The 66,274-nt window shown below is 43.7% G+C and overlaps 3 protein-coding genes across 3 annotated transcripts; all 3 read right to left on the bottom strand.

Annotated features, from left to right (window-relative positions):
• Positions 1–23,655: 23,655 nt before the first annotated feature.
• Positions 23,656–29,778, bottom strand: LOC125541089 (3-oxoacyl-[acyl-carrier-protein] synthase I, chloroplastic-like). Its single transcript, XM_048704575.1, has 6 exons — positions 28,921–29,778; positions 24,502–24,675; positions 24,253–24,366; positions 24,018–24,119; positions 23,816–23,885; positions 23,656–23,723 (listed from the first exon to the last, which is right to left on the bottom strand). The coding sequence occupies exons 1-6, from the start codon at positions 29,776–29,778 to the stop codon at positions 23,656–23,658; spliced, it is 1,386 nt and encodes a 461-aa protein (XP_048560532.1).
• Positions 29,779–32,554: 2,776 nt separating this feature from the next.
• On the bottom strand, positions 32,555–35,420 carry LOC125541088 (3-oxoacyl-[acyl-carrier-protein] synthase I, chloroplastic-like). The gene is made up of 6 exons (XM_048704574.2): positions 34,535–35,420; positions 33,789–33,962; positions 33,559–33,672; positions 33,347–33,448; positions 33,161–33,230; positions 32,555–33,064 (listed from the first exon to the last, which is right to left on the bottom strand). The coding sequence occupies exons 1-6, from the start codon at positions 35,396–35,398 to the stop codon at positions 32,997–32,999; spliced, it is 1,392 nt and encodes a 463-aa protein (XP_048560531.2). The 5' UTR covers positions 35,399–35,420; the 3' UTR covers positions 32,555–32,996.
• A 15,802-nt stretch (positions 35,421–51,222) lies between these two features.
• On the bottom strand, positions 51,223–52,413 carry LOC125541087 (glyoxylase I 4-like). Its single transcript, XM_048704573.2, has 3 exons — positions 52,067–52,413; positions 51,830–51,941; positions 51,223–51,731 (listed from the first exon to the last, which is right to left on the bottom strand). The coding sequence occupies exons 1-3, from the start codon at positions 52,411–52,413 to the stop codon at positions 51,486–51,488; spliced, it is 705 nt and encodes a 234-aa protein (XP_048560530.2). The 3' UTR covers positions 51,223–51,485.
• Positions 52,414–66,274: the final 13,861 nt, after the last annotated feature.

Below are 66,274 nucleotides of genomic sequence, written 5' to 3'. Positions count from 1 at the left end.
AAAGGAGGAAGAGTGGATTAGCTACCGTGCCCACCTTCTAATGAGAGTAACTCTCCAACTCATACATTATTTAATGTCCCTTCGTTCTTACTGAAGGATGATTGCTATGATGATTGTTATGATCCCGTTGATTCTTTTGAAATACCCCTTTTTGATGAACTTGATGCTTGCTATGCTTGTGGCCATGATGCCAATATGAATGATGCTTATGGAGATGAACTTGCTATAGTTTCTTATGTTAAACACGAAATTGTTGCTATTGCACCCACACATAATAGTCCTATTATCTTTTTGAATTCTCCAAACTACACTATATCGGAGAAGTTTGCTCTTATTAAGGATTATGTTGACGGGTTGCATTTTACCGTTGCACATGATGATTTTGATGAATGTAATATGCATGTGCTTGCTGCTCCTACTTGCAATTATTATGAGATAGGAACTACATCTCCACCTCTCTATGTTTACAACACGATAAAATTGCAAAAACTGTTTATACTATGCATTGGCATTTACTTTATGTGCGTGAATTGTTCTTTTATGACATGCCGATGCATATAAAGAGAGTTATACTTCGTTGTTGCATGATATATGTTACTTTGTGCTCACTGCTAAATCACAAATCATTGTTAATTCAAATTGGCTTTGATATACCTTGGGATCCGGGTGGATCCATTACTTGAGCACTATATGCCTAGTTTAAAAGCGCTGCCAGGGAGACAACCCGGAAGTTTTAGAGAGTCATTTATTTCTGTTGTGTGCTTTTATAGATTTTAAAAACAAAAAATAATAAAGATGAGAACCTAAAACTTTTTTAAAAAGAAAAGCGAAAGTGAGAAAGACGAGCATTGTTAAAATGGGAGCTAGCCTTGAACTTTGTTCATGCCCATGGGAACTTTGTGACCCTTGATTACAGAAACTTTTCAACAAAACTAATTATCCCCTTGTACAATTCCATTGTATTATAAAAATAATGTGCCAAGATTTGCCTTTAGGATGTTTACATTGCTTGTTGGTTTGTGCGGTGCAGAACATAAACTTTGTCTGTAGTGCGTGATTTTACATTTTTTACTGGAAAGTCAAACGGTTCTGAAAATTTTTGCACTGTCTTTCTATACAAATTTTTTATTTTTCCTATTTTTTCAGAATTTTTGGAGTACCATAGGTATAGTGAATGTTCAGATTACTACAGACTATCATGTTTAAGACAGATTCTGTTTTTGATGCATAGTTTGCTTGTTTTGATGAAACTATCGATTTCTATCAGTGGATTAAGGCATGGAAAAGTTATATTACAGTAGCTACAGTGCAAAAACAAAATATTAATTGGTTTGCAACAGTATTAGAGTAGTGATTTGCTTTATTATACTAACGGATCTTACCGAGCTTTTCTGTTGAGTTTTGTGTGGATGAAGTGTTCGAAGATCGAGGAGGTCTCGATATGAGGAGAAGGAGGAGAGGCAAGAGCTCAAGCTTGGGGATGCCCAAGGCGCCCCAAGTAAATATTCAAGGAGACTCAAGCGTTTAAGCTTGGGGATGCCCCGAAAGGCATCCCATCTTTCTTCAACATGTATCAGTATGTTTTCAGATTCGTTTCGTTCATGCGATATGTGCAAATCTTGAAGCATCTTTTGCATTTAGTTTTCACTTTTATTTGATGCACCATGCTGGTATGTGATAGTCCATGGTTGATTTATAGAATGCTCTTTGCACTTCACTTATATCTTTTGAGTATTGATTTATAGAATGCTTCATGTGCTTCACTTATATCATTTGAAGTTTGGATTGTCTGTTTCTCTTCACATAAAAGACCGCCATTTGTAGAATGCTCTTTTGCTTCACTTATATTTGTTAGAGCATGGTCCTATATTTTGTATAAAGAATTAAACTCTCTTACTTCACTTATATCTATTTAGAGAGATGACAGGAATTGGTCATTCACATGGTTAGTCATAAAATCCTACATAAAACTTGTAGATCACTGAATATGATATGTTTGATTCCTTATGATAGTTTTGCGATATAAAGGTGGTGATATTAGAGTCGTGCTAGTTGAGTAATTGTGAAATTGATAAATACTTGTGTTGAGGTTTGCAAGTCCCGTAGCATGCACGTATGGTAAACGTTGTGTGACAAATTGAAACATGGGGTGTTCTTTGATTGCTTTCCTTATGAGTGGCGGCCGGGGACGAGCGATGGTCTTTTTCTACCAATCTACCCCCTAGGGGCATGCGTAGTAGTACTTTACTTCGAGGGATAATAAACTTTTGCAATAAGTTGTAACGCCCTCGATGCGGCTATATCTCCTACGTGTCGAAGCACGACTTAGAGGCATAACCACATTGAAAGCAATGTCGCAAGTAAGGTAATCTTCACAACAACCCATGTAAATAAATAAAAGGGGAAACGATACATAGTTGGCTTACACTCGCCACGTCACACAAATACATGAATAGCATTACAATCATCCAATACACTCATGGTCTGACTATGGTACCAAAATAAAGATCAACCCCCACATGCGACAAGGTCCCCGATCGCCCCAACTGGGCACCACTACTGATCATCTGGGAAAGAAACGTAGTAACGGTGAGAGTCTTCATCGAACTCCCACTTGAGCTCAAGCGCATCGTCTGGAACGGTATCATCGGCCCCTGCATCTGGTTTGGAAGTAAACTGTGAGTCACGGGGACTCAAGCAATCTCACACCCTCGCGATCAAGACTATTTAAGCTTATAGGTAAAGCAAGGTATGATGTGGAGCTGCAGCAAGCGACTAGCATATATGGTGGCTAACATACGCAAATGAGAGCGAGAAGAGAAGGCAAAAGCACGGTCGAACAACTATGATCAAGAAGTGATCCTAGAACAACCTACGTCAAGCATTACTCCAACACCGTGTTCACTTCCCGGACTCCGCCGAGAAGAGACCATCACGGTAACACACGCGGTTGGTGCATTTTAATTAAATTAAGTTTCATGTTATCTACAACCGGACATTAACAAATTCCCATCTGCCCATAACCGCGGGCACGACTTTCGAAAGTTCAAATCCCTGCAGGGGAGTCCCAACTTATCCCATCACAAGCTCTCACGGTCAACGAAGGATATTCCTTCTCCCAAGACGGTCCGATCAGACTAGACATCCAGGTTACAAGACATCTCGACAATGGTAAAACAAGTTTAGCAACACCGCCCGAATGTGCCGACAAATCCCGATAGGAGCTGCACATATCTCTTTCTCAGGGCATACTCAGTTAGGTCAAGCTACGAGTAAAATCAACCCTCGAGTTTCCCCGAGGTGGCCCCGCAGGCTGCCCAGTTCGGACCAACACTCAGAGGAGCACTGGCCCAGGGGGGTTTAATAAAGATGACCCTTGGGCTCCGGAAACCCAAGGGAAAAAGAGGCTATGTGGCAAATGGTAAAACCAAGGTTGGGCATTGCTGGAGGAGCTTTATTTGAGGCGAACTGTCAAGGGGTTCCCATTATAACCCAACCGCGTAAGGAGCGCAAAATCCGGGAACATAACACCAATATGACGGAAACTAGGGCGGCAAGAGTGGAACAAAACACTAGGCAAAAGGCCGAGCCTTCCACCCTTTACCAAGTATATAGGTGCATTAAGATAAACAAGATAATATGGTGATATCCCAACAATAAACAATGTTCCAACAAGGAACGATCTCCAATCTTCACCTGCAACTAGCAACGCTATAAGAGGGGCTGAGCAAAGCGGTAACATAGCCAAACAACGGTTTGCTAGGACATGGTGGGTTAGAGGCTTGACATGGCAATATGGGAGGCATGATAAGCAAGTGGTAGGTACCGTAGTATAGGCATAGCAAAAGAGCGAGCATCTAGCAATCAAAGATAGAAGTGATTTCGAGGGTATGGTCATCTTGCCTACAAAGTCCTCAGAGTTGGCTTGATCCTCGTAAGCGAACTCAACGGGCTCCTCGTTCACGAACTCGTATCTCGGCTCTACCCAAACAAGAACAACAAGCAAATGGAACACAATCAACCACGTGCAATGCTCAAACAACATGATGCAGACATGGTATGATATGCGGGATGCGATATGGGATGGATATGCATGATTTGACAAGGAATGAATGAAACTGGCCTCAACTTGGAAATCCAAGAGTGCCATTGGAAAGGTGAGGTGATTTCGGTTGAAAACGATATAAACATCACCGGAATCGGATGCACGGTTTGGAAATGGCAAGCAAAAACAAATATGGCACTGGTATGCGATAATCAGCAAGTGACCAACTAAATGCATCAAGTTAAATATGCTACAACACTCAAACATAGCAACAAAATACATGTCAGGGATCCACTCATGATGCTTGACAAAAAATGAACACTGAGCTACGGCTAATTCATCCATTAACAGGTTCAAACAAGCATGGCAAAAGTGCAAATGACATCAGGAAGCATACTTTAGAGCATGAAAACTACAAGCTAAAGAAACTTAACATGGCAAATCAAGGAATGACATGAAGCTACTCAAAGCACTTAACAAAAGTCCCATAGTGACCTTGAGCAAAAAGGGATCAGAAAATACAATTGCAAGCATGTGAACATAGCAAAAACATAAACAGATTCAGACTTAGTGAAAAACTGAAGCATGCAAAACAGATTAGCAAGTAGGCATGTTTACGAGCTCGATGCACTCACTACAAAGCATTGCATGACAAGCTAAGCATACATCCATCAAGAAGACATGGCATAGGATCTAGACATGGCAAGAACAACATCATAGCATGCACGGATCAAATAGCAACATCCTCGGCAAAATCGCTAAACATGTCAACAATCTGCCAGGATTATTTTATAGCAAAAGTAGAGCTCGATTGACTCAAGTTAGGGTGCTCCATAAATGCAAACAAATACATGGATGGATAGAGCACCACAATGTTAACAAAACATCCTTACTGATCATCCTTAAAAGAGGCACGGATCACTAGAAAACAACATGAACATACGGCATAACAACAAAATCAGGACAAGAACTTCATGAAATTCTAAGTCCCTGAAATCAGCATTACCGATTACGCTACTTTGCAAGCTTGTGCTAGTCACCACAAATATCAAAAAAATACATGGCATACACCCCTGTAAAGATGACATGGCATATAACAAAACACATGTAGAGCTTATTATCATAGCATGCACACATTAATCATGGAAAAAATAACAAAATACCATTTGCTGAAACAGATCTGACAAATTCATCACATAGCCATATTCCAACAGCATTTCGGGCAGCAAGATGAGCTCAAAAGAAAATGATGCAATGAGATGAAATGATGTACTCGTCGAGGTGAACATTTTGATATGCTACACGCATGAATCGGAGCTACGGATGCAGAGTTATGGCATGTCAAAGAATGCAAAAAAAATACTAGGGAGAAGGGAAAAGGTAACCCCGAGATTAGGGTTTTCCAGATCTGAGATCCGGGAAGCACTGTAGCACGCACGCGCGACAAGGATGGCCGGAGATGGGGTTCGCCGGAGGACGGAGAGGCCGGGGCATCACCGGACTGGGCGGAGGTGGCCGGAGCTGGCCGGGCGGCGGGCGAGCGCGGAGGAGAGGCGCGGTCGGCGGAGGTCGATGGCGGGCGTGGGCGGCGGAGCTTCGGCGAGCTTGACGGTGGGGCGGCGGAGCTCCGGTGGCGGGCGGCGGCGCCGGGCGCCTCGGGCGGCCGGACGGGAGGAGGACGGCGGCGGGGTCGCGTAGGAGGCGACGCGCGGCTTCGGGCCCTTGGGGGCTCTCCCCGGGCCGAGCGGGCCGGAGCGGGCGTGGGTGGCGCGCCATGTGGCGGCACGCCACTGGCTGCGGGCGGCGGCGACTTATCCGGCGGGAACCGGACGTGTCCGGCGGCGGAGATGGGCGAGGCTAGGGTTTAGGGATAGATGGGATCCGGAATTTTTGAGGGAGTGACCTTTTTATAGGTAGGAGGAGCTAGGAGGCTCCAAATTGAGCACGGTTTTCGTCCACGCGATCATGATCGAACGATCTAAATGATGGAGGAGGTTTAGGTGGGTTTTGGGCCACTTTGGAGAGGTGTTGGGCTGCAACACACACGAGGCCTTTTCGGTCCCTCGGTTAACCGTTGGAGTATCAAACGAAGTCCAAATGGCACGAAACTTGACATGCGGTCTACTGGTAGTAAACCAAGGCCGTATGGCAAGTCTCGGTCCAATCCGGAAATGTTTAACCCACACACACGAAAAGAGGTAGAAAGGGGCACCGGGTGACATAGGAGCGCCGGAATGCAAAACGGACAACGGGGAAAATGCTCGAATGCATGAGACGAACACGTATGCGAATGCAATGCACATGATGACATGATATGAGATGCATGACAAAGACAAAACACACGGAGACAAAAACCCGACAACGAGGAAATAAAATAACTTAGGCTGGAAACGGCAAGAGTTGGAGTATAGATAAGGTAAATTACATCCGAGGTGTTACAACACTCCACCACTACGAAAGGATCTTGTCCCAAGATCTAGGACTGGAAAAACTCTGGGTACTCAGAACGGAGGTGATCCTCGCGTTCCCAGGTGGCTTCATGGTCGGAATGGTGTGACCACTTGACTTTGAGGAATTTGATTGACTTGTTGCGGTCTTGCGCTCAGTTTCTTCAAGAATAGCAACTGGGTGCTCACGATAAGAAAGGTCTTCTTGGAGATCAATGTCTTCGAAGTTGACGGTGCGGTCAGGGGTCTTGAAGCACTTGCGGAGCTGAGAGACATGAAACACGTCGTGCACATTTGCAAAGTTGGAGGGAAGCTCGAGTTGATAGGCGAGATCGCCTCTCTTGCTGACGATCTTGAAAGGACCCACGTATCTAGGGGCAAGCTTCCCTTTGATACCGAAGCGACGAGTACCTTTCATTGGAGAGACGCGGAGGTAAACATGGTCTCCGATCTCGAAAGCCAAATCACGATGCTTACTATCATAGTGCTTTGAGGTTATCACAAATGACTTTGCACATCTCTTCTGCCTCTATGATCAAGTCATTTCCAAGAAGTTGACGTTCACCCGTCTCTGACCAGTTAAGAGGAGTACGGCACTTTCTGCCATAGAGAATTTCAAATGGGGCCTTGCCCGAACTCGCTTGGAAGCTGTTGTTGTAGGAAAACTCGGCATATGGAAGACAATCTTCCCACTTCATACCGAAAGAGATAACGCAAGACCTGAGCATATCTTCAAGAATCTGATTGACACGCTCGATTTGGCCGCTAGTTTGAGGATGAAAAGCTGTGCTGAAACGGATGTTGGTGCCCATGGCCTTCTGAAAAGAATCCCAAAACTTCGAGGTGAAAATGCTGCCACGATCTGAAGATATCAAATGTGGAATGTCGTGCAGAGAGACAATCCGAGAGGTATAAAGCTCTGCCAATTGAGCTGATGTGATAGACTCTTTGATAGGAAGGAAATGAGCCACTTTAGTGAGTTTGTCGATGACAACGAATATAGCATCATTGCCACGCTTGGACTTTGGAAATCCCGTCACGAAGTCCATCTCAATGTGGTCAAACTTCCATTCTGGAATGACAAGAGGTTGGAGGAGACCAGCTGGTTGTTAGTGTTCCGCCTTCACTCTTCTGCATACATCACATTCATTCACGAACTGAGCAATCTCGCGCTTCATTCGAGTCCACCAAAACGACTGCTTGAGGTCATGGTACATCTTTGTACTCCCAGGGTGGATAGAGAGGAGTGAATTGTGAGCCTCGTTCATAATGACTTTACGAAGGTCGCCTTTAGGCACAACAATGTGATCCTCGAAGAATAGAGTATCCTTGTCATCAAGGCGATAGCACCTGTACTTGGGTTGACTCTTGGCAATCCCAATCTTCACCTTCTTCACCATAGCATCAAGAAGTTGAGCCTCGCGAATTTGATCTTCCAAAGTAGGAGAGACTTGAAGGTTGGCGAGGAAACCTTGAGGAACAACTTGCAGATTGAGTTTGCGGAAAGCTTCACAAAGCTCGGGTTGGTAAGGCTTGAGAATCAAACTTTTGCAGTAAGCCTTCCTGCTCAATGCGTCAGCAATTACATTGGCCTTGCCTGGAGTATATTCGATGCTCGGATTATACTCTTGAATCATTTCGACCCAACGAGTATGCCTGAGGTTGAGATTAGGTTGAGTGAAGATGTACTTGAGACTCTTGTGGTCAGTGAATATATCCACTTTCCTTCCCAATAAAAGATGTCTCCAAGTCAAAAGAGCATGCACAACTGTCGCCAACTCGAGGTCATGAGTGGGGTAGTTCTTTTCATGGGGATTCAACTGGCGAGAAGTATAAGCCACAACTTTCTTCTCTTCCATCAACACTGCACCAAGACCTTGAAGAGAGGCATCATAGAAGACCTCGAACGGTTTGGATTCATCAGGAGGAGTCAGAACTGGAGCAGTGACTAATTTCTCTTTCAAGGTGTTGAAAGCGATGTCACATTTAGGAGACCAAACGTACTTCACGTGCTTCTGGAGAAGGTTGGAAAGAGGCTTCGCGATCTTTGAAAAGTTCTCAACGAACCTTCGATAGTAGCTTGCGAGACCAAGGAAGCTGCGGAGTTGCTTCACGTTCTGAGGTGGTTCCCAATTCACAATTGCAGACACCTTCTCAGGATTCACCGCTATGCCCTTGGAAGAAATGATATGTCCAAGGTAGAGAACCTCATCGAGCCAAAACTCGCACTTAGAAAACTTGGCATAGAACTGATGTTCTATGAGCTTATCCAGCACCAAACGCAAGTGCTTGGCATGATCCTCCTTGTTCTTGGAAAACACCAAAATGTCATCAAGGTAGACCAAGACAAAGTCATTTGTGTAGGGGTTGAAGATGAAATTCATCATGCGAGAGAAAGTCGAAGGAGCGTTGACGAGGCCAAAAGACATGACAGTGTATTCATATGAACCATAGCTTGTTCTGAATGCCGTCTTAGGGATATCTTGCTCACGAATTCGAATCTTGTGATAGCCCATATGGAGATCAAGCTTGGAGAATACTTGAGCACCTTTGAGTTGTTCAAACAGCTCGTTGATGTTGGGAAGTGGGTACTTGTTCTTTATAGTCTTTGTTCAATGGACGGTAGTCGACACAAAGTCGGTCCGTTCCATCCTTCTTCTTCACAAAAAGAACTCCACAACCCCACGGAGAAGAACTAGGTCGGATGAGACCCATTCGCTCTTGAATATCGAGTTGCTTCTTCAGCTCCTTCAACTCTTCAGGTCCAAGCTTGTAAGGACGTTTGCAAACAGGTTTCGTGCCAGGCTCAAGATCGATGACAAATTCAACTGGCCGGTGCGGAGGCATTCCTGGAAGCTCTTCTGGGAAGACGTCTTGATATTTGCAAACGACTGGAATTTGAGAGATGGCATCCAGTTCACCCTTCTCATTGAGAGAAAACAGACGGATGGTATCATCACGAGCGGCAAAGACAATTACATCCTCAGACGAATGAGTCAATTGAATCTGCCTGGCTGCACAATCAAGCTGAGCCTTGTGCTTAGAAAGCCAGTCCATTCCAAGAATAAGATCGATATCTGAGTTACCAAGGACCATTGGAGAAGAAACTTATAGTCGCCCAACGTGATAGTCACATCTGGAACCTCCAAACTGGCACTCAAACATTTGCCCGGAGAAACGATATCCATTTGTTTGCCCAAATGATAAGAAACGAATTCATTCTTGGCAAAAAATGGCTTTGACATGAAACAATGTGATGCACCAGTATCAAAAAATACTTTTGCAGGAACATCGTTAACAGAAAGGTTACCCATGATGACATCTGACGAGTCCTCTGCCTGAGCTGCATTCATCAAGTTGACCTTGGCGTGCTTGGGGTTATGCTTGACCACTGTGGTACTTGCCGATCTCACAGGAGGAGGAGGGAGACGCCTCTGATTGAAGCATTTGTTGGCATAGTGACCCTTCTATTGGCACTTGTTGCACGTGACCTCCGAGAGCGGACGGTGATACGGAGCACTTGATCTTGGAGCTTGAGACGAAGTCTTGTTCTGAAAGCCAGGGTTGGGTGGGTGGGAAGATCCACTGCCACCTTTGCTCTTCTGCTGATAAGGCTGACGAAACGGAGGAGGAGGAAGCCAATACTTTTGCTGCTTAGCCACTTGAGTTGAGGAAGAAGGAGTTGCATCTCTGACTCGCTTCTTGGAAGCATCGCACTTCAGTTGAGCAGCCTCTTGTTTCATTGCCATATTGTAAAACTCATCGTACTTCTTGGGATCAAAAAGGACAAGAGCTACCTGGAGTTCTTCTCTGAGACCACCCCTGAACTGGTATATCATGCTCTTCTCATCAGGGACGTCTTGCTTAGCAAAACGGGCGAGCTTTTGGAACATGATGTTGTACTGGTAAACATACATAGTGCCTTGCTTCAGGTTGCAGAATTCCTCACGCTTGCTCTCAGCCACACTCTGAGGAATATGATGAGCTTTGAAGTCTTGACGGAATTCATCCCAGGTAATCACACGGCCTCCTCTGGAATCTTTGTACTGCTGAAACCATTCTGCAGCTTGGTCTTTGAGTTGGAAGGAGGCAAACTTGACAAAGTCCTCAGGCCTGACGTTGCTGCACTCGAAATGCTTGCATATATCCACGAGCCAATCATCAGCGTCTGTTGCCTCAACACAATTGCTGAAGGTCTTTGGCTGGTTAGCAAGGAACTGGTTGAGTGTAGCAAATTGATTCTAATTGTTGCCATGGCCATGATTCCCTTGGCTGCGCTCTTGAAGAAGTTGCATGATCAACTGCGTGTTTGCATTGGTAGCGGCCATCACAGCTTGCCATGCCTCCGGAGGTGGAGGTGGTGGTGGCGGATCGGGATTCGAAGTTGTGCGCGTTGGAGGAGCCATCCTGAAGAGGTGACATCCATTAGCATCTTGATAGACAATTATTTAAACTGAATCAAACGGATTGAAATTGCAACAAATAGTCTTCACATCCGAAAAAAATGAATGAATGCATTCCAATTGAAATGGTCACATTCCATAAATTGAGAAGCCACTTAGAATTGAGGTAGAAGAATAAAACCAACAAGGTACGGACAAGAACAAATACTTGGTGAGGATTGCCCAATCCCAAACCAAATATTCACGGAAGAAGAACTAGAGCTACAAGAATTCCCACCTATGAAACTCCCGAACCTTTCCGGTTATGCAATGAGGTGTTGGGGATACAGGGGAAGCATAATATCTCACCTAAATCTAGCAAATCCTACATCCAGCTGTATCCATCCTTCAACACATAACGAAGAAACCTTCGGAAATCATTTACCTCAACCTTCAAAAAGCATCCGTTATACGAGTTATGGAAATACTCCCGAACTCCCGCCCCAGTACTGGGTGGCGTCGAGGTTATCTCACTAACAACTGCATAAAAGAGATTTTCGATGTCGGCGAAACTCAGGTATTCCAGAATCTCAATGATAAAATTGTGACGACAACACCTCGGAGCTCAACTCCCCGGGACACTGCCACAACCCCTAAATGTCAGGAGGCACCAAGAACAATGTTCTTGTCACAAAACCATCGGAATGAATCCAAGATACCCGCGTGATCCTAATTTTTTTAGTGAAATTTGAGAAGAGAAGAGTCAAAACTCTACGTCAGGATGCCTTACCAGAGCAATGAAGGGACCGAGGAGTAAAAAGAATTCCTATCTCTACGATATATAATTCCTAAATGACTCAAAACATTTTTCTAGACTCAATAACGCTAGCGATTCAATCAAGTAGGGGGCTCCTAAGGTCGGGGAAGGCTCTGATACCAACTTGTAACGCCCTCGATGCGGCTATATCTCCTACGTGTCGAAGCATGACTTAGAGGCATAACCGCACTGAAAGCAATGTCACAAGTAAGGTAATCTTCACAACAACCCATGTAAATAAATAAAAAGGGAAAAGATACATAGTTGACTTACACTCGCCACATCACACAAATACATGAATAGCATTACAATCATCCAATACACTCATGGTCCGACTACGGTACCAAAATAAAGATCAACCCCCACATGCGACAAGGTCCCCGATCGCCCCAACTGGGCACCACTACTGATCATCTGGGAAAGAAACGTAGTAACAGCGAGAGTCTTCATCGAACTCCCACTTGAGCTCAATTGCATCGTCTGGAACGGTATCATCGGTCCCTGCATCTGGTTTGGAAGTAAACTGTGAGTCACGGGGACTCAGCAATCTCACACCCTCGCGATCAAGACTATTTAAGCTTATAGGTAAGGCAAGGTATGATGTGGAGCTGCAGCAAGCAACTAGCATATATGGTGGCTAACATACGCAAATGAGAGCGAGAAGAGAAGACAAAAGCACGGTCGAACAACTATGATCAAGAAGTGATCCTAGAACAACCTACGTCAAGCATTACTCCAACACCGTGTTCACTTCCCGGACTCCGCCGAGAAGAGACCATCACGGTAACACATGCGGTTGATGCATTTTAATTAAATTAAGTTTCATGTTATCTACAACCGGACATTAACAAATTCCCATCTGCCCATAACCGCGGCACGGCTTTGGAAAGTTCAAATCCCTGCAGGGGAGTCCCAACTTAACCCATCACAAGCTCTCACGGTCAACGAAGGATATTCCTTCTCCCAAGACGGTCCGATCAGACTCGGCATCCAGGTTACAAGACATCTCGACAATGGTAAAACAAGTTTAGCAACACCGCCCGAATGTGCCGACAAATCCCGATAGGAGCTGCACATATCTCGTTCTCAGGGCACACTCAGATAGGTCAAGCTACGAGTAAAATCAACCCTCGAGTTTCCCCGAGGTGGCCCCGCAGGCTGCCCAGTTCGGACCAACACTCAGAGGAGCACTGGCCCAGGGGGGTTTAATAAAGATGACCCTTGGGCTCCGGAAACCCAAGGGAAAAAGAGGCTAGGTGGCAAATGGTAAAACCAAGGTTGGGCATTGCTGGAGGAGCTTTATTCGAGGCGAACTGTCAAGGGGTTCCCATTATAACCCAACCGCGTCAGGAACACAAAATCCGGGAACATAACACCGATATGACGGAAACTAGGGCGGCGAGAGTGGAACAAAACACTAGGCAAAAGGTCGAGCCTTCCACCCTTTACCAAGTATATAGGTGCATTAAGATAAACAAGATAATATGATGATATCCCAACAATAAATAATGTTCCAACAAGGAACGATCTCCAATCTTCACCTGCAACTAGCAACGCTATAAGAGGGGCTGAGCAAACTGGTAACATAGCCAAACAACGGTTTGCTAGGACATGGTGGGTTAGAGGCTTGACATGGCAATATGGGAGGCATGATAAGCAAGTGGTAGGTATCGTAGCATAGGCATAGCAAAAGAGCGAGCATCTAGCAATCAAAGATATAAGTGATTTCGAGGGTATGGTCATCTTGCTTGCAAAGTTCTCAGAGTTGGCTTGATCCTCGTAAGCGAACTCAACGGGCTCCACATTCACGAACTCGTCTCTCGGCTCTACCCAAACAAGAACAACAAGCAAATGGAACACAATCAACCACGTGCAATGCTCAAACAACATGATGCAGACATGGTATGATATGCGGGATGCGATATGGGATGCATATGCATGATTTGACAAGGAATGATTGAACCTGGCCTCAACTTGGAAATCCAAGAGTGCCACTGGAAAGGTGAGGTGATTTCGGTTGAAAACGATATAAACATCACCGGAATCGGATGCACGGTTTGGAAATGGCAAGCAAAAACAAATATGGCACCGGTCTGCGATAATCAGCAAGTGACCAACTAAATGCATCAAGTTAAATATGCTATAGCACTCAAACATAGCAACAAAATACATGTCAGGGATCCACTCATGATGCTTGACAAAAGATGAACACTGAGCTACGGCTAATTCATCCATTAACAGGTTCAAACAAGCATGGAAAAAGTGCAAATGATAGCAGGTTTCAGACTTAGTGAAATTAACACAAGTCTGGAATTTAATATCAGGAAGCATACTTTAGAGCATGAAAACTACAAGCTACAGGAACTTAACATGGCAAATCAAGGCATGAAATGAAGCTACTCAAAGCATTTAACAAAAGTCCCTTAGTGACCTTGAGCCAAAAGGGATCAGAAAATACAATTGCAAGCATGTGAACATAGCAAAAACATAAACAGATTCAGACTTAGTGAAAAACTGGAGCATGCAAAACAGATTAGCAAGTAGGCATGTTTACGAGCTCGATGCACTCACTACAAAGCATTGCATGACAAGCTAAGAATACATCCATCAAGAAGACATGGCATAGGATCTAGACATGGCAAGAACAACATCATAGCATGCACGGATCAAATAGCACATCCTTGGCAAAATCGCTAAACATGTCAACAATCTGCCAGGATTATTTTATAGCAAAAGTAGAGCTCGATTGACTCAAGTTAGGGTGCTCCATAAATGCAAACAAAGACATGGATAGATAGAGCACCACAATGTTAACAAAACATCCTTACTGATCATCCTTAAAAGAGGCACGGATCACTAGGAAACAACATGAACATATGGCATAACAACAAAATCAGGACAAGGACTTAGTGAAATTCTAAGTCCCTGAAATCAGCATTACCGATTACGCTACTTTGCAAGCTTGTGCTAGTCACCACAAATATCACAAAAATACATGGCATACACCCCTGTAAAGATGACATGGCATATAACAAAACACATGTAGAGCTCAGTATCATAGCATGCACACATTAATCATGGCAAAAATGACAAAATACCATTTGCTGAAACAGATCTGACAAATTCATCACATAGCCCTCTTCCAACAGCATTTCGGGCAGCAAGATGAGCTCAAAAGAAAATGATGCAATGAGATGAAATGATGTACTCGTCGAGTCGAACATTTTGATATGCTACACGCATGAACCGGAGCTACGGATGCAGAGTTATGGCATGTCAAAGAATGCAAAAAAAATACTAGGAAGAAGGGAAAAGGTAACCCCGAGATTAGGGTTTTCCAGATCTGAGATCCGGGCAGCACTGTAGCACGCACGCGCAACGGGGATGGCCGGAGATGGGGTTCGCCAGAGGACGGAGAGGCCGGGGCGTCGCCGGACTGGGCGGAGGTGGCCGGAGCTGGCCGGGCGGCGGCGCGAGCGCGGAGGAGAGGCGCGGTCGGCGGAGGTCGATGGCGGGCGCGGGCGGCGGAGCTTCGGCGAGCTTGACGGTGGGGCGGCGGAGCTCCGGTGGCGGCGGTCGGAGATGGCGGGAGGCGGTGCCGGGCGCCTCGGGCGGCCGGACGGGAGGAGGACGGCGGCGGGGTCGCGTAGGAGGCGACGCGCGGCTTCGGGCCCTCGGGGGCTCTCCCCGGGCCGGAGCGGGTGCGGGTGGCGGTGCGCCACGTGGCGGCAGGCCACTGGCTGCGGGCGACGGCGGCGACTCGTCCGGTGGGAACCGGACGTGTCCGGCGGCGGAGATGGGCTAGGCTAGGGTTTAGGGGTAGATGGGATTCGGAATTTTTGAGGGAGTGACCTTTTATAGGTAGGAGGAGCTAGGAGGCTCCAAATTGAGCACGGTTTGCGGCCACGCGATCGTGATCGAACGATCTAGATGATGGAGGCAGTTTAGGTGGGTTTTGGGCCACTTTGGAGAGGTGTTGGGCTGCAACACACACGAGGCCTTTTCGGTCCCTCGGTTAACCGTTGGAGTACCAAACGAAGTCCAAATGGCACGAAACTTGACAGACGGTCTACCGGTAGTAAACCAAGGCCGCATGGAAAGTCTCGGTCCAATCCGGAAATGTTTAACCCCCACACATGAAAAGAGGTAGAAAGGGGCACCGGGTGACATAGGAGCGCCGGAATGCAAAACGGACAACGGGGAAAATGCTCGGATGCATGAGACGAACATGTATGCGAATGCAATGCACATGATGACATGATATGAGATGCATGACAAAGACAAAACACACGGAGACAAAAACCTGACAACGAGGAAATAAAATAACTTAGGCCAGAAACGGCAAGAGTTGGAGTACAGATAAGGTAAATTACATCCGGGGTGTTACATAAGTATATGAGTTCTTTATGACTAATGTGAGTCCATGGATTATACGCACTCTCACCCTTCCATCATTGCTAGCCTCTTCGGTACCGTGCATTGCCCTTTCTCACCTCGAGAGTTGGTGCAAACTTTGCCGGTGCATCCAAACCCCGTGATACGATATGCTCTATCACACATAAACCTCCTTATATCTTCCTCAAAACAGCCACCATACCTGCCTATCATGGCATTTCCATAGCCATTCCGAGATATATTGCCATGCAACTTCCATCATCATCATATACACGACTTGAGAATTTATTGTCATATTGCTTTGCATGATCGTAAGATAGCTAGCATGATGTTTTCATGGCTTGTCCGTTTTTTGATGTCATTGCTACGCTAGATCATTGCACATCCCAGTACACCGCCGAAGGCATTCATATAGAGTCATATCTTTGTTCTAGTATCGAGTTGTAATATTGAGTTGTAAGTAAATAAAAGTGTGATGATCATTATTATTAGAACATTGTCCCATGTGAGGTTATCAAAATAAAAGATGCCAAAGAAGCCCAAATAAAAAAAGAGGCCAAAGAAGCCCACCAAAAAAGCAAAAAAAACAAAAAAATGAGAGAAAAAGAGAGAAGGGACAGTGTTACTATCCTTTTACCACACTTGTGCTTCAAAGTAGCAACATGTTCTTCATATAGAGAGTCTCATTGAATTATCACTTTCATATAATAGTGGGAATTTTCATTATAGAACTTGGCTTGTATATTCCGATGGTGGGCTTCCTCAAATGCCCAAGGTCTTCATGAGCAAGCAAGTTGGATGCACACCCACTTAGTTTCAGTTTGAGCTTTCATATACTTATAGCTCTTAGTGCATCCGTTGCATGTCAATCCCTACTCCCCACATTGACATCAATTGATGGGCATCTCCATAGCCCGTTGATTAGCCACGTCGATGTGAGACTTTCTTCTTTTTGTCTTCTCCACACAACCTCCACCATCATATTCTATTCCACCTATAGTGCTATGTCCATGGCTTGCGCTCATGTATTGTGTGAGGGTTGAAAAGCTGAAGCGCATTAAAAAGTATGAACCAATTGCTCGGCTTGTCATCGGGGTTGTGCATGATGGGAGCATTTTGTGTGACAGAAATGAAGCATGGCCAAATTATATGATTTTGTAGGGATGAGCTTTCTTTGGTTATGTTATTTTGAGAGGATATAATTGCTTTGTTAGTATGCTTGAAGTATTATTGTCTTAATGTCAAATGATAGACTATTGCTTTGAATCACTCGTGTCTTAATATTCATGCCATGATTAGACTACATGATCAAGATTATGCTAGGTAGCATTCCACATCAAAATTATCTTTTTTATCATTTACCTACTCGAGGACGAGCATGAATTAAGCTTGGGGATGCTGATACGTCTTCGTCGTATCTATAATTTTTGATTGTTCCATGCCAATATTATACAACTTTCATATACTTTTGGCAACGTTTTATACAATTTTCGGGACTAACATATTGATCCAGTGCCCAGTGTCAGTTCATGTTTGTTGCATGTTTTTTGTTTCGCAGAAAATCCATATCAAACAGAGTCCAAACGGGATAAAAACTAACGGAGATTTTTTTGGAATATATGTGATTTTTGGGAAGAAGAATCAACGCGAGACGATGCCCGAGGGGGCCACAAGGCAGGGGGGCGCGCCCTGGGCCCTTGTGGTCACCCCGTAAGGCGGTTGGTGCGCTTCTTTCACCGCAAGAAAGCTAATATCCGGATAGAGATCGTGTCCAAAATTCAGCCCAATCGGATTTACGGATCTCCGGGAATATAAGACACGGTGAAAGGTCAGATCAGGGAACGCAAAAACAGAGAGAGACAAAGAGAAAGATCCAATCTCGGAGGGGCTCTCGCCCCTCCCACGCCATGGAGACCATGGACCAGAGGGGAAACCCTTTTCCCATCTAGGGAGAAGGTCAAGGAAGAAGAAGAAGGAGGGCTCTCTCCCCCTCCCTTCTGGTGGCACCGGAGTGCCGCCGGGGCCATCATCGTCACCGCAATCTTCACCAACAACTTCACCGCCGTCATCGCCAACTCTTCCCCCCTCTATGCAGCGGTGTAACCCCTCTTTTACCTGCTGTAATATCTACTTAAACATGGTGCTCAACGCTATATATTATTTCCCAATGATGTATGTCTATCCTATGATGTTTGAGTTGATCTGTTTTGTCCTATGGGTTAAGTGATGATCGTGATTGGTTTGAGTTGCATGTTTTATTATTGGTGTTGTCGTATGGTGCTCTCCGTGTCGCGCAAGCGTGAGGGATCCCCGCTGTAGGGTGTTGCAATACGTTCATGATTTGTTTATGGTGGGTGGCGTGAGGGACAGAAGCACATACCCGAGTAAGTAGGTTGTTTGCATATGGGAGTAAAGAGGACTTGATACTTTAATGCTATAGTTGGGTTTTACCTTAATGATCTTTAGTAGTTGCGGACTCTTGCTAGATTTCCAATCATAAGTGCATATGATCCAAGTAGAGAAAGTATGTTAGCTTATGCCTCTCCCTCAAATAAAATTGCAATAACGATTACAGGTCTAGTTATCGATTGCCTAGGGACAAATAACTTTCTTGTGTGACAACAAGCTCTCTACTAAAACTAACTTAGTTGTGTCTTCATCTAAACAGCCCATGCTTTTTGTTTACGCACTCTTTATTATCTTGCAAACCTATCCAACAACACCTACAAAGTACTTCTAGTTTCATACTTGTTCTAGGTAAAGCGAACGTCAAGCATGCGTAGAGTTGTATCGGTGGTCGATAGAACTTGAGGGAATATTTGTTCTACCTCTAGCTCCTCGTTGGGTTCGACACTCTTACTTATCGAAAGAGGCTACAATTGATCCCCTATACTTGTGGGTTATCAAGACCTTTTTCTGGCGCCGTTGTCGGGGAGTTATAGCGTGGGGTGAATATTCTCGTGTGTGCTTGTTTGCTTTATCACTAAGTAGTTTTTATTTTGTGCTCTTGTTTTCTATCTTTAGTTATGGGTAGGAAACGCAAAATACCAAAAAAAATGAGTTGTACCTACTACACCAATGGTTGAAGAACCACTCAAAATCTATCACACTCCTGAAGCTTTTTACTTGGATCATCTTCGATCCCTATGTGCTCGTGCTGAAACCCCAACTAGCTTAGTTGAGGGCAAATCTTTAGATGAACATGCTTGTTATGTGCGACATCGCTTATCTCAAAAAGGGAAATTTTTACTGGATCAAATTCATCGTTTGCAATGCTATGCTTGGAATTTATGTGAAATATATGATGTTGTTGTTCTGAAAACCCTAAGAAACACCTTCCCTACCAATGTGAGTTTAGTGATAATGGAATCGTATCTTCATATGCTAAGGGTGTTTATAATTACTGTGATGTTCAACAAATTGAAGAATTTGTTGCTTTTAAGGGTGCTTATGAAATTGCTTCTTTGATTGAAAAGTATGATGTTACTCTTTACAAATCTGAAATTTTTTCCATACTTAAATAGTGTTATGATAATTATGCCATACTTAAATATTGAAAAGTATGATGCTACTCTTTACAAATCTGAAAATTAGAAAACTTCATTTTTTATTATTAGTTTTTTACTTCATTTTTCTTCTTCTTAGCTAGTAATACCAAAGCCACTAATTTATTTTTTTCCTTAGAAAACTTGATTATGTTGGTTTTACTTTACTTTATTTTATTTCTTATTTAATGGTAATACCAATGCCATAAATTCATTCCTTCGATCTTAAAAAAAACTCATTGCTTCTTAGGAAACTTTCTATTTTTTATGAACGTTCCACTATTACATGCTTATTATGTATATTATAAAGCACAATTTTGTGTAAACTGTGTGCAAATTTTTCATTATTTGGTTCTAAATTTTAAATTTCTGTATTTTTAAAAGGTAATAAATACCACTAATTAATTCTTTCTTAGAAGATTATATTATATCATTTTGGTTTTGTTTTATTTTTATTTCATTTGTTTTCTTTTTTAAGGGTAACACTAGTGCCACTAATTCAGTCTATCTTGAGAATCTTCTCTTCTGAGAAAGTGTATAAAAATAATTATATTTCTATGTAAATTGTGTATAGTTTTTTCATCATTTGATTTCATTTTTTATATATTTTCTTTCTTTTCCATGGTAATATCAGTGCCACTACTGCATTCCTTCTTACAATTGTGTTTGCAAAAAATCCACTATTTTATGCTTATTCTGGCGTATTATAAAAAATGCAATTTCTATGTATTTTTGGTAATTTTTATCAATATTTGTTTTATTTTTCATTTTATTTCTTATTAAAGGATAATACCAATGACACTCATTCATTCTATAAAAAATAATTCATTGTTTTTATTTTGATTTAATTTTAATTTATTTTCTTCTTTAAGAGTGCTACCAATGCCAGTAATCCATTCTTTTTTAGGAAACTTTTGTTTGTGATAATTCCGCTATTATATGCCTATTCTTGCATATTATAAAAAGGCGTAATATATGTGTAAATTGTGTGAAAAATGTCATTATTTGTTTGATTCTTTTAATCCTTTATTTTTAATGGGAAATACCAATGCACTAATTCATTCTTACTTAGAAACTTCATTATTTTGGTTTTTATAGTTTTTATTTCAGTTTCTTTTTTATTTAAGGGTAATTCCAATGCCACTAATTCTTTCCACTTTCTAAACAAAATAGATAGGAAAAGCAAGTAAAGTAAAACCTGATCTAGAATATGGCTCGAGAGATTGAATATAGGAAGGAATGAATCGGGCATCAAGTAAACTAAGGCATCAAGGAAAGTAAGACTTGAGGATGGAAGGGAGGAAGATGCATGTATCATCATATCCATCCAACAGTACGTGCCCACGCGTGTCTAGTTGGCTACATGCGTCATCAGCTTGCTACCTTACCAAGGTTTTGGAAGTTAGTCCTCCATACATCAAGGCACAAAAACCTATTGTCCTATTGTTTGACCCTCCCCAAGCTATTTTGACACCACTTGACCCCCCTAATCCAAGTTTCCTGGCTCCGCCACTGCAATTACATGTATGATATTGAATCTTGAATGTCCTGTAGGTTTGCGAAGCTTTTAAGTTACACTAGTATGATGCCCGTGCTACGCTACGGAATCCCAAAAGATCAGGTGAGAATTGACATCAATCAAAGTGATGCCATATTGTTGACACATTGAGAAAAATCAAACCTATCGTTTCCGACCGATCAACCCCCTCGTTCAAGCCTCACCTTGCAGAAGACTTGTTGTTCTCCCTACCCAACTTTCTCATTGTTGTTCCATAATCCATATTGAGAGGACAGAAAGCATGCGGCAAATAAAAAATCCGCCCACACACATTTGGCAATTGCGACGAACACAACCAGCTTTTGGTTAGCACATGATCCACCTCCAGTCCGCACCCCATTAACCGCTACAAGAATCTACATACAATGCCACCATAAGGAGAATCAATATTTTAGACCCTTCTTTTAGTTGTTCGCTCAAAACATCTGTGCCAACAATATTAGTCCCTGAGCTCTCCCTTCATCTTCTACCTAAAAATTGTATGTAGTGTATATAACCGTCTGTAAATTATTTAGACAAAGGAAAAATTTAGAGGGTCTGTAGTATATGTAGGCAAACAAAAAAACAACTCAATTCCAAGGGAAATCTCAATGCCAAATACGTACGATTTATTGAGACCCTAGCTACAGCTATACAAGAGACGTGACACTGGCCCAACTCAACTCTAGCCCTTGCGGGGAAAGAGAGGGGAGGGGCCGATGACGAGGAAATTTGGAGGGGTTGTTCTAGAATAATCTGTTTCCTCAGAGAAGGAGAAACCTCAGACTATTCGTGTTTTGGCAGTTGGGCACAATACGTCTCAGTCTCAATCTCAACCTTAGATTTCAGATCGGACGATACATATAGCCTAAAGGCAGGCACACCATCATCACCAACTCGCATTTTTATAGGAGTAGAGATATCATTTCTTAATTCAAGTAGCATACAATGGAAGAGGTTAGCAGAAAACAAAGCATGTCATGCACTAGTGATTGCGCTGTAGGGGACGTCCACGCATGTGTATGTTCTGCTACCATGTGCGTGTATCGATCACTGTCTGCATGCATGAGGTGCTACATGCTTTGGTGCAACATGCTAGCTAGTGCCGTTGAGGATAGATTGATCGTCCATTTACCATTAGCTTGCTTGATCGATTGTCTGTTAATTCTTAATTGTCTCTTGCATCGTACGTGCACACGTAAAAAAAATGACTGGCCCGAAATTAAAATCCAGTCACCTGACCAGTAGTCGGTCCCCTAATATATCATGTTCAATGGTTTGGTTGGGTTTAATTTTACATTGATTCACATAGGGTACAAATCACATGGAGTTCACTCCTCCCCTTCATCAATGAGTTCATTTAAATTGAAACACATATATTTCAGTCCTTTGATTTGGAGTAAGTGTGTTAAAATTTCAAGGGCTATATATATGTATCATGTATGGTCTCTGTTGCAATCGCCGTATTCAGTTTTGCAATTGGTGCCACGCTGAAGTGAGAAGCCACTAAAGGGACAATGATGAGTGTAAGATATTAATTCAAATTTTACTGGATCATTGTCATGCATGAAAGTATTTTACCACTTGAAGTAACCTAAACTCGATGTATTCTTTTACCAAAGTCATGCTATGGAAAATAAAAACGAGAAGCCGGGAGGGGGCGGGGCGGTAATGCTCATAATGAGCATCAAAAAAGGAAAAAAATATTCCAAAAATCTCAATTTTTTTGGCACTTAAGACGCGCGAGTGCACTATGTGCACGCATTTTTTCGTGGTGGAAGGATATTGGAGGAGCTCGTGGAAAACTAACAAAATCCGGCCTCCAAAAGGTGCCATTTCCCAAAGTTTCTTTCAGCGCCGAATTTTGTTTTTGTGCCACTAGCTCCTTGAATGTCCTTTCGCCACGAAAATTTCCACGCACCTAGCGCACTCGAGCATCTTGCATGCCAAAACAATTCAGATTTTTTTGCTTATGTTTTCTATTTTCTTTTTTTTGCAAATGACATTTATATTGACTCAAAATGTAGCATCAAGCGGATACAAAGCATGATGAGTTTCCGAATTACCACTCACAGCTCTGAATTGCCACTCTTGGGGTGGGAGGAATTATTGTCAGAGATAATGATACGAACTAAGTTTCCGTATGATAGGACTTTCCTATCAGGTTCCCATAATTTAAATGTCTACATAATATTGTACTTCACTAACACCTTAGTAATATAATAAATATGTAAATACAAATTACAATATTATGTATAAATATTCACGCAAATACATGGGTCACCCTGTTAGTTCCAGCAGTCGAGAATACTTTTGCACAAATTCATTTGGATGGAACCAAACATATGCAAGTTTTCCTTCATTGCAATATGTCGTGGCCCTCTGAACTGCTTGCATTTAGTAATTTCTTTCTTTTCACCTCTAGGAAAGTACTTCACCGTTCTATCCAAGACAATTGGTCCATCAGAAGATCGTGCAAACAACACATCATGACTTAAACGGTGCAAATACCACCACTGAATTATGTCCGCCAAATCCAAATGAATTGGAGATGCCTGCATTTTAAAGGGTATATATGAATTAGTGAGAGGAGTTTGTAGGGTATCCACTATTCCGTTTTCATTTTTCATTTGCATACAATACTCACCAACATTTACTTTGTGTTGTTGTTTCACATTAGGCACCGTGTCAAATTGATCAACTGTCGGTTCTGGATTCTGCGATTGATAGATCGTAAGAAAATTTCAGTTACGTGCATGTAAACCAAATGTTCTCATATAGCTGAGCTTCAGGCATCATTATATATATGGTCACTAGTAATACTTTTTTAGAGTTTCATATATACTTACAAACTGGTTTATAGTTGGGTGCACCCATCCGGTGGTGATCGCTTTGATGGTCGCAATGGCTTCGAAGGAACCTGCCGCGCCAAGGCTATGGCCAATCATGGACTGGAAACACAGGTTTTGCATGCATCAAGACCCTAGAAAAGCCATCTCACTAGAGTATCTCTCCAGTGAAGTTGCAAAGGTACGTAAAATGTGTGCTTAGAATGACACATATCTGCATGGAAGAGCAATTAACCTTCGTTGCATTCATCTTAATCTTGGATGGGTCCTTGAAGACTTGCTTCAAAGCTTTCACTTCTGCCAGGTCTCCAGCAAGGGTCGAGGTAGCGTGTGCGTTTATGTAATTGACCTGCAATGCGAATGAAAAAATAATTATACATGTGCCAAAACTCTCTGGCCAGTTCAGGAACAAAAACACAATGACCAGATTAATCGCCCCGGTTTATTCTGCGACTGGTAGGAGGTAAAAACATTTGGTGGTCACCTCCTCCGGCGCCACACCTGCATTTTCGAGGCTTCTCATTATGCACGATGAAACACCAAGGCCATCTGGTCTAGGATCAGTCATGTGGTGAGCGTCACTATTTACAGCGCCTCCCAAGTACTCCACGAGAATCGGAGCGCCGCGTCTCATTGCATGCTCGAGGCTTTCCATGACCTGCAAATGAAATAACGGTTTAATGATGTACAATGCCGGATAAAACCGATAGTCTATGGGCTAGTCTCCTGGTGATGTTTTTCACTTCTGCTCCCGTTTTTATGCTTAAAAAAGTGGTAAGTTTGAGAGAAGCATGTATTGTTGCCCTACGAAGGTGAGCAAACCCAACAACAATATTCCAAAATATTCTTGCAACTGGAATACTCTCTCCAGTTCACGAAAATAATAATGTTGTAGACATGTTTTGAGTAAATTTTAGAAAATCTGACCATAAGTCTCTTTTTTTTGTCAACTAGACAAAACTGTTGCTGTTTATTGGGAAATGTTTATATTAAACTCAAAATTATTGTGCCAATTCTTATTTGAACCCTGAACTATGTGAGACCATGTTTGTTATTAAACCCTCAACTATTTAAACTGTTGAACTTTGAGCTTAGCCTGGTTTAGGTATTTGCTTTTTCTATGTCGGTGTACCAAAAGTGGTGTCAAATTTCGGCAGTGCAGACCCAACCAGTGTAACGAGTAGATTTGACTAATTATGTATAGAGTTTTTCATGTGAAAAATAGCAAGGACTTACCGGTAATAAAGAGCAACTGAAACTATTATATTTCATGTAAGCTAGCTAGATGAGAATATGTTACCACTTCCACTATTATCTTTCATTAAACACAATTGTAATTGTTGCATCTTAGTGCGCATAAAACGATGATTGGATTACATCAAATTATCCTGAAATTATGCCAACTATAGATGTTTTTTTTTGCGGGGGGTGCCAACTATAGATGTTGAGAATATGCAATGCATATGTGAGAACTTTATAAAGATTCATGAGATCTGATGAGCTAGTAACTTACTATTTCCCACGATACGCATGCAAGTAATTCTTCAGGGCAAAGTTAGAAGCTTCTAGAAACATTCAACAAACTAAAAGAGATTGATATTTGCCATAAAGTTATTAGAATACATATTCTAGATATGTGCAATTGTAAATGGTAGAATATTCAAAGATAAATATTTATCGAGAACGTTCTAGTTAGAAAATATATTATAAACGAGGATATGATCTTGACATGTGTCTAGAATCCAATGGCTATGAAGCATGATCCTAGGTATAGCTATGAGAGAATGGCGTAAGAAGGAATAATAGCTACTAAGAAGCATGTGTTGTCTGCCAAATTTTGAAAGGTTAATAAAGAATTAGTTATTATCATAAGAATGTGGTTTCCTTGATAGTCTTGATCCTCACCAAGTGTATAGTATGACTGCCGCTATGCATGCTATATAGTGTACACGCTCACGTGATTGTGTGTGTGTGTGTGCGCGCGCGCGCGTGTGTGTGTGAGAGAGAGAGAGAATTTGAACCATTTACATGAATAGGAAAACATGAAAACATCAAAAGATTTAACAAAAATATGCATGTGCCTAATAGATAATAAAAAATAATTATATTGCGAGAGTAGTCATTTGAACGGGGCACTAACATAAAAAAACAAGAAACTTATTGTGACCATATGTCGATGAGTATAAAAACATAAGAGTAACTCTTAAGTGTCAAAATTGAGAACTTAGAAGTCAATCCCACATGAATGGCAGCAACATTCCACTTGTTGGTTGATTTGGTATTAAAAAAAACATGGGCTAGTTTTTCTAGTTTCCGCTTCGAGATATTTTAGTACTCCCTCCGATCCATATTAGTCGTCGCTCAAATGGATTTATATAGCACCGAAATACATCTAGATACATCCGTCTTAGCGATAATTAATATGGATCAGAGGGAATACTTTTCATGTTTGCGAGAATAAATGTTAATTATTAGTTTTAATTTTATAACGGGAACACCAATAACATAGAGAACATTTATACTACTGAGTTCCTCAACATATAGTAGACAAAGAGATATTTTACTTTGTTTGCAATGTACATAAATTCATATGAGCGCTCAATCAAGGCTGTGACATACAAAGCTTAGATGCAAAGCCTGGTTGTTTTCGACATCTAAATATATTTTACCACCAATACAACCGGTTACTCACTCACACCATTCACTCTTTCATGGATGCACCGGAGAGATGGTAGAAGAGCAAAGAGCATGGCGATTTTTTGTGCCAGCCAAGTGTTGAAATATAGATGGGCTTTAGGCCATAAAACAATCTCAGAGAAATCTCTAAAGGCCCATGTGGATGTCATGACTAGGTTGGGGGAAGTTTAATACCACCTTGGAAGAAGAGGAAGTTTTGGACCTCTTTAAAAAGGATTCTCTTCCAAATGCTATCAGAGAACTACAAGAAGAGTGGTTCTCGCGCACTCCTCCTGTGCCGACGTCATGTTTTGTGAATGACCCGAGCCGAGCTCAGACGTATGTCACCCAGATCTGATAAGATCACATTTGCCTCCTCGCGCACAACTCACAGCTGGCCTCCAGAACCCCGTCCTTTGCGATCCACCCAGAACAACGTGTAAGTCCGATTTGGACCCGGAACATGAAGCCGTCCATATTAAACCTTGACTATTTAAAGATGTTGAACTTGAACCTAGGCCAGGTATCGTTAGCGTTTTTTACTTCCGTGTTGACAAAAATTGTCGCACCATTCATAGATGTAGCAAATGCTAGGAATCTATAATGTGCAAATGTTCATAAAATTGTTGATTGTTCATATCACCAAAATAAAGAGAGATGAGTAGATTGATTGTCTTTTTTTGTCTAAGGAACATAAATGGTCACATTTTTTGTTGATTTTTAACTTATAATATACAAAGTTGTCCTACAAAACAGTCACATGGAGGGTTGGTGTTGATTTCACATTATGGTGTTCTGAAAATGTTATACGAGTGTGACTATTAAGCATGAATCATCAACCCGTTTATACTCACATGATTGTTTATGTTCGATATAAAGAAGCGCAAAAGAGAACTGAATATCTCTTCTCATTTGTGCATATGACAGTAGTAGTCATATGCTTTGGAGTTTTCATAGATCATTGCAGCACAAAACCACTGCTAAAAACTAGTCTATGTTTGATATTAAACTATTGAGAAATTCAAGATTTAATTTTCACAAGGTTACATAATTTAGTGTTGAAACCGGACTAAACACAATATATAGTTGGTAGTTCAAACTGGACTTTTCTCTTGTCTGATTGAAGTGCTTGTATAGATTGATAAAATATAGAAATCCAATTCGGCTCTTGGGAGCATATGCTCCTGCCCACCAAAAAATGTTTTCTTTTTACAAATGTCAATAGAAAATAAAAAAATAGATGTGTTCATTGTCACATCCAAATGGTACCTGCAAATTTTTAGTCAAAAAGTTTAAGCATTTGAGCTGTGGAAAAAAAATCAAACACCAAATGTTACTTTTAATTATTATTTTCACTGACGAAGCACTGCTATTCCGTTCGCATGAAAATTATCAAGCACGCTTGTTAATTTGTTATGTTAGGCTAACGTGAACATCCACATAAAAAAACAAAATTGGTGAAACTTGTTTACTGCCTCCTCTGTAAACTAATATAAGACGTTTTATATTAGTGATATAAAATCTTATATTATATTAGTTTACAAAGCAAGTTTTTGTTTGAATTTACTGTTTATCTGAGAACATATGCTCCCAGAGCCAAAACGGCCCTTCTGATAAAACGCATGTTCAAACTTTGCAAGTCTAACATGTCTTCTTGCGGAGTTGGGCGTGAGTGAAGTGAACGTTCCTCCTACTCTGCCAAAAATATGCGCATACTGATTACAGTAAGTAAGCTGCTTATTCGTACCTAAGGATTTTACAAGATGTTTACGTACTAATTCGAATGGACAACGGTTAGCTAGAATCAAGGGGACAGTTGCCAACTTGAAGACACCAGTAGTAGTACAGATTTTGTAGGACTCTTACGTAAGGACGGCACTTTTGGTAAGTAAATATCAAATCAATAATGTTAAACATATAAAGAGTTACACGTAATTACATGCTGATTAGGATTTTTTTCATCTACTAACCAATCATAAATTTGCCTTTCTGATTTTCAGAAAGGGTGGGCCGCCTCGTCACCTATTGACCAATCAAATTAAGGCTCTGTTCGGTAATCACTCACTCCCAGAATTTGCGGAGCAGGGAAGCCGCAACTCTGCAAATTTGAACTGCAGCTCCGCCAACTCCCGGAGCGGAGTTGGGGAGCGGAGCATTACCGAATAGCCCCATAACCCTCTTTGCAAAAGGTTGTAACTCGTTTATACGTGTAGCATATCAAACATACCAGTAGTCCGGCTCCTTCACCAAGGACAAAGCCGTCGCGGTCCTTGTCCCACGGCCTCGACGCCGTGCCGGGGTCGACGTTCCTCTGCGACAGCGCCCTGCACGCGAAGAACGCGCCGAGGGCGATCGGGATGATGCCAGCTTCGGTGCCACCGGCGATCATGACGTCGGCTCGGCCCAGTCGGATCTGGTCGGCGGCGCTGTTGAAGCAGTGGTTGGAGGTGGCACACGCGGTGGAGATCGAGTAGTTCGGGCCTCGGAAGCCGTCGGCAGCGCCCATGGCGACCAAGGCGGAGCTGATGTTGGTTATGGCGTGCGGGATGCACAGGGGAGATATCTTCCCGCACCCCTTGGTCACGAGGCTGGCGATGCCGTCGGAGAGCGCCGTGATGCCGCCCATGCCGGAGCCGACGACCACGCCGGCCCGTTCCTTGTCGACCTTCTCCATGGCGCTGGTGCCGGGGGCGAGGCTTGCGCACTCGAGGGCCTTCCTGGTGGCGACGAGGGCGTAGCGGTGGATGTCGTCAAGGCGGCGGTCGAGCTTGCCGTCGACGTAGCCCTCGGAGGAGAAGCCGCGGATCTGGGCGGCGAAGCGCGTGGGGAACCCGGAGGCGTCGAAACGGTCGATGGCGCCGACGCCACTCTCCCCGGCGAGGAGCCGCTCGTAGTACACGTCCACGTCGTTCCCGAACACCGACACCAGGCCCATCCCCGTGATCACCACCCGCTTCCTCGGGTCGGTCTCCCGCCGAGGCGCCGACGACGACACTGCCGAGGCGCGAACGGAGAGGCGGGATGGCCGCCCCGGCGGCGCGCAGAAGGGCGCGGCGGCCGCGTTCGGGAGAAGCAGGTTTTGCATGGCCCGCGGGAGGGAGGTTTTGGGTATACGTCGGCGGCAACATCACGCTAAGAAGTACGTGTCCGCCTTCGTTGCTGACGGGCCTCGACACGCCAGGTTCCGAGAATTCCGGGTACAATATGAATGTCGTGACAAAGTGCCTTGTTATATCGCGTCGGTCGCCCGATCTGGGCAGCCGACCGGCAACCTCCGCAGCCGTCGGCTGTACTTATGCATAGCCGTCCGATAAGAGCCGTCCGTGTCCAATATCTCATATTCCTCTCCCGCAGCTTTCTCCGCGCGCAGCTGCATCTCTGCCCCTCGCGTTGCACTCATGGCGACGAGCTCGTTGCACATCGCTAGCGGCATCCCCAATGTCACGCTCCCAGCACACACCACCGGTGAGACCACGACAGTCCGTGTCACACCTTGCCGCATGTTCCGTCGCAATGCCAGTGAGGAACGCTCGCAGCATTGGGTGTCGCCATTCGCAGCATCGACCTTGGATCACCGCAGCCACTGGACCTAGCAACACTGTTGTGTCCGTCGATGCTCCAGCCCCGCTTGTTCGTGGCACCACCACGCATCGTTTCTAGTCACAGCGCCAACCCGAGCCAGTTGCAGCATAGTCGACGCGCCCCTACTCCCATTACAGCAGCGCCGTAGACCCATCATAGCTCCCGGGTACACCGATCACAGCACCAGCCAATGTCGGCACTCGCGAAGCCTCTTGGAGGCCAAAGGGGGTCATGAACCCCCTCCAAAAGTGAAAAACAAAATTTATTACTAAGCATTATGGTCCAAAACATGATTATACAACTTTCCTCGCCATCCTAATGCTGCGATACACCTCTCAGCCTTTGACGCTCGTCTCTCCTACCAAGTAGAAAGAAATTATGTCTCCAGCCTCTCGCTCCATAGAAATTTGATTTCAGCACCATGTCCCAATTCTTCAATCATGTTTCTCCACTGTAGACTTCTCACCTTTCCCGACTGCTCCATCGAGGCTCCAATTTCCAACAAACCATCACGCCGGTTGCTTGCTGCTGCTCCTGCATATGCACGCAACAGTTGCTCCCTCCCCATGTTGCTGCTGTGCTGCGCGCCACGGCCGAAACCTAAAGTAACGACAACCGATGAGCTGAAAGTGAACTCCTACATGTCAATTTTGATTGCCACGTAAAGATGATTCACATGTTCTAATTGATGGCCCATGGGGGTTAACATGTTGTATAAACTAAAGGAACATGATTCGGATCATCAGATGAACCAACATATTCCGGTTATATCAATTAAGAAAACTTGATTCTGGTAAGTAGAAATGATTATTCAATTATTGTTTCTGGTAACAATTTTTTTAAATTCTTTTACGTTGGGTACACGCCTATCTTTGACTTTTCATGCACATTTTTTTTCTAGTTTGGAAATTTTGGCCCCCCTTAGTTGCTCGTCATCACGCTCCGCCACTAAATGTCGGTTGCAGCATCCTCATCTTTGTCGTGTGGCCCATTATAACACTGGTCTCAGCTCTTGGTGTTATTGTTCCAGCTTCCCATGCGCTGGTCATAGCACAGGTCTGGTCGCTGGCGGTGCTTGGGCATGGTCCTGGTACATGCATGTGCATTGTCCGCTAAGGGCGTGTTTGGTTGTTAGTATTCAGCTCATATAGGTCCTACAGATGCAAAATGCGTGTGCTTGGGTTTCCTAGGTTGCACCAAAATCTTGGCCCACACGGTTCTCAATGCAGACCCCATTCTGGCTAAGGAGGAATATCCGAATCAGACATTTCCTTAGAGCCATGCTCCAGTAGGCGCAATGTGGCACATGTCTGCACGCCTTGGGTAGCATAGGAGATGAGACACTTCGTCCTAAACCCACATCTCCATTCTCATCACCACTGCAAACCCTCATTCTCTCACCCTCTTCGTTCCATCGATGGTCGCCATTGCTCCACTACCACCCCCCTCCCCCCAAATTCATGTCCACCTACAAGAGTACTCACCTTTGATAGCTTGCCGACATTGAGTTGAGGCAAGGGAGCCTTGGACCTGGGAAGTTGGGGAAGTTGGAAGCTGATGAAGGCAACACCTGCCTTCTGCACCCGGACGAGCTGAGTATGTATTGAGTCCTCATCGAGGGTGGGCACTTCTACTGCGAGGGTGGGACTAAGACTGTGGCGGCAGGCACTTCTGTTGCGGGAATTTTGATGCTCGTCGTGACGACCGCATCGAAAGCGGCGGTCCTTCCTGTTCGGCTTCAGCGGCTACAATTCTTCCAATTGTCAAATAGTGTATGTTTTTTAGCGACCACATATTGAAAGGCCTCTACTGTGCCAATTTTAATTTTATGAATGAAGGGCAAAATGTATAGTATGAAGTTACATGTAAGGAATGGTTGATGGAACAGAGAGTAGCAAGAGAAAGATGTGACCGACCGTTTGTTGTGGTGCTATTACAAACCATACTCATTGTATACACAAGGGATTTTTAAATGATAAGGATAGAGAAAGAGAAATGACGCACATGGTGGCCAAAACGGATGGGGCAAAATAATTAGCTTTCATGTTTATAGCTATGTGGTGAAAACTAAATATATGTTGTCCTTGATGCATTTTCAAATAGAACAATTGATGCACATATAATTTGCTTGTTCCATTGCAATGCACCACGTCAAACTTCATACATCGATATAAGCTCCAAAGGTGGATGCATTTTTGCAACAAACTTCATCATTTGAAAGCAGCCGAGATCACGTTCTGTAGAACGACATGCAGTTCAAGAAGTTAAAAATGGAACCTTAAGTGCATGAAATCTTGCACATATATGCAGTCCACGTGATCCAAAACAAAAGTCTAGATGAATGTACTTGATACAACAAGACACTGCCCTCGGAACTCACAGCTTTTGTAATTTCTCACAAGTTGCCTCCATGTTGCTTCACCTTTCTTGCCAACATAATGTCCAACATATTGGTCAAACAACACTTATTGTTGAACGCACAGTTTCCCCCCGATAAATGTCACTTTTATTAACTCAAAACATCTCATCAGGTGGTACAAGCATAAAAAGCATATACTCGTCCTCTACATCACTGGCATAAAGTCATACAAGATCATAACCATGCCTAAGACGAAATGGGTGGTGAAAAGTCTACTCGAAAGACCATACCACCATTGTGGGCTAAAACATATTCGTGGCCGCCTGCCCTAATCGCATACACCGCAATAAATAGAACACACATTAGGACTTAAATGGCGCAAATACCACCACTGAATTTTGTCCTCCGAATCCAAATGAATTGGAGATACCTGCATTTTATGTAAAGGGTAGAAAGAAATGAGTAAGGAGTGTATAGGGTGTGCCCCGTTCCATTTGTATTTTGCATTTGAATACATATTACTCACCAACGTGTACTTCATGCTGTTGCTTTACACTACGCACCGTGTTAAATTGATCAACTTCCGGCTCTGGGTTCTGTAATTTACAAAGATCCCAATTGCTAGTAACATGTAATCATACATTGCACTTGTAATGCAATTTGAACATACGTACAAAATGACATACTATTTCGAACATAAATAAGTACTTACAAATTGGTTTATAGTAGGATGCACCCATCCGGTGGTTATTGCTTTGATGGTAGCGATGGCCTCCAAACCGCCCGCTGCACCTAGGGAATGCCCTATCATTGACTAGAAAAAAAAAATAGAGGTTTCACTCATCAGAAAGAAACATACATCCAAATGAATTCCAAATGAATTGTACAAATGTCTTTGAAGCTTCCAAGATTAAAAAAATGGACCTTGGTTGCGTTCAGTTTAATCCGAGATGTGTCCTTGAAAACTTGCTTCAAAGCATTCACCTCTGCAAGATCTCCGGCGGGGGTTGAGGTTGCATGTGCATTTATGTAATTGACCTGCGGTCAAAACATTTGATTTACAATTCATGACCCAGCTTGGAAGTAATTACCAAATGGTGATCGAGATTAATACACAATTTCAAATGGTAGAAACTAAAACATATGATCGTCACCTCCTCTGGTGTGACGCCTGCGTCTTCAAGGCTCTGCCTGATGCACACCGACACGCCGCAGCCATCTGGTCTCGGATTAGTCATGTGGTAAGCGTCGCTGTTTACGGCGCCTCCCAAGTACTCCGCCAGAATCGGAGCGTCGCGTCTCATTGCATGCTCGAGGCTTTCCATGACCTGCATTTTTATTTCAAGAGGTTCGCACAGTGATCATTAGCGAATACTAAGAAGAAAAAGCAATGATGTTTGTATAATACTTATGCCCCAAAGATGCAAAATAGAATCTGGGATTCCGAATAACAAATAAAAAATATTTCATTGATCTAAGAAGAATAATCTATTGCTAAAAAAATCTGAAAAGTAGATGTATATATAGGCGTGACCAGTGTAGATCATTCTATTTGTGAGCTAACAAAAAAGATAAAAAAACTGGATCTAAAATAGTTCTACAACATTCTGCTATTATATATCCATAACTTTACCTTTTATGCCGCTTATAATTTTGCTTAGGACACACCTACATCTGCTTTAGCAAAATCGATTCAGATTTCAACTTTGACCAAATATTGACCGAACAAAAGATAAGTTCCATCTTATAAGATTATACAATTGGATTTTACATTAAATAAATATTTAATAGTATAAGATTTACAATAAATAATTTATATTATACAGTATTATTAAATTAATAGTCACAAGAGGTTTCTTCAACTTCAGAAAAAGGGGGGAGAGGGGAGTATCGAATATACCAGTATTCCGGCTCCTTCGCCCATGACAAAGCCATCGCGCTCCTTGTCCCACGGCCTCGACGCCGTGCCGGGGTCGTCGTTCCTCTGCGACAGCGCCCTGCACGCCACGAACCCGCCGAGCCCTATTGGAATGATGGCGGCTTCGGTGCCACCGGCGACCATGACGTCGGCTCGGCCCAACCGGATCTGGTCGGCGGCGCTGTGGAAGCAGTGGTTGGAGGTGGCACATGCCGTGGAGATCGAGTAGTTAGGGCCCCGGAAGCCGACGGCCGCGTCCATGGCGATCATGGCGGAGCTCGTGTTGGTGATGGCGTGCGGGATGCAGAAGGGAGATATCTTCCTGTACCCCTTGGTCACGAGGTTCTCGACGCCGTCGGAGAAGGCCGTGATGCCGCCCATGCCGGACCCGACGATCACGCCGGCACGTTCTTTGTCGACCTTCTCCATGGCGCTGGACCCGGCGGCGAGGCAGGCGGACTCGAGGGCCTTCTTGGAGGCGACGAGGGCGTAGCGGTGGCAGTCGTCGAGGCGGCGGTCGAGCTTGGCGTCGACGTAGCCCTCGGAGGAGAAGCCGCGGATCTGGGCGGCGAAGCGGGTGGGGAACCCGGAGGCGTCGAAGCGGTCGATGGCGCCGACGCCGCTCTCCCCGGCGAGGAGCCGGGCATAGTACGCGTCCACGTCGTTCCCGAACACGGACACCACGCCCATCCCCGTGATCACCACCCGCTTCCTCGGGTCGGTCTCCCGCCGAGGCGCCGACGGTGACGACGCCGAGGCGCGCACGGAGAGGCGGGATGGCCGCCGCCGCGGCTGCGCGCACCAGGGCGCGGCGGCGGCGGCATTGGGGAGAAGCAGGTTTTGCATGGCGTGCGGCTGCGGGAGGTTTTGGGACTTGGGGCCCGTCGAAGATTGCTGCTCGCCTTATTTGGGGCAACGAAACGCTAGAGAACGTGTCCGCCTATGTTTGCAGATGGCCCAACGCAACAGTGATGGGCCTCGACACGCCAGGTTCCGGGAGTTCCGGATACAACAAGAATTTCGTGACAAAGTGCCGTGTTATTTTGGGTCAGGCCAACGCTGAGCTCAAAAATCAGGGTTATATCTAGTATAAATCAAAAAAAAAAGAACATTTTTTTTCCTAAACACAGTATAATCAAAGTCGCTGACATACACGAGTATACACTCATTCGTATGAACGCACGCGCACGCACACCCTATCGCTATGAGCACCTCCGAGAGACTGAGCTGGCATAGCATCTTAAGATTTTACAAAGTCACCACACGCCTCGTGATCGATAGGAACGTCTTCTCCCGCTGAATAAACATCGTCGAAAGTCTGAAATATATCCAAGAATAATGTGAGCATCAATGTCGAGTCTAGGACTTCAACCCTGATGGTACGGGGATACCACTATCCTCCTAACCATCCAACCACGAGTTGGTTCGTAAAAAAATTGCTACTCCTGCTACAGCCACAAGGCGACGATGGCCCCTCATGAGCCATGTTTTGCCAAGATAAAAGTTGACGGGGCTGTTGCTCGGAGCTCTTTGGAAGGTTCATATTCCACCGTTTGCAGGGATGATGTAGGCACGTACTTAGCATCCTCCACATTCAAATGCTCGCGGGTAGATCTGGTGACCTTGGATGCTTTGGCGTGCCGTGAAGCCCTTTCTATTGCCTTTGATCTTTCTCTATCACATGTGATCATAGCATTGGGCTGCAAGGGTGTGGTAAATGACATCAAGAAAGGCACAGGTGGACAGTATGCAAGCATTATCAAAGAGATTATAACAACATCAAGGCAATTTGCAAGATGCTCCTTCATCTTTGAAGGACGTGATACCAATATTGAGGCACGGAGCCTCGCTAAACACGCTCTAGGACTTTCGTTTGGGACGTGTGGCTACTTAATACTCCAGACCTAAATTGTATTCCTAGGAGCCTTGTTATCGATCAGTAATAAAGAGTATGGTTAGACTAAAAGAAAGTTCGGTCGAGCAACCAACAACTTATTGGAAACACTAAAATCTGACATCTGATTTTTAGACTGTTGGAACGAACATCTCCTAGGCCATTGGATCCTGACATGAATCTTAGAGCAGGTGAGATCACCTAGTCAGCGAATTTTGCCGTTTGAAGAAACACGGTCCGCAACAAACGCCTTGATCTTCCCATGACCACTTGTCTCTTATGTCTTATCCACTTCTCTCCTCACCCCACCCCTCACTCATAAACAAACCATGCTACACTCCATCCCACCCCCTCTCCTCGCTGTGGGTACGGAGGGAAGAGCAGCCATGCGCCGACGACGGCAGAGAGGAGCTCTGTCGGACCCAACATTAGGGTGTCGCGGCGGGAGAGGAGGTGGGTTGCAGCGTCCTCGCGTGTCGTCATGGCTTGGGACTCCCGTGTTGTGCTCCAGCGGAAGCCCAAGGCCCATGAATCCCGACGGAAGCTCAAGAGCGAGAGTGGGGGAGGTGATGTCGCATGGCGCTGCGCATGTATATGGCAGGGCTTTTCTAGGTGCGGTGGAGGTCGAGCTGCGGCTGGAGATGTTTTGCGTCGTGGTGGCGCTGCTCCTACCGGCGCTGTTCTTGCAATTCCCTGTGGCCGGCACGGAGCTCCGCCTCGTCGGGCAGGGCTGTCACGCCCCGCGCGCCCTTCCATCGCCGCAGGGACCATTCCGATTCCGACGACAGCATGGACACAAACGAAGGTGCGGCCGACCACGGAGGCCACGTGTACGAGGTCACCGTCCACTACCCAGTGGAGATTTGTTTCTCGGTTTTAGTTGAACAGACGAAATATCGTCATCTTATGTAAATTAGGCTCTAACTTAAGTGATTTCGGTCGTATCTGCATGAAGTTCCTCCATTTTTTAAATCCGCTTTTAAATATTTGCGGGCATTATTGAATGGCTGGTTCCTGCATCAATGTCGGCGGATTAGTCCGCTTAGTCTGAGAACAAATACTCCTTGGAGTACTGTTTTTGTTTTGGAAGACAATGTTGGAGATACCCTTAAGAGTATAGAGTAGTGTATGCCTCCTTTGGTTTGAAGGAATTTCATAGAAATACTAGAGGATAGAATTCTTATAGGATTTTTTCCTTTAAAACCCTTTGGTTCATAGGAATAGATTCCTATTCCTACATAGGATTGGTTCCTATCCTCCACATTTCATAGGGAAAAAAAATAAACCTAGACTCGATGAAAAAATTCCTTTGGTGTCAATTAAATGACATCTCGTTTCCTATTCCTACTCATAGGATTTGAGATACATGTCATCTCATTTTCTACAAAATTCCTATTCCTACGATAATCCTATCCTATGAACCAAGCATGGAGAATACTGCAGTTTCCACAATCTCTGTGTGCGCGTGTGCTCAAGGCAAGATATTTCCCTGAGAACTCAATTATATCTGCAACATGTCCCTCAGGGGGCTCATTCACCTTTCGGAGTATAATCCATGGTCGAGACTTGTTGTGTGAGGGTCTCATTTGGAGAGTAGGGGATGGCTCCAAGATTAATATTCACCACGCCAACTGGATACCTAGGAGCGGCAGCATGCAGCCTTTGGGTGCGATGTACATACAGGGAGTGACGAGGGTGGCGGACCTATTATCACCAAATGGTACTGCGTGGAACCAGAACCGTCTGGACGAGATGTTCTCTCCCGAAGATGCAGCAGATATCAAACAAATTGTGATTGGAGGCCCAGGCATGGAGGACTTTTTAGCATGGAATTATACTAAAAATGGTGTGTTCACTGTGCGCTCAGCGTACCACCTCAGGATGGCTGTGAACAGACTGCGATCTGGACGGCCGGAGTCGTCCAGTTCGGTCAATACGCACAAGGGATTTTTGGGGCTGTGGGATACAAGTGCGCCAACCAAGGCCAAGATACACATGTGGAGAGTCATCCGCAATGGCTTGGCTGTAGGGACAGAGCTCCATCGAAGGCGAATCAAACCTGGTGTATTCTGTGTCGTTTGTGGACGTGAGGAGACGATCATGCACCGGTTTTGGTCGTGTCAACATTCAGTCCAGTTTTGGGACCAGCTGCGCTCGGAAAAGGGAGTCATGGTGGCTGCTCCACCGATCTTCACCGGCTCCCAGAGCGAGCTAACCAACTGGCTGCTTGGTTGGTTTGCTGCTGCTAATGACGACAAGAAGGAGATAATGATCCACGCATTATATGGCCTTTGGTTGGCCCGCAACGACACAAAGAATGGGAAACGTATTGATGCTCCACATGAAATTGTAGAACGAGTCTGTTTGTTTGTGAAGGAATGGAGGGAAGTCCATGTGAAGCCAGACAGTCAGACCAAACCTGCTATTATTCAGAGATGGCATGTGCCGGATGCCGGGTGGGTCAAAGCAAACGCTGATGGTGCAACATCACGGCATGGTGGAAAGGGAGGAGGCGGTGTTGTGCTCCGGGATAACAACGGAGACTTCCTCGCTAGTGCATGTCACTTTTTCCCCACGGCTGCTGACCCGGTAGTAGCAGAGATTATGGCATGCAAACGTGCTCTGTTGGTTGCGACAGAAATTAATGTTCAGAGGGTACACGTCGAGCTGGACAGTCAGGCTCTCGTACAAACTATCAACAACCCAGAGAAGAACATGTCTGCTTCAGGGCCTTGGCTAGAGGAGATCAAGACCATGCTACGTAGTTTTGTTGATTTTAGAGTCTCGTGGGTTAGACGTTCCGCAAATGTTGCCGTGCATAAATTAGCTAAGTTAGGGGTAGAAGAAGAACTATGTAAGGTTTGGTTTGGATCGCCGCCAGAATGCATTCTGGATGTAATTGCGGACGAGATTCCGAACTTCGTTTAAGAAAATAAAGCGGCGACATTTACCCTCAAAAAGAAAAAAGAACCAAAAGGTGGCATTTAAAGGAAACAAAACAGAAGATTAAAGTTGTAGTACTATTGAGAACTACGACAGCTATATGTACACTCAGAACATTTCAGACTAGGACCAGCTTAGAACCATAAAAACAGTGGACATGTGTAGCCCCAAATCGTCAACGACACATTCTCGTCACCTATTTGCTGCATGGAGCCACCGGCGGCCAAGCGCATGAGCCGGAAAGGCCGCTCTTCCTCTGACCTGCAAAACGCGAAAAGCGCGGCGACTCCGCGCTGAGCACCGAACTGCTTCGTGAGCGCCCGACCGTCGGGCAATCGAACCCTCAGCTTGCACAGTTTCTCCCCGGGCCCGGGTGCCATCTCACAGGTCGGCGGCGCCACCGCGGCCGCGGCGGTCTCGACTCTCTTCGTCGCCGTCGTTGCAGATGGATCACTGCCGCTCGATGCCGCCGTGCCCACCGGCGGCGCTTCTTGCTTGCCGCGCGGAGGCGGAGCGGCTGATGACGCAGCACGATGCTTGGTTGCTTTGGCGGGCATGACCGGCCGCCTCTCCGCGAACTTGTCGGCCACGGCGATCATGTCGTTCGGGTCGGTGGCGGCGCGCATCCTGTGCATCAGCTGCCCGGTCACCGGGTCGACCACCAGCACGTGGGGCATCATGTCGTGGGCGAGCTTGAAGTAGCACGACACCTTGCCGCCCTCGTCGAGGCCGTCCTCCCGCTCGTCCACGTCCACCTGCCAGAGCACGAAGCGCTCCCGGACGGCCTGCGCCACCAGCTCGCTGGCCCACACGTCGCGGTTCTGCTGGTGGGACGCGAACTCGCCGCTCGCCTGCACGTTCACCAGCAGCCAGCGGGACAGGCCCGCCGCGTGCGCCTTGGCGTCGTGGAACCGCCCCTTGTACGTCAGCTCGACCGGCGCCCGGAACAGCTCCGCCAGGGTCTTCTTCTTCTTCTTGCCCGCCTGATCCGTGGTGCTGCCACCTGAGGTGCACTCTTCGCCGCGGCGGCGGCGGCGAGGGTGGCCCTCGGCTGCGGGTGCTGGTGCGTCGTCGTGTTCGCTCTCCCATCCGGTAGGTCTGACTCGTGGTTGACGACGAGCGGTCGAGGACGAGGGGCCGTAGATTGTCTCGGAGCGGGCAGGGATGGGAGCGCGCACAGCAGGCTCGTCCTTTGGCACCACCGGCGCCGACGATGCGGCACCGCCGGCGAAGTAGAGATTTACGGCCTCGTCGAGCCGCCAGCTGCAGGACGCGAGGTGCTGGGCGGCGTCCGAGAGGGAGATGCAGGCCGTGACCTGCATGAACTGGCAGACGAGGGCGTCATGGTCACCCTCCATCGATCGATCTCAATCTCAATCCCTGCGCGGCTGCGGTGGCTTAGGGATCTAACAAATCTCGCCGCCGCGATTTGATAGGTTTGGGAACTCAAGTTTCGTTGGCGTGAGGATTATTGGAGCCGCCCGGAAACTTCAATTATCTCTACTCCTAATGTACTGAGTCCGTATGTCGTTCGTTCGTTCGTTCCTTCGTCCGCTCCCCTCCCCTCGCACGACCCCCTCGCTCGCCATCGATTTTTTTCATCAAACCAAAAAACTGTCGTAAGAAAACCAGGGCAATTCTTCTTTCCGGAAAAAAGCCAGCCAACACGACCCACGCTAGAAACGCCCTCCACCTCCATGCTCCTTTCGCGTTTCCCGACTGCCGCTGCCCTACCCCGTGGCGGCTAGGTTAACGCCGCCAGCTTCCTCCCTCCACGCTGAATCCACTACGCGATGTTGTCGGCTGTTCAAACTTGTCCTCCGCCGCTCTTGATCGACGACCTCCTCGTCTCCTTCGAGCCCCTTCTCCATCACGACGTGCCCGTGCTGGTCGATGCGGCATTTGGACATGTCCTCACCTTCGCCAGCCTCCGCTACACGATGCTCGCTACCACTCGCCTCCTGCAGGAATGTCTGCACCGTCGGCATAGTTCTCCTCCTCGCCGAAGGAACCTCTGGGCCGTCCTCACAATTTCGAGAGAGAACCATCAAGATGAGCAGCCATCGCCAGACTCGTTCCGTAATTTTCTTGATTTTAGGATACAGCTGTCGGATGCATATGGTCTGTGAACTTACAGTTGTGGTGGATTACTTGTTAGAATGCCTTGCTGCGTGGACCGTGGATTACATGGTTGGTGTGCTCTGTCAGGTAGTGCAGGTAGTGGCAGCAAGCAATGCGGCACCAAGCTGGACATGAAGTGCACAGACAAAGCAGAAAATATCAGAGTGATTTGTGCTCCGTACCTGGAGCTAATACTGGTATACGGTATGATTCAGCTTTCTCTTCTCTAAGATTGCAGCATCTTGGTTTGGATAGCTACTTCTCCAAATTGCAATGAAGATACACACATGTATTTTGAGCGTGAAGTCTATCTATTACAGGTTATCACGTAAACATGTTTTTTGATTTCTGCTTCAAACTGAACTATTATATCTGGAAAACATTTATGTATGACATCTCAACAACTCAACTGGAAGGGATACAAAATGTCTTGAAGAAATGTTTGGGGAGTATAGGTGAGTAGAAAATTACTAAACGCGCTAAGCAATGCCCTATTGATTTTTTTTGTTTTCGAGTTCTGCCCTCCATTAAACTGGCGAAGAGGTATATCTTAGTACTATTGAGTTGCTGGCATGCAGTTTTTTTCACAGTAGCAATGCCATGCGAACATCCTTTTTCTTTGACAGTACAACACAATGACATCTTGACTCTGACTGAACCTCGTCATTATTGTTACATGACAGCATAGATGTTGCTCAGTTACCAATTTGTTACCTGTCAAGATTTTCACATGTTGTAGTTGGTGACAGGGGATATAAAACATGTGGATATTGTTATACTTTGTAGCTGGTGGCAGGGGATATGATGAACTGACCAATTGTTTTCATGCATATTCTATCACCCGTAGTTCTTATTACAGTTACATGATCATGTGACAGCATGGCATCGGACAGCACGGCCTTCACCTTAATGCACCCCAAAGGTGATCATCGCCGAAGCACACCAAGGGTGAGCCATAACTATACCGCTGACCCACCGGCGGGGTGAGGACAAATTGCATAGTATCATGTTTTTTCAGTTAAAAACCTGAGAACAGAAAGACATATGTAACACAGTATGTAAAATTTGTAAAGTTCATATGAAAATAGCTGAGATCAAGTTAGGTAAGCACATTCTTGCAAGCGATGTATTTTCTCACTTACGAGAATTACAAGTTGCATATATAATATACTGTAGTAATGTATATTCATGCACTCTCATTTTTGCTGAACAATTCATGATCAATACTGGATTTTTTTAAAAGGAAGCCACTTCAACTTAGTTTGAGCTCTCATGTTGTCGAATGAATCAGCAAGTATGTTTTCTGTGGCCTTCATAAATTGACACAATGTTTCTGATTTCCAACCTAACAAAATTATATGTTTCGTCCAATCAGGTTTTTTACCCCAATATGTAATCGGCTTAGGTGACAATAGTATCTTTATTGTTCTTCTCATGACCATTTCCTTTCTCAGACTGCTGGTCTACGATCTTCTTCTTCCTCCAGATTTCAATGATGACTCGAATCCCTCTAGGAGTTGAGTGAGATAATCCATTTTGTTTTTATGCCAAGAGGTATGAATTAGAAGGACCGGTTGCTATGTTCATGACATCACTCTAGAGTTGGACCAATTTCGGGTCTTCGTGGCAGGGAAGATGATGGAAGCTACCATTCCAAGGTGGCAATGAACCGGTGCAGAACTAAAGAACACGTCGGCTGGCTTTATGAAGCTTGAAGCTCCATGCATAAAATTTCTGTATGCTGAAGTTCTTTCCTAGCACGGGGGTAGCATGTTTTGAATTTACTTGTTGTTTAGCTATGTTTCAGTATATGAACGGTTATCCTTAGTAAACCATGCTTTTAGCACTTTATTTTTAGTTCTTGCACATCTCGTTGTTGCCCTGTTGGTGTGCTTCGGCGATGATGTCGTTGTCATCTCGAATGTTTGGGGCTATAAAACGTATCAATGCCACACCTTGGTCTCATTTTTCAGGAGGAACTGGGCTGTGGCCTTTTGCTCCAATAAGAAGCGGGTGAGAGTGAAAACTTGCCACTATGCATGAAAACCAATTCTGTCAAGTTCAAGACACATTCTTGATTAGAACAATTTGGTGTCAATAATTGTTTTCTCCGGTGGCAATGCTGGTTTATCCATGCAATATAATCAAATATTTATATTTCAGCTAGACTTTTTTATTAGGTTTTAGATGGTTTTCCCAGTACCTCAAACATCTCGAATGTTATCTATTTAGGTTCTCGTATTTAGGGCTTGTTTGGTTCCAATAAGTCACCTGACTTATAAGTCAGGTGACTTAAAACCAGTGACTTATAAGTCACACCTGTTTGGTTGCCATCTGACTTATAAGTCACCTGAGCACATCTTCTCACCTTGTTTTTTTATGTAAAGGTGGTGGGACCCATGCAAAAGGGGGTGACTTATAAGTTTTAAGTTGGGGTGAAGCAACTTATGACTTATAAGTTGGGGTGACTTATAAGTTTGGTCCGTTTGGCAAAATAAATCACTTTTTACACTTTTCGACTTATAAGTTGGTGACTTATTTGGAACCAAACAGGGCCTTAGCTCACGGCTCCAACTTTTGTTGAAGGGAAACTCAAGGTTCCAACTTGATATGCCCTCTCATTCATTTGGTTTATTGGATCATAAAATTGGTAAATTTGGTAACCTAAAAGCAGTTTTTGGTATATTAGATAGAAAGTGAGGAGAATAAATTTGTATTCAAGGTTCCAACTTGATATGCCCTCTCTTTCATTTGGTTTATTGGAGCATATAATTGGTAAATTTGGTGACCTAAAAGTAGTTTTAGGTTTATCGCTTAAGTGCTTTGGGTGAAAATTTCTGTTCATAGCTTTATTTTTACATAGCAATGTATGAGTGTGACGACGACGTGCTATAGCCCGGGATGAAGGGTGGGTCCAGTATGGAACCAGGAGGTACTATCACTAAGATAGGAAGGCGGTTGTCGCCCTTGTTTTTTGCTGATGGCTTGCTATTGTGGTGTTGATCACTAGCTCACTTAGAACACGAGTTAGTGGATATTGTGATAAGAGTAAGGGTTCAGAGTGAGCGGGATGGGAATTGGGCTTGTCTGTTCAGTTATGGTTGTCTAAGCGAAATAATTCCCATACTTTAGAAAATGTGACAAATTGCATTTCATTAGAGATGGCTTTGCCGTAAATTGCATGAGCGGGTGGTTCATATTCTTTTTCATCAAGTCATGCAATTTTTTTGGTTAGAATAGAAGGGTAAATGCATTGGTTGGTTGCTTTAAAAGTTAATAACGGACACGGTGGTGTATGAGTTGCATGCCCAACAACAAACATCAAATTTTTGCTTGGTGATAATGCAAGACATTCAATTTGGGAGGTGTCATGGGCGGCGCACGCCTTGCCCCCCTTGATTTTGGGAAGAGCGTTGAACACCCGTTTGATGTCTAAACAGCCCAGAGAAGAGGGCGAAATGAGGTTGAACTTTAGAGACAATCTTAATTATTTATTTGAATCATTTATATGCATTGTAGCCTGTAGCAACGCACGGGCGTTCTACTAGTCTATATATAGGCCGCGTTCTCTTTTTTTTCTGAGTTGAGGCCGAGTTCTTTTCTGTAAGGAAACATCTATCTATCTATATACGGAACTCGATTTCCAGCCGTTCCGTTTCCGAGAGTGGTTCTTACACCGAGCTCGGCGTGTGCTTTCGTTACGCCCTCACAAAAAACATAACAAAATGTTTCAAAAAAACCTGAAAAAAATATATATAGAAATGATTATGAACGAATGTTATAGATGCTTGCAAAGTTGATGGTCAGATGACATCTGGTGAGATATGCACTTTATTTTTACAATTTCTGCTCAAACAACACACATATATTTTGAGTAATCTTGTTCTTTTTTGTACAAAACTTCTCGAATGTTATCTAATCACCAAACTTTGCAAGCATCTATAACATTTGTCCATAATTATTCTCACAAAGTTTTAGAATTTTTTTTAAATGTTTTGCTACTCGCGTGGGTGTATCGGGGTGAACCGAGCTGGGGTTCACCCACTACTCTCGCTTTCCTCAAAACTTTGTCCTCAAACTTTCTCGCTAATTACGAAAGAAATGCCATCATGCATATAAAAAGGTGTGATGGATGTGCCTAAAATGAGGACTCTAGTACCTCGCGTTCGATCGCCAGGGAGAAGGGTTGGGCGATAGAAACTGATCACCAGGGACGTCCCGGCGACCGTTCCGGTCGTTCGCCAGGGCGACTCTCGACTAACCCAAGAGGCCCCGTTAAATTTTCTAACTGCGACGTTATATTTTAAAACAAAAATAGGCTGAGTAATCTATATTTTTTTCTTGCCATGCTAAACTTTAAAACTGCCGTCCTCTAGATAAGAAAAATGTCATAAACTTATGCATCCACTTCATCGGATGATCCAACGCAAAAAGTATGATATTTCTATTCTCTAGCGCTTGTCATATAGAAAAGGTATCTAGCTCGTCCCTTTAGCGCTCGTAAAAGAAATCATTCTTGTACGAGAAGGCAACAACCATTTCATTTCTTTAACCCGGATTGCATTATTTAATTGATTTACTACATCGTGTACTATGTATTGGTTCGCGGATGCATTGCTTGAAGGAAGGAAGCAGCTTTAGAGGAGGGATGCCACCATCCTCTAGATAAAACATGCCGTGAGCAAAAAAAGCACAAATTTATATAACACGATGCTCTGAAAGTTTGTAAATTGGCGTGCTACTTTATAAAACTGTCATCCTCTAGATAAAATGTTTTATCTGGATAAGCACCAAAAATAAACTGGAATGCCATAAAAAAAATCATCCCTTCAACATTAAAAACAATGCATTTCTCATAAAACTGCCATGCCATTAAAAATAAACAATGCCATGCTCTTAACAAAAATGCCATGAAAAAATAAATGCATTTCTTATTAAAAAATGTCATTTCGATGTAAGTTTTTTGGCCATGCCAGTAAAGAAATAAAAAATGGTATCCAACTGATAATAAAAATACCATGTCAACAATTGAAAAATGTCATGCTCTATATAATAAAACTACATCCTTTTAATAATTAAACTGCCATCCTCCTAATAATAAAAATAGCATGTCAACTATAATGAAAAATGACATGCTCTATATAAGAAAAATGCCATTCTGTTAAATAATCAAACTGCCATCCTCCTAATAATAAAAATGCCATGTCCACAGGTAAGGAAAATGACAGTCTCAAAATAATGAAGAAGTACCACGTGACCTATAATAAAAGTGACATGATATCTACAATAATAAAAAATAATAAAAACACCATGGTACCTATAAAAATGCACATGGCAAGTTAAAAAAAAGTACCCTCTAAAATAGGAATTTTTGTTCTTTCAAAAATGTAAAAATTCAGATTTTCGGGATTTTTAAAATGAAGAATCAAAGTTAACTTTAAAAACATGTACTAGTGTCTGTCCCATATGTTCACAACCCCCCCCCCCCCCCCCCCCCCACTTAGTCTAATGGCACAACGTGTAAATATTGGCTACACATTTTTTGAAAAAAAAAACAAAGAGCGTTCGTCGGGAATTAGCTGACAGCGAACGACTTCAACAATCCTATATGGCCAGGGGTCTGCTCCAAGATCCGTGCTATGGTCGATAAAACGTTTGCCAGGGTTGCCCTCCCGGGGAGGGTTTGTCGGTTTCTATTTTCCTAAAATAATCTAGTACTTCAACACTTTTATTTTTTCTCAGCACGCACATGCCATCTCACCAATTATTTATTTTCCTTTTGTGATAAAAACATATCATTTTTTTCATTTTCTTCCTTTCTTTTCAGTCATCAATATCAACATGATTATCACAACAGCTATTCCAACACCACCCTCTCATATTGCTCCACGTCACCTCATGTAAGTGAGGTTTTTTTATATGATCATACGGGAGTGATCAATACATAATCGACACACACACATAATTTACCCAGCGCTTCTTGTTCCCACTAATGGTTCCTACTTTCTTGCTTCCACTAACCTTGTAGCTAAACCGATGGATGAGCAACGCCTCCACAAGGTGAATGTTGATTCAGAAGCAACCATGTATTGCTAGAGATAGGGAATTTGATAATTCTAGGGGTATCATATTCGGTTGCACTAGAGGCAACGGAACAACCACCCACACTAGTAGGCTTGCAACACGTGTTGGATCTCTATCCAAAGGACTCACTCGGACGATAAATCTGGTGAAGATAAGGCAAGGATGAAAACGATGTATGCCAAACATTGAGGACCGATAAAATTTGAAGATGCAAATATGGATGAGTGTTTGTGTCATGCTATGAGCCAATGCTCGTGGCTAAAGGATACATGCAAGAACGTGTGTACTTTCAAGAATTGTTCACTCCAATTGCAAGGATTGAAACAATGAGATTATTTATCGCCCTCAAGGATCAAGAATTTTAGGGGCTACATCACATGGATGTAAAATACGTTTTGAATGGGGTGTTAAAAGGACAAGAGTAGAAGTTTATGAAGCTACACAAGTCATTGTGCGGGTTACGACAAGGCCATCAGGAACGGAACATCAAGCATGACCGTAGATTGATTTCTCCCAGGTTTGAGAAAAGTCCACTCAAGCATAAGCAAAGTAAAGATATGGATCATCTCTTAGTTGACATATATTGATAGCATGCGCATATGAAGAGGCGATTGCAAGATTCAAACTACAAATGAAGAACCTATTCAAGATGAGTGATCTAATGCTATTGAGTTATTACAGTGGGACCGAGGTATAAAAAAAACCCGAGGGGTTCACACTATGCTATGAGGCATACGCAAAGAAGATACTTGGAAGTTGCAACATGTAAGATTGCAATCCATGGCCGTATTCATTCTTTGATGTCGTCATTGCAAGAGCCGGTAACCAAGGAGTTCTGAGGTAAATCTCACGTTCTGTCGAGTTACTGCCTCTGAACGCTAACTGCGACCTCAAGATCTACCACTTTGGTCTTGCGCGGCTATCGTCGAAGACTGACATGATGATGGAGTACATGGTTACCTGGTGGTACCGGCCCCGGTGCTTCCGCTCAACTCCACCAACTACTCTGGTACCATCAACATTTGATTCATTGGCTGCATCTCTGTGGAGCTTATCAACCACGACACTCTCTTCCCAAGGAGGGACCACGATGACATGCGCTTCATTCGGACGCTAGGCGGTACATGAGGCACCTGCTCTAGTTCCCTTCATGGGACAATTCTCGAATGTGCTCTAGTTCCTTTCATGAGACGATTCTCGAAGGTGCAGTCCGCCGCACTTGACCTCCTCGAGAGGATTCTCACCTTCAACCCGTTGCAGAGGATCACATGTGCCTTGTACGTTTGTGCCAATCTTCTTTGATCTTCGCGTGTAATTTTTGTAGTACCGCACTGCCAGGGGCAGATCTATGTGTGTGTATAATGGGGTTCGTGCCCCCTCCCCCAGCCTAGGACCAATCGCTAAAGGAAAAAAATTGAAGGGACATAGTTAGAATAAAATATTCTTATTACCTAGCACCCCCTCCCGCCCCAACCTTCATTCTTTGCCTTTTGCCCCTTGACATACCGGTCAAGCTCAAGCACTGCGCACTGCACACAATGTTGTTATTTCTCGAGCGTCGTGTTTTGTTGACTGACTTTGTACAACCAGTGTTGGAGCCAGTGTGTTGGCTATAGATGCAATTTGCTGCAACTTTGACCCTATTTCTAAGATTATAGTATGTAGACATGTGCTCCCTTTTGTTTTTAGAAAAACCACATGTTTTGCCCAGTAAATTAAGAAAAGATCTTTTCCTACCTTGGGAGCTTCTTTGAGAGGATGCTCACCTTCAACCCGCATAGTGAGTCACATACGCATAGTACATTCATGTCAATATGCTTCAGTCTCCTTTGATTTTCACGTGTAAATTCCATAGTACCGTTGAAAGGAGCTATGTGTATATCTGAGGGGCCCATGCCCCCTCCCTCCCCAGCCCAGGACAAAATCACTTAACGAATATTTTTTAGAGGGACATAATTAGAAGGAAATATTCTCATTAGCTACCTCCCCCAACATTTGTACTTTGCGCTTTGCCCCCTTGGCATCCCAGTCACTGCTCATGCAATGTTGTTGTTGTTCAAGCGTCGTGCTTTATGGACCAGTGTTGGGGCCAGTGCTGCTTATAGATGCAATCTATTGCTAGTTTGACCCTTATTTTGAAGATTAATGTATGTACACATGTGCTTCCTTTTTAGACAAAAACCATGTGTTATGCCCACTAAATCAAGAAAAAAAATCTTTGCCTCTTTGGAGCTACCTATTGTTGATGAAAGGACTATGCATGTAATGCGGAATCACACTTTTTCAAAGACGTCATCTGTTTTGACAACAAACATAAAATGAACATATCTGATGCAGCAACTGAAAGGCTAGATTTACATGTCAATAAGTTGTACTACCCCGTTTTGGTTTATTGGTCTTCATTGTATTCTGTGTAAAATTTGATCATAAATTTAACTAACAAAATGTTCATGCATGTCATAAAAAAATTGTATCATTGAAAACTATGTTTAAATATGAATCCAACGATATAGTTTTTATTGACATGCACTAATATTTTGTCAGTTAAATCTTTGATCAAAATTTAACACAAATTACAATGATGATCAATAAATCAGGACGAAGATAGTACTCCCAATGCCAGATGATGATAATCCCAAAGAATCGGACTCTAGACGGATCATAGTAAGAGTAAGAGTCTGATCATAGTAGAAGTAACTTAGAAATAACATAATGAATAAATTTGCTTATGTAGCGGGTAGTCAATGAGGAGAAAGGTGTTTGTAGTAACATAAATATGTTACCGTCACATAGCACTTTTGAAGATAAAATGAGACGAGCTAATTAATACGATCACATATGACACTATCTTAAAAATAATAACATAGATTAGTGTCACACTAGTGTTACTCATTATGAATAGTCTTAGGCTAATTCCTATGACATGCCTTTGATAAATTGGGTCCATACATTCCGACTATTCTTATCCATGCCGGGAAATTTCTGTGATGCTACAACAATTTATTTAATTATGCTCTTCTCCTGCTTTGGTCTTTTTGTATTTACATTTTTATTTGTTTTCTTAAGTTCCTCCACATCTTGGTTTGCTCATGAAGGTTACAATTGGTCATGCCCTAACAATTTTTTTGCATACCATACTTTTCGTATGTGGCTTTGGCTAGAATTTTGTTCTGAATATCTAATGATCTTCATGCCAAGATGTGGGGATTGCAAGGTTATTGTTACATCTATGATTTTCTTTGTAATTATTTTGGCAGCAATCTTAGTGTCTTGATTGTTCTTTTCACCTTAGTGTCTATTTTGATATTTTGGTTTTTGATATGCCGCAGAGCAAGTAAATCGTTCATCTCAGATTGTGTACTACATCAAGATGAAATAATTTCTGTCATGCATTCTATCTCTAACCCCAAAACACATGTTGGATAGATCTTATTGGCACGATTTCAAAACATAAAAAGAAAATGATATGTCATGTCACAAGATGGTCAATTTAGTCATTGTAAATGCAAAGATTTGTCTGAGATTTTAGTGGGTGAACGCAAACCATAGAGCAAGTAATTTCTTCGTGATCCTAAAGTAAAATAACCAGAGAGCAGAATTTTTTCCTGGAGCACTGTGAAAGCTCTCGTAGCATAATATTTTTATTTTTTATTTTTTTCACGGAAAAGCATGATATTTTTTTTGTGCTAAGCGGAACCAAACACTGGCCAGCAAAAAATCAGGGTGCAGCTACCAGCTGATTGGGAAGCACACACGGCGCAACATAGAGTAAAGAGAAACTTGGCACTAGCCAAAATTTAAACGCAACAGCAGTTCGTTACACCACTACCACTAGCTAACTTGCTTAGCTACGCACGCGCGCGCAAGCCCCGTGCTACGTCTGGCTTGGTGCTACTCGTCGGCGCCGTCCATCCGGAGCGGCGGGTTGTGGCGGTCGCGCGGCAGCCTGAGGCGGCCGAGCGCGCCGGCGGGGACGAGCTCGAGGTTCTCGCAGTTGCAGATCTCGATCATGAAGCCATCGGGGTCCTTGAAGAAGAGCTGGTCGATCGGCGAACCCTCCTCCTCGTTGATAGTCCTCTTCACGTACCTGATCCCCATCTCTTTCAGCCTCCTCTCCATCGCGCCCATGTCCTCGCACTGCACACCAAGACGATCCAAAAGCTTAATTACTATTCACCGCATGCTGCGCAACTGACGTGACTCTGAACCTTAGCAAACATACATAGTATAATTACCTGGAACGAGATGTGGTTGTCCATGGGGTCGAGCTCGCCGGGGTTGACGTCGGCGGCCCGTCGCGCGTCGTCTCTCTGGACGAGATGGATCCCGATGCCGTAGTTGAACAGCCTGATCAAACACCAACGTTTACGTGACGCACAAAGTTTCAAACATCACGGCGCCATGCCATGCAAGAAGCCATTTTCTCTTACGTACGTATTTTCTTAGCAGTTAACACGTCATGGTGCACGTACCAGGCGCCGGAGAAGTCGAGCGCGGGAGGGCGGTGGATGAGGACGAAGCCGAGCGCCTTGACGTAGAACCGGACGGAGGCGTCGACGGACTTGCAGAGGCGCGAGATGTGGTTCAGCGCCATCAGCGGCATCGGCGGCACGTCCTCGTACAGCTTCTCGATCGCCGCCGGGTCGACGCCGGCGTTCACGTCCGCCCCCGCGCCCTTGCACTCTTCTCCCATCTTGCCCCGCGAGTTTCTTGACGACGTCCTAGAAGCGAGCGAGCGAGCGAGCGATGGAGGCGGAGGGTGTGCGCGCGGCGTTTTAACCCGAGCACCGAGCTTCGGGTCATGCATGGCGCCAGCCATACGCGTCGTGTTGAGGCGGCAACACGTAGCTCCGTGTGGTTTTGCGTGCGCGCACGGGCTGCTCGGCACGAGTGCGGCTCAGGCTGATGTGTCGACGGCGAGGGTTGCCACGGTGGCCTCGGGACTCGTTTGTTGCGTCAGGTCGGCACCGTGCGGCACGCCGGGACCATGCCATGATGCCTCTGCCCGGTGATGGAGTACGAAGTCCTTGGACCATCTGAGCGGTGAGGCAGTGACATGGGATGCAGAGCGGCGCCCGATCCGACCCGCTTCCAAGTGAAAGTATATCATGTCTGTTATAATTTTCCGGTTCAGAACTTCAGATCTGTCGATTTTGCGGGCTTATGCGGGATGCCCGCTTGCATCCTGAGGTCCAAGCGTCTGAGAGGGCGGCTGGATAAACCGGATTTATTTTTTGAGCTAAAGATAGACTGGATTTTTTCTAGGGTTTAATCAAAGTTTATTCATCAAAAACCACAGAATGTGGGATACAATTTAGATCATGGGTTGACTATATCACACGTGGCGTTTTATGAGAGAATTTGGGTAAACTATGTGCTTCACGATGTTCATAGATAAAAGTACAAGTAAGGACGCATTAAGTTTTATCTTCTTGATAATGGCTCCGTAGTCTCCTCTAGCTCCCTTGTTGATGTCACCAACAGCTCGTTTCGAATCTGATGAGATAACAAGCTGTTCTACTTGTACCTGTAAGTCTGCTGCTAAGGCAAGCGCCTCTCTGCATGCGATGACTTCAAGAGTCGATGGATCAGAAACACCGTTGATAACTAGAGCTGAACTACCCAAGTAGTTACCGTCTCTGTCCCGACACACTGCCGCTGCTGTTCCTCTTCTTCCAAACCGCACCCTGGCATCTACATGGATTTTACAGTAACCAGCTGGTGAAGCTTTTGGTCGCTGTATGTTCGGCCCCCTTGCAGCCGGCTCCCGATTAGCATCAGGACTTGCTTCCTCTTTCACCATAGCCAGCTCCTGGATGAAACGATTCACGAAAGAGTAAATAGCATGAGGGCTTTTGAACACGCCTTCATGGATAGCTTTTGGTCTAACCGCCCAGATTGCTCATAGTGTCACAACAAGCTTCACAAAAAGCTCATGAGTAAGTGATTGCATGTGTGTGAAAAGCCATTGCTTCGCATTAGGTTCTGTGCTGTGTTGATACAATTGTCTCTCCCAGTTCCTCATCCACTAGTACCCACATGCATCTCGACATCGTGCAGTCTACGAGCGAGTGCCGCCAAGAGTCCGGTGCTCCGCAAATGCCGCAAGAGCTCGAATCTGCCATGTGCCTGTGCGCCGGGACATCATTTGTCGGAATTAAATGCTGTGACAAATGCCACAAGAACATCCGAACTTTGCCTTTTCCATAGCGTTTCCCACTCATTTTCCTCCTTGGCCGAGTCAGATGGGCCTGCTAAAGATAGACCGGATAGGAGGCCAGAGTCACACGAGGGCAATTAGTTAACAAGCGCTTTTTCGGGAACCTTGCAACAATCAGGGCCACTTGGCGCGCTCTTAGCCATTTGCCACGTGTCGCGCTCTGGGGCTCCCTCCGGATTTTGTTTATTTTTTATTTTTCCGCACGTGTTTTCGGCTTTTTAAATGGGGTTTTCGGGTTTTTCCGACTTTTTCGTTTTCCACCGGTCTTCCTTAGCTTTTTGATCAAAAAAATTTCAGAAAAAATTTGCGCGAAAAAACGTGTTTTCTTTTCTTTTCCCTTTCGCGAGAGTCACGGTCTTGTTTCCGCGAGAGGCACGGTTTTACTTTCTTGAGAATCATGGCCGTGCCTCTCGGAAACGAAAAAAACGCGTTTTCTAATTTTTTTCCTTTCCCGAGAGTCACAGTTGTGCTTTAGCGAGAGTCACGGCCGTGCCTCTCGAAAACGAAAAAAAAAAACCCGTCTTTTGTTTCTTTTTCTTTTGCGAGAGTCACGGTTTTGCTTCCGCGAGAGGCACGGTTGTGCTTTCGCGAGAGTCACGACCGTGCCTCTCGGAAACGGAAAAAACGTGTTTTCTGTTTTTTTGTTCTTTCGCGAGAGTCACGGTTTTGGTTCCACGAGAGGCACGGTTGTGCTTTCACGAGAGTCACGGTCGTGCCTCTTCGGAAACGAAAAAAAACACATTTTCTCTTTTCTTTTTCTTCCGCGAGAATCACGATTTTGCTTACGTGAGAAGCACGGTTGTGATTTCGTGAGAGGCACGGGCGTGCCTTTTTCGAAAAGGGAAAAAACCCTTGCTCCCTATTCGGTTTTTTCGTACGGTTTTTTGTCCGGTTTTTTGTGAAAAAGATCATCAAAACCTATCAACATGGCATTTAGTTTTGTAGATCTCGGTGTGAGGAATCCAGCGGTGAAAGCGGTTCAAGATTTGGACGCATGATTTAAGAGATAAAACATTTTAAATAAACGGATCTACAAAAAAAAAACTCTCAGGTTGCGACAAGTGATGCACATGCAGCGCGCCATTTGTCACAATCTGAGAAGGTTAGGGTGATCTTTGCAATGAATACTTCTCAACTAGTGATTTCGGAGTCACACAGATGCGAGTAGGGCAACACGGCTGATTTCTGGGCTGTTTCTTTGTTGACCATTAGCGAGACGACGCCGAACAAGAGGCAGCAAGCCCACGAATGTTCGTCTTCAACCTATGCTTATTATTCTCCTTGTTTTTAAATTTTTGTCTTTTTAGGGATTTCAAATAAACTATCACATATAGATGTATATAGACATATTTAGAATGTAGATTCACTCATTTACCTCCGTGCTCTTTTAGGCCGGCCAATGTGCAGACGGGACGCCCCCTGTTTTTTCATTTAAATTTAGTATTTTTCTTTTTGTGTTCTCTTTTCTGTTTTTATTTTCTTTTATTTAAAAATGATTCTGGATTTCAAAAAAGTTATAAATTTTCAAAAATGTGAATTTTGATAAAAACGATCAAGAAATCACAAAATATCATGAATTAAAAAGTGTTCATTATTTTGAAAAATGCTCGGGAAATCATAAAATGATGCAGATTAAAAAAATGTGATTTTGTGGGAAATAAAAATGATCGCAATTTTGCAAAAAAATCACATCTTCAAAAAAACATGAATCTGAAAAAATGTTCACGATGTTAAAAACTGTTCATGATTTTTTCCAAATGTTTAAAAATATCAAAAATATTGTTCCAAAATTTCGGAAAACGTCCATCGCCTAAAAAATGTTGCCAGATTCAAAACAAATCATAACTCGAATTGTTTCATGCATTTCCAAAAAATCATGAACTTAAAAAACAATCCCAAATTTTGGAAAAAGTTTGTCAATTCAAAAAATGTTCGCCAATTCAGAAGAATGACCAGTTTTAAAAATTGTTCGCAAATTTGTATTTTTTGCATATTTGAAAACTATTCATGATTTTCAAAATTGTTTGTGGATTCAAAAAATGTTTGTAAATTCTAGAAAAACATAATTTTAAAAAATGTTCACGATTTCAAAAGATATTCACGAAATTGGATGATTGAAAAGGAAAAAATAATTTAAAAAGAAAGAGAATGAAAAAATAAATGAGGAAAAAGGAAAGAAGTAAAAATTAAAAAATATATAAAAACGAAAAGAGAAACAAAAAAAGGAAAAATGGTTTGACAATATTAGGGCTCCTTTGATTCAAAGGAATTGCATAGGATTTTGGAGGATTTGAACCCTTAGGAATTTTTCCTGTGATGCTCGTTTGATTGGTAGGATTGGCATCCTAAGAAATTTTTCCATTGGATTCATTTGTACTACATTTTAGAGGAAATTTTCCATCCATTCAAATCTTTTTATAGAAATCTTTTATTTTTCCTGCGCTATCAAATATTTTTTCAAATGTTGTAGGATGATATGGGGCATGCCATCCTATTCATGCATTTTTCCTATTCCTTCATTTTGACAATCTTGCGAATCAAAGAGGCCCTTATAGAACTTGTACAACCTTCTATTACAGAACTAGATAAAAAAGGTTTGGCAAGATTAATGAAAAAGGAAATTTCAGCCGTTCTCCTCCGTGCCTTGTACAACCTTCTCACGCCGAGGGTCCTTCGTGCAAGCATGCCACCACCGTTAGTAACATGTATGCTATCTCTATAGCTATTCTATTACATTAAGTTTTAACACGTCGGTCATTAAAGTGATAATTATGTGGCTCCAGCCATCATGTCGTATTATGACGCGCAAGTTAGTTAAACGTTACATCATCTCATACATAAACTCATTATTATGACGAAAGTTATATGGTACATGTCCGTCGTATCTACTTTTCCTAACACTTATGCTCTTATTTTGGACTCTAATTTATATGATTTGAATGAAACTAACCCGGACTGACGCTGTTTTTACCAGAACTACCATGGTGTTGTTTTTGTCCAGAAATAAAAATTCTCGAAATGGAACGGAACTTTTTGAAGAATTATTTTACAATAAAAGAAAAATACTGGAGCCAAGAACCACCGGAGGAGGGGGGCTGGTTGGGCACAATACACCAGGGCGCCCCCCATCTGGCATGCCCTGGTGGGTTGTCCCCACCTTGTGGCCCCGCAGACCCTAATTCCGACGCTATAAAATCATATTTTCGGAGAAAAAATTAGGGAGAAAGTTTCATCGCGTTTCACTATACGGAGCCACCACCACCTCCCGTTCTTCATCGGGAGCCCAGATCTGGAGCCTGTTCGGGGCTTCGAAGAGGGGAATCTTTGGTCTTCGTCATCACCAACCCTTCTTCATCACCAATTCCATGATGCTCCCCACCGGGAGTGAGTAATTTCTTCGTAGGCTTGCTGGTCGGTGAGGAGTTGGATGTGATTCATCATGTAATCGAGTTAGTTTTGTTAGGGGTTGATGACCCACAAGTATAGGGGATTTATCATAGTCCTTAGTAAGAGTGTCGAACCCAACGAGGAGCAGAAGAAAATGACAAGCAGTTTTCAGCAAGGTATTCTCTACAAGCACTGAAATTATCGGTAACAGATAGTTATGTGATAAGATAAATCGTAATGGGTAATAAGTAATAAAAGTAAACAAGGTGCGGAAAGGTGGCCCAATCCTTTTTGTAGCAAAGGACAAGTCTGGACAAACTCTTATATAAAGCAAACCGCTCCTGAGGACACATGGGAATTATTGTCAAGAAAATTTTCATCATGCTCATATGATTCGTGCTCGTTACTTTGATAATTTGATATGTGGGTGGACCGGTGCTTGGGTGCTGCCCTTCCTTGGACAAGCCTCCCACTTATTATTAACCCCTCTCGCAAGCATCCGCAACTACGAAAGAAGAATTAAGGTAAACCTAACCATAGCATGAAACATACAGATCCAAATCAACCCCTTACGAAGCAACACACAAACTAGGGTTTAAGCTTCTGTCACTTTAGCAACCCATCATCTACTTGTTACTTCCCAACGCCTTCCCCTAGGCCCAAATAATGGTGAAGTGTTATGTAGTCAATGTTTACATAACACCACTAGAGGAGAGACAACATACATCTCATCAAAATATCGAACGGATACCAAATTCACATGATTACTTATAACAAGACTTCTCCCATGTCCTAAGGAACAAATGTAACTACTCACAAAACACATTCATGATCAAGATCAGAGGAGTATTAATTATCATTAAGGATTTGAAAATATAATCTTTCACCGGATAAACCAACTAGCATCAACTACAAGGAGTAATCAACACTACTAGCAACCCACAGGTACCACTCTGAGGTTTTAAGACAGAGATTGGATACAAGAGATGAACTATGGTTTGGAGAGGAGATGGTGCTGGTGAAGATGTTGATGGATATTGACCCCCTCTCGACGAGAGGATCGTCGGTGATGACGATGGATTTGATTCCCCCCTCCCGGAGGGATGTTTCCCCGGCAGAACAGCTTCGCCGGAGCCCTAGATTGGTTCTTCTCAGGTTCCGCCTCGAGACGGCGGCGCTTTGTCCCGAAAGCTTCCTTCTGATTTTTTCCAGGTCAAAACACACCATATAAGAGAAGATGGGCGTTGGAGGCCTGCCAGGGGGCCCACAAGGACGGGGGGCGTGCCCAGTGGGTAGGGCGTGCCCTCCACCCTTGTGGCTGGCTGGTGGCCCCCCTCTGATATTTTCTTAGCCCAATATTTTTTATATATTCCAAAAATATTCTCCGTGAAGTTTCAGGACTTTCGGAGTTGTGCAGAATAGGTCTCTAATATTTGCTCCTTTTCCACTCCAGAACTCCAGCTGCCAGCATTCTCCCTCTTCATGTAAACCTTATAAAATAAGAGAGAGATGGCATAAGTATTATGATATAATGTGTAATAACAACCCATAATGCAATAAACATCAATATAAAAGGATGATGCAAAATGGACGTATCAACTCCCCCAAGCTTAGACCTCGCTTGTCCTCAAGCGAAAGCCGAAATCGAAAAATATGTCCAAATGTTTAGAGATAGAGGTGTCTATAAAATAAAATACGAACATGAGGGCATCATGATTATCTTTAGGACAGCAACATATATTGTCATATAATTTCTTATGCTAAGGTAACAATTCATTCACAAGGTAAAGTATGAATTAGAAACTTCATTGAAAACTAACAAACTATATCTCAGTCATTGAGCCAATTGCAATTTATCATAACATCAGAAAGAGTCAATTCAAGAGCTTTTTTTAGCAAGTCCACATACTCAACTATCATTTAATCTTTCATAATTGCTAACACTCACGCGATATTTATGGGTTCAAAGTTTCAATCGGACATAGAGAAAGATAGGGGCTTATAGTTTTGCCTCCCAACCTTTTACCTCAAGGGTAATGTCAACAATAATACTTTATGAAAACCTACATCCGAGTGGAAATATATATCCGGATCTCTCCAACACATAGTGCTTGCCAAAGGAAAAAGTGTAAAAAGGAAAGGTGAAGATCACCATGACTCTTGTATAAGGGTAGGAGCTAAAAATAAAAAGATATGCCCTTCGCAGAGGGATGCAGAGGTTGTCATGCGCTTTTACGGTTGGATGCACAAAATATTATTGCAAAAGAACGTCACTTTATATTGCCTCTTGTGATAAAGACCTTTATTATGCAGTCAGTCGCTTTTATTTCTTCCATACCACAAGTTCGTATAAAGCTTATTTTCTTCACACTAATAGATCATACATATTTAGAGAGAAATTTGTATTGCTTGCACCGATGACAACTTACTTGAAGGATCTTACTCAATCCATAGGTAGGTATGGTGGACTCTCATGGCAAGAATGGTCTAAGGGATGTTTGGAAGCACATGTAGTATCTCTACTTGGTGCAAAGAATTTGGCTAGCATGAGAGGGAAAGGAAAGCTAAACATGTTGGAGGATCCGTGACAATATAACTTCTATTCGGATATAAGAAAACATAACCTATTATGTTGTCTTCCTTGTCCAACATCAACTTTTTAGCATGTCATATTTTAACGAGTGCTCACAATTAGAAAAGATGTCCAAGATAGTATATTTATATGTGAAGCCACTCTTTCTTTATTACTTCCTATTAATTGCAACAATGACCAAAACTATGTTTGTCAACTCTCAACAAATTTTATTCATCATACTCTTTATATGTGAAGTCATAACTCTCCATAAGATCAATATATGATCTATTTATTTATTTTTATCCTTTCTTTTATTTAATTCCCTCAAGATCATAGCAAGAAAGCAAAGCCCTTAATCAAAACTACTCTTTATTATATATAACTCACAGACTCGATTACATAGGGGGGACATAAAGCAAAACTCAAAGCTAGATCATACTAAAAACTTTATTCTACTAGATCAAGATATAACCAAAATGATCGAACTAAGAAAAATGATAAAGGTGAAAATGTGATGGTGATACGTGTTGGGGAACGTAGCAGAAATTCAAAATTTTCTACGCATCACCAAGATCAATCTATGGAGTAATCTAGCAACGAGGGGAAGGAGAGTGCATCTACATACCCTTGTAGATCGCTAAGCGAAAGCATTCAAGTGAACGGGGTTGATGGAGTCGTACTCGTCGTGATCCAAATCACCGATGATCCTAGTGCCGAACGGATGGCACCTCCGTGTTCAACACACGTACAGCCCGGTGACGTCTCCTACGCCTTGATCCAGCAAGGGGAGAAGGAGAGGTTGGGGAAGACTCCATCCAGCAGCAGCACGACGGCGTGGTGGTGGTGGAGGAGCGTGGTACTCCAGCAGGGCTTCGCCAAGCACCGCAAGAGATGAGGAGGGCGAGGGGTAGGGCTGCGCCAAGAAGGAGATTGAAAATCGTCTCTATGGCAGCCCAAAACCTCAAGTATATATAGGGGGGGAGGGGCTGCGCCCCCACCTAGGTTTCCACCCCTAGGGGTGGCGGCCAGCCCTAGATCCCATCTAGGGGGGGGAGCAAGGGGGGAGAGAGGGGGGCGCACCACTAGGTGGGCCTTAGGCCCATCCGAGCCTAGGGTTTGCCCCCTTCCACTCTCCCTTGCGCCTTGGGCCTTGGTGGGGGGCGCACCAGCCCACCAGGGGCTGGTCCCCTCTCACACTTGGCCCATGCAGCCCTCCGGGGCTGGTGGCCCCACTTGGTGGACCACCGGGACCCTCCCGGTGGTCCCGGTACATTATCGATAAAACCCGAAACTTTTCCGGCGACCAAAACAGGACTTCCCATATATAAATCTTTACCTCCGGACCATTCCGGAACTCCTCGTGACGTCCGGGATCTCATCCGAGACTCCGAACAACATTCGGTAACCACGTATATCTATTCCCTATAACCCTAGCGTCATCGAACCTTAAGTGTGTAGACCCTACGGGTTCGGGAACCATGGAGACATGACCGAGATAACTCTCCGGTCAATAACCAACAGCGGGATCTGGATACCCATGTTGGCTCCCACATGCTCCACGATGATTTCATCGGATGAACCACGATGTCAAGGACTTAATCAATCTCGTATACAATTCCCTTTGTCTAGCGGTACGATACTTGCCCGAGATTCGATCGTCGGTATCCCGATACCATGTTCAATCTCGTTACCGGCAAGTCTCTTTACTTGTTCCGTAACACATCATTCCGTGATCAACTCCTTGATCACATTGTGCACATTATGATGATGTCCTACCGAGTGGGCCCAGAGATACCTCTCCGTTTACACGGAGTGACAAATCCCAGTCTCGATTCGTGCCAACCCAACAGACACTTTCGGAGATACCTGCAGTGTACCTTTATAGCCACCCAGTTACGTTGTGATGTTTGGCACACCCAAAGCACTCCTACGGTATCCGGGAGTTGCACAATCTCATGGTCGAAGGAAATGATACTTGACATTAGAAAAGCTTTAGCATACGAACTACATGATCTTGTGCTAGGCTTAGGACTGGGTCTTGTCCATCACATCATTCTCCTAATGATGTGATCCCGTTATCAACGACATCCAATGTCCATGGTCAGGAAACCGTAACCATCTATTGATCAACGAGCTAGTCAACTAGAGGCTTACTAGGGACATGGTGTTGTCTATGCATCCACACATGTATCTGAGTTTCCTATCAATACAATACTAGGGACATGGTGTTGTCAGGAAACCGTAACCATCTATGCATCCACACACTCTAGGGCATATTTCCAACAGTCTCCCACTTGCACTAGAGTCAATAATCCAGTTCACATCGCTATGTGATTAACACTCAAGGTCACATCCCCATGTGACTAACACCCAAAGAGTTCTGGATTTGATCATGTTATGCTTGTGAGAGAGGTTTCAGTCAACGGGTCTGCAACATTCAGATCCGTATGTACTTCGCAAATTTCTATGTCATCTTGTAGATGCAACTACTACGCTACATTTGGAGCCATTTCAAATAACTGTTCTACTTGGAGCTATTCTGGTGATCTACTCCTAGATTACCTTTGTACCCTCTTGCCAGATATGTGGCAAGGCACACGTCAGGTGCGGTACTCAGCATGGTATACCGTATAGAGCCTATGACAAAAGCATAGGGGACGACCTTCGTCCTTCCTCTTTCTTCTGCCGTGGTCGAGCTTTAAGTCTTAACTTCATACCTTACAACTCAGGCAAGAACTCCTTCTTTGACTGATCCATCTTGAACACCTTCAAGATCATGTCAAGGTATGTGCTCATTTGAAAGTACCATTAAGCGTTTTGATCTATCCTTATAGATCTTGATGCTCAATGTTCAAGTAGCTTAATCCAGGTTTTCCATTGAAAAACACTTTCCAAATAACCCTATATGCTTACTCCGGTCCTTAGAAGGATTGCTGGAGCTTTGCATACTTGTTAGCATCTTTTAGGATTGACAAAACCTTCCGGTTGTATCACATACAGCCTTTCCTCAAGAAAAACGTTGAGGAAACAATGTTTTGATATCCTATCTGCAAGATTTCATAAATAATGCAGTAATCGCTAATATAATTCCAACAGACTCTTAGCATTGCTACGAGTGAGAAAGTCTCATCGTAGTCAACTCCTTGAACTTGTCGGAAAACATCTTAATGACAAGTCGAGCTTTCTTAATGGTGATACTTACCATCATTGTCCCTCTTCCTTTTAAAATCCATATGTACATAACAGCCTAACAACCATCAAGCAGTTCTTCCAAAGTCTACACTTTGTTTTCATATATGGATCCTCTCTCGGATTATATGGCCTTGAGCCATTTTGGAATCCAGGCCCACCATCGCTTCTCCATAGCTCGTAGGTTCATTATTGTCTAGCAACATGACTTCCAAGACAGGATTACGTACCATTCTGAAGTAGTATGCATCCTTGTCATCCCACGAGGTTTGGTAGTGACTTGATCTGAAGTTTCATGATCACTATCATAAGCTTCCACTTCAATTGGTGTAGGTGCCACAGGAACAACTCCCTGTGCCCTGCCACACACTAGTTGAAGAGACGGTTCAATAACCTCATCAAGTCTCCACCATCCTCCCACTCAATTCTTTCGAGAGAAACTTTTCCTCGAGAAAGGACCTGATTCTAGAAACAATCCCTTATTGCTTTCGGATCTGAGATAGGAGGTATACCCAACTGTTTTGGGTGTCCTATGAAGATGCATTTATCCGCTTTGGGTTCGAGCATATCAGCCTGAACCTTTTCACATAAGCGTCGCAGCCCCAAACTTTTAAGAAATGACAGCTTAGGTTTCTATAAACCATAGTTCATACGGTGTCATCTCATCGGAATTACGTGGTGCCCTATTTAAAGTGAATGTGGTTGTCTCTAATGCCTAACCCATAAACTATAGTGGTAATTCGATAAGAGACATCATGGTATGCATCATATCCAATAGGGTGCAGTTATGATGTTCGGACACACCATCACACTATGGTGTTCCAGGCTGTATTAGTTGTGAAACAATTTCCACAATGTCTTAATTCTGTGCCAAACTCGTAATTCAGATATTCATCTCTATGATCATATCATAGATATTTTATCCTCTTGTCACGACGATCTTTCAACTTCACCCTAAAATTACTTGAACCTTTCAATAATTCAGACTCGTGATTCATCAAGTAAATATACTCAACATCTACTCAAATCATCTGTGAAGTAAGCATAACGATATCCAATACACGCCTCAGCACTCATTGGACTGCACACATCAAAATGTATTATTTCCAACAAGTTGCTTTCTAGTTCCATTTTACCGAACACGAGGCTTTCAGTCATCTTGCCCATGTGGTATGATTTGCATGTCTCAAGTGATTCAAAATCAAGTGAGTCCAAGCGGTCCATTTGCATGGAGTTTCTTCATGCATATACACCAATAGACATGGTTCGCATGTCTCAAACTTTTCAAAAATGAGTGAGCCCAAAGATCCATCAACATAGAGCTTCTTCATGCATTTTATACCGATATGACTTACGTGGCAGTGCCACAAGTAGGTGGTACTATCATTACTATCTTATATCTTTTGGCATGACCATGTGTATCACTACGATCGAGATTCAATAAACCATTCATTTTAGGTGCCAGACCATTGAAGGTATTATTCAAATAAACAGAGTAACCATTATTCTCCTTAAATGAATAACCGTATTGCGATAGACATAATCCAATCATGTCTATGCTCAATGCAAACACCAATCTCGATGGTAGAGGGAGCGTGCGATGCTTGATCACATCAAGCTTGGAAAAACTTCCAACACATATCGCCAGCTCACCTTTAGCTAGTCTCTGTTTACTCCGCAGCCTTTTATTTCGAGTTTACTAACACTTAGCAACCGAACCGGTATCTAATACCATGGTGCTACTAGGAGTACTAGTAAAGTACACATTAACACAATGTATATCCAATATACTTCTATCGACCTTGCCAGCCTTCTCATCTACCAAGTATCTAGGGTAATTCTGCTCCAGTGGCTGTTCCTCTTATTACAAAAGCACTTAGTCTCGGGTTTGGGTTCAACCTTGGGTTTCTTCACTAGAGCAGCAGCTGAATTGCCGTTTCATGAAGTATCCCTTCTTGCCCTTGCCCTTGCCCTTCTTGAAACTAGTGGTTTCACCAACCATCAACAATTGATGCTCCTTCTCGATTTCTACTTTTGTGGTGTCAAACATCGCGAATATCTCAAGGATCATCATATATGTCCCTGATATATTATAGTTCATCACGAAGCTCTAGCAGCTTGGTGGTAATGACTTCGGAGAAACATCACTTTCTCATCTGGAAGATCAACTCCCACTCGATTCAAATGATTGTTGTACTCAGACAATCTGAGCACAAGCTCAACAATTGAGCTTTTCTCCCTTAGTTTGCAGGCTAAGAAAATCGTCGGAGGTCTTATACCTCTTGACGTGGGCACGAGCCTGAAATCCCAATTTCAGCCCTCGAAACATCTCATATGTTTCGCGATGTTTCAAAATGTCCTCGGTGCCTCAACTCTAAACCGTTTAACTGAACTATCACGTAGTTATCAAAATGTGTGTGTCAGATGTTCACAACATCCACAGACAACGTTCGAGGTTCAGCACACTGAGCGGTGCATTAAGGACATAAGCCTTCTATGAAGCAATGAGGACAATCCTCAGTTTACGGACCTAGTCCGCATAATTGCTACTATCAACTTTCAACTAAATTTTCTCTAGGAACATATCTAAATAGTAGAACTGAAGCGCGAGCTACGACATAATTTGCGAAGATCTTTTGACTATGTTCAGGATAATTAAGTTCATCTTATGAACTCCCACTCAGATAGACATCCCTCTAGTCATCTAAGTGATTACATGATCCGAGTCAACTAGGCCGTGTCCGATCATCACGTGAGACGGACTAGTCATCATCGGTGAACATCTTCATGTTGATCGTATCTTCTATACGACTCATGTTCGACCTTTCGGTCTACCGTGTTACGAGGCCATGTCTGTACATGCTAGGCTCGTCAATTCAACCTAAGTGTTTCGCATGTGTCCCGAGGCCATGTCTGTACATGCTAGGCTCGTCAACACCCATTGTATTCGAACGTTAGAATCTATCACACCCGATCATCACGTGGTGCTTCGAAACAACGAACCTTCGCAACGGTGCACAGTTAGGGGGAACACCTTTCTTGAAATTTTAGTGAGGGATCATCTTATTTAAGCTACCGTCGTTCTAAGCAAATAAGATGTAAAACATGATAAACATCACATGCAATCAAATAGTGACATGATATGGCCAATATCATTTTGCTCCTCTTGATCTCCATCTTCGGGGCTCCATGATCATCGTTGTCACCAGCATGACACCATGATCTCCATCATCGTGTCTTCTTGAAGTTGTCTTGTCATCTATTACTTCTACTACTATGGCTAACGCTTTAGCAAAAAACTAAAGTAAT

This window comes from Triticum urartu, chromosome 2A (assembly GCF_056163025.1).
Source record: "Triticum urartu cultivar PI428250 chromosome 2A, HENAU_Tu73, whole genome shotgun sequence".
Taxonomy (NCBI): domain Eukaryota; kingdom Viridiplantae; phylum Streptophyta; class Magnoliopsida; order Poales; family Poaceae; genus Triticum; species Triticum urartu.
The sequence above is the reverse complement of the archived record's forward strand: the minus strand, read 5'-3'. Positions and strand labels throughout refer to the sequence as shown.

Coding starts and splice junctions, on each gene's coding strand:
- LOC125541089 (XM_048704575.1), bottom strand. CDS start 29,778: ATGCAAAACCTGCTTCTCCCGAACGCGGCCGCCGCGCCCTTCTGCGCG. Junction 24,676..28,920: donor GTGAAGGAGCCGGACTACTG/GTATGTTTGATA, acceptor TTTCATTTGCAG/GTCATGGAAAGCCTCGAGCA. Junction 23,724..23,815: donor ACAACACAAAGTAAATGTTG/GTGAGTATTGTA, acceptor TTTAAAATGCAG/GCATCTCCAATTCATTTGGA.
- LOC125541087 (XM_048704573.2), bottom strand. CDS start 52,413: ATGGCTGGCGCCATGCATGACCCGAAGCTCGGTGCTCGGGTTAAAACG. Junction 51,942..52,066: donor CTCGACTTCTCCGGCGCCTG/GTACGTGCACCA, acceptor GTGTTTGATCAG/GCTGTTCAACTACGGCATCG. Junction 51,732..51,829: donor ACAACCACATCTCGTTCCAG/GTAATTATACTA, acceptor CTTGGTGTGCAG/TGCGAGGACATGGGCGCGAT.
- LOC125541088 (XM_048704574.2), bottom strand. CDS start 35,398: ATGCAAAACCTGCTTCTCCCCAATGCCGCCGCCGCCGCGCCCTGGTGC. Junction 33,963..34,534: donor GCGAAGGAGCCGGAATACTG/GTATATTCGATA, acceptor ATAAAAATGCAG/GTCATGGAAAGCCTCGAGCA. Junction 33,449..33,558: donor TTAAACTGAACGCAACCAAG/GTCCATTTTTTT, acceptor TTTTTTTTCTAG/TCAATGATAGGGCATTCCCT.